The following is a 71,419-nucleotide window of genomic DNA, read 5'->3' as shown; positions in this document are numbered from 1 at the left end:
GCCCCTCTGCCCTGTTGGCCCTGGTGTTGCTGCAGGGCCTGAGTGCTCTCGGGGCCGGGCACAGCCCTGGGGGTGGCAGTGCCGGGGCTGCAGCAGGCAGAGGCCATGGGCACTGCTGGGGCAGCGCTGACGCCTCAGGCCAGGCCCTGGGGGCTCCAGGCTCCTTGCCCAGGCTCTCTCAAGAACATGGACAGGCCAATGCTCAGCACAGAAAACCCCCGTGAGCAGCCCCAGGCTGGCCGTGGGCAGGCTGGGGGCAAACAGCATGGCTGGGGCTCTGCAAGGGCCCTGGGGCAGACGGGAAGGAGCAGCAGAGCAGGGGCTGATCCATCCCCAGTGTGCTGGACAGCCCAGGGCAGCGTCCCAGAGCGTCCTGATGGAGCTGCCAACAACATTCCCCCTCTGCAGCCCTGGCCTCTCCCCCAGCTCACACAGGTGCCCCATCCTTGCAGGCACAGACACAGCAGCACTGGCTCAGCAGCCCCTGTTTGCATTGCACAAAGCAGGGGGAGCACCCCCATGCTGTTGGTGTGGGGACATGAACCTGAGGGAGCACAAATGCCATCAGCCCCTGGGGCCAGCAAGGGCTGGGGGACACCAGGGAAGACACTCATCTTTGTCCTGGCCTCTGCAGTCAGCCAGAAAGTTTGTTCCCATCAGCTGGGAGTTTCCTGTGCCACTGCAGACGCTGTTGCTCAGAGCCAGGGCTGCCTGGCAGCCACCTCCAAGCAGCCCTGAGCATTTCCTTGGCTTCACCTTTGACTTTTGTCCTGGTGTCACTTCAGGAATTGTCTGCAGGCTCCTGCATTGCCTGGTGCTGCTCCCTTGCCTGTCATAGGAAGGGGACCAGGACACCAGATGCTTCATCACAGGTCCAGTTTATTAAAGAAAGCATCGAACACTTATACAGCAAATAATAAGCTTATGAATATTCTGTAAGCCAAGCAATCTATTGGCTAAACTATACCATGAACTCTTCCTCATTCCTTAGGGGTTACATCTCTCTTTTCTCATGTCTCTTTCACTATTTGTTATCCTACTACAGCTAGGCCCAAGGACACACTATCTCACAGGTGCAAAACTTGGAATTAGCCACGGCTTTGTATTTTTGCAGTCTCTAGTCACCTAAATTTCCCAACACTTCCCCTGTTTTTATTTTTTATGAAAAGCAAAATTCTATGGGCTAACTGTGTCACACTCTTTGCAACACAAGAATAGGTAATTCTAACAACTAAACAATATTCTCAGCTAGCAAGGTTTCTCTCTTACAAGGGATCTAAGCCAGGGAAACAAACCAAAACAGCTATCACTATTTATAGGATATGCTATACAACAGATACAAAAATAATTCCATGTGCTACAAGGCTCAAACAAAACTCAGGTGTGCTAATACAACCCACAAAAATAAGCTAAAGGAGTAACATGTGCGCAGGTTTCATCTGCGTCGATTGACTGGTAAGTTTGCTTTCTATTTTCAAACAGCAGATATATTTCAAACAGGAACGGCTCTACTCATAAATGCTTCTGATTGTCCTTTTTAACTAAAGTTTCTCTGATGTTCACAACAACACTTTACACACAAGTCATAAAATAAACGTCTGGCATAAAAGCATAAATCTATCTAACATCACTTAAAGTTAATAGCACTTAAAATACTTAAACTTAAAAGATTTAAACTTAACAGAACTTAACAATATTGGACATTTAATAGCACTTAATAGATAATTTAACTTAAACTACTTAATAACAAATAAAACTTACTATAAAAATAGAATATAGCATTTACTATAACTTACTTATAGGCCTGATTCTAAAATACTAAGCTAAAACAACTTTCTTCACGTATTTGCTGCAGCATTTTTATACCAAAAAGCACATTCATAACATCTTGCTTATACAATCTTTTTAACATATCTTTAACATTTTTAAATTTTTCAAAATACAAGTTCAGAGTTTGATGTTCTACCGACTAAATTATTTGGGCTTCTGGTGTTTATAGTCTGTGATAATAGAAGTGATTTTAAGCCAGCATAACGGATGCTAAGCCAAATCGGCCAAAATTTGACCCATGCATTCACACTATGCTGATTGCTCTTTTACAGTCTCTGCAGGAAGAACAAAAAGTCTTTTTAACTTAGGCGAGAAACGTCTTGATAGCAACGCTCCTTGGTGTCACTTGTTTATTTTCACTGGTTTCTTAATTGCAGTAGGGGTCTCTTCTTTGTTGGCAAGAGTCACATTTGTTACGGCTGTTAGGTCTAAAAATGAAGCTTTTGCCGGCTGCATGGCGGAGGGAGAACCGCTCCCGCTGGAAAAGCTCTCTGGTCCTGCGGCGCTTGTGTCGGGACGGGCGACCCCCCCGCGCTGGGCTCTTTGTTTTGCGAGACTCACCGGCAGCCTGACTCACTGCGTGCGCTGCACCCGTCGCGGCGTGGATCGCTCCCCCCGTGGTGGCTCCGCTCCCCGTGCGGCTGCCGCCACTACCTCCGCTGCGCCCATGCTGAGTTCGGAGTAGCACAGCTCCGCACGCGCCCCGAGCCACGGCTGCTGCCTTGCTCAGAGACATGCTGAAGCAGTGTATGGTGCACTACCCGCCATGGCTTGCTCAGTTTCTTTGCTGTCTTATCATCTTCTAACACTGCTTCCTACGGTATTTTCTCAAATTTTCTCCATTCTGAGAGTTCATGGACCATATGTGGGTTAGGGAAAACTTCTTTAGCGTATCCATAGGCTAATAACAAATCTATCCCCTTTACCCCTTGCCATTCTAGATACGTGGCGAATAAATTATGTGCTGCTTGCCTATCCATACCTATTCATGAGCGCTCTTTGCAGCTTTCCAGGCTCCAGCAGACATGTATAGCTCAAGTCACCGATGTGAATCCCGAGGGTGCTTCAAAATTCCGGCACCGTCCCAGCTGCAAACAGGACCCAACTCCAACTTCCTTGACCGTGGCATGTTCTCCCCCTTTTTCTTTTAGTGAGAGACAAAGAGTCAACATTCGAGGTCACCATTTGTCGTAGGAAGGGGACCAGGACACCAGATGGTTCATCACAGGTCCAGTTTATTAAAGAAAGCATTAAACACTTATACAGCAAATAATAAGCTTATGAATATTCTGTAAGCCAAGCAATCTATTGGTTAAACTATACCATGAACTCTTCCTCATTCCTTAGGGGTTACATCTCTCTTTTCTCATGTCTCTTTCACTATTTGTTATCCTACTACAGCTAGGCCCAAGGACACACTATCTAGCAGGTGCAAAACTTGGAATTAGCCACGGCTTTTTATTTTTGCAGTCTCTAGTCACCTAAATTTCCCAACACTTGCCAGAGACACCCCAGGCCAGGGGGGCACATCTGGGCTGCTGTGTCTGGCTCTGGGGCTCCCTGTTCTGGGCAGTGAGGAGGGGCTGCAGAGGCTCTGCAGGACTGACAGGATGGGCTTTGGGGCTGGCAGGAGAAGCTGAGGGACCTGGGCTGCTGGAGCTTCTGAAGAGGAGGCCCAGGGCTCCTCCTGCAACTGCTCCAAGGGTGCTTTCAGAGAATCACAGAATCAGCCAGGCCAGGCTGGCTGATCTCCAGGTCATCCTGGAGATCATCTCCAGGATCATCTCATTGGAGATCATGAGATCCAACCTATGTCATGACAGCACCTCGTTTCCCCTGACCCTCCTCTTCTCCAGGATAAACAACCCCAGCTCCCTCAGCTGCTCCTCGCAGGACTTGTGTTCCAGACCCCTCCCCAGCCTTGTTGCCTTTCTCTGGACATGCTCCAGTCCCTCCATGGCTTTCCAAAATTGGGGGCCCAGAACTGGACACAGCATTCGAGGTGTGGCCTCACCAGTTCTGAGCACAGGGGAAGAATCCCTGCCCTGCTCCTGCTGGCCACACCATTCCTGATCCAGGCCAGAAGCCATTGATCTTCTTTCCCACCTGGGCACACTGCTGGCTCATGTCCAGCCTGCTGTCCATCAGTCCCTGCAGGTCCCTTTCTGCCTGGCTGCTTTCCAGCCCCTCTGTCCCCAGCCTGTAGTGCTGCAGGGGTTCTTGTGGCCAAAGCGCAGGACCTGGGACTTGGTCTTGTTCAACCTCACCTTGCTGGATTTGTGCCCTGGATCCAGCCTGTCCAGCGCCCTCTTCAGAGCCCTCCTACCCTCCAGTAGATCCACACTCACACCCAGCTTGGTGTCATCTGCAAATTTGCTGATCTTGGACACAATCCCCTCATCCAGACCATTCCATGCAGACACTGGAATCCACGCTGGCTGGCTCTGATCCCTCGGCCATTCTGTGGGTACCCTGTGATGGCACTCAAGGTGATCTGTTCCATAACCTTGCTGGGCACCCAGGTCAGGCTGACAGGCCTGGAGTTCCCCAGATCCTCCTTCCAGCCCTTCTTGGTGATGGGCTCACACTGGCACCTCCAGTCCTCTGGGCCCTCCCTGCTGAGCCAGCACTGATGGTAAATGATGGAGAGCAGCTTGGGGAGCTCATCCACCAGCTCCCTCATCCCCCTAGGATGGATCCCATCTGCTCCCAGAGACACCTGTGAGCATCGGAGTGGCTCAGCAGGTCCCCAGCTGCTTCCTCCTGGATTCTAGGGGTCTGTTCTCTTTCCTGTACCCATCTACCAGCTCAGGAGAACACTTCTCCTCAGGACAACCTGTCCTAATATTGTAAACTGAGACAAACACGCTGTTAAGTAGCTCTGCTTTTCCCTTATCTTTAGTTACTATATTCCCCACTGCAATCAATGAAGATAGAGGTTCTCCTTCTCCCTCATTTTGCTTTATGTGTTTTTTCACAAACTTGTTTTTTAAAGGATGGGCCAGGTTATGTTCTCATTGAATTTTCACCTCTCTAATTTTCTTTTGGATAATCTTTGGACATCCTTAAACACTTCCTGCATTGCCAGTCCTTTTTACCCCTCAGTTCCCACAAAAGCTCCATGGGCAGCAAGGCCAGTCATTATCCTCACTAGGATCATTTTTTGGCTCCCTGCTACAGGCTGCTCCTTCCCCTTTAAAATTGTTTTCTTGAACTGTGTCGGTCCTTCCTGAACCTTTTTGATTTTAAGGGCTGTTTCTCTTTAAAAGAACCAGTACCTGATTCAGTACTCCCCAAATCTGCATCCTAAACAGGCCAAAGATGCCCTTCCTAATTCCAGTGCAGAAGTTTTGTTGCTGTCCCTCCTTCTTTCACAGAACATTGAAAACTTGATTATTTCATGGTCACTGCCCCATGCAGCCTCCGAGCCCCACATCTGCCACCAGCCCTTCTCTGTTTGTGAACAGCAGCAGACACAGCTTTCCTTGGCAGTGTGAGTGTCACCAAAAATTTGGTAAAACAGAAAACTCCTTAACACCAATGCAGCATTAAGAAGCAGCATTCTTTATTCAGCTGGATGCATGGGGGATAGCTCCTCCCAAAGCTGTGCATGCTGAGTGCAGGAAAGTTTCTGTTTATTTTCTGTATTTTGCACATTTATTCATTGATTGTCCTAAACTAAACCTATATATGATAATCATTTCCCCAAAATCATTCACATATTTCCCCTCCCCTTACCCATGTGTTCTTCTATCCTGGGGTGGTCTCTGGTGGTTGTGGACCCCAATGTTCTGGTGGGCCTTGCTGAGCTAGCAGGAAATTGAGGCTGGTGGACATCCAGTTCCCCTTCTCACACAATGGGCATTGTGTGGTTTCCATAGGCCTGGGGCTTGGGAGAACAAGCTCCAGATGTCAACTCACCTGGTGTAGACAATATATCATCTGGTAACATGAGGTCACAGATGAGGCTATGACATCACAGAGTGGGTTAGGTAAGGTGTTTGAGCAGCTATGACATCATATACTGCCTCTGTGACATCACAGAGCCAGCTGTGACAGGGCAGAGGTCTGACATTCCAGAGCCGACTGTGACATCACAGATGTCCTGGTTTAGGACAAATTAGGGGAAATCTCCAAAAGGGAGCCCCCCAAACAAAACAAACCTCCAACCACCCCTCCCCCAACACCAGGTTTGGGAAGGAATTTCTCGGAGGAGCAAAGTGGAAAACAAAACCTATTTATTTACAAGTAACAAAAGAACACTCCCCAACACAAGAAAAGAAACAAAAACAGACTGTGTGGTGAGGGCGCCAGGCTTCTCTTGCAAGCTCCAGGTGTCCTGGATGTCTCAGGTCAGGTCCGGAGCCGGTCCAGTATCTTCAGGGGAGGGTAAGAAAGGGGGAACAAAAGAAAAGAAAAAAAAAGCGCAAAAAGCAGAAAGCAAGCAAGCAAAGCGGCTAGCCAAGCCAAGCAGCAAAAAGCCCCAAAGCAAAAAGGACCTGGTCAAACAGTCCCGCCCTCTCTTCCCCGCCCTGCCGCAGCAAGACGGCCGGGGGGGGGGAGAAGAGAGAAAAGGCACAGCTGCCAGACACAACACACGATATTGGGATAAAGGCTGTCACCCCATGACACTCCACCCCTTGTCCCATACCGTGAATATACAATAAAAACTTTCATTTCACTTACTCACACCTTTGACACTTACGCATTCGTCTCATCTTACTTGCTCAGACCTTTGACACTTACAGTTTCCTTCTGTCTCACATTCAACAAACAATGACATTCATATATGAGTCTCATCCCACAATCAGGTCTCCCTGAGGCACACACCGTGTTGTTCCATCTTTCTGCATTATCCACCATGTATAACCTGGTCCTTGAGCAAAGACAATCCCATGGATGGGTTTGTCTGTACTCGAGGCAGGGTTGATCCATACTGTCTTTCCCAACAAACCTCTGACATGGGCCACTGGGGCTTTATCCCCATCTACTATATTAAGGAGCTCAGACTGAGCAGGACCTGCTCGGTTGGTGGAACCTCGAGTGTTAACTAACCAGGTAGCCTTTGCCAAATGCTGCTCCCAGTTTTTTAAAGACCCCCCACCCAATGCTTTTAAGGTGGTTTTTAACAATCCATTATACCTTTCCAATTTCCCTGCAGCTGGTGCATGATAGGGGATATGGTATATCCACTCGATGCCATGTTCCCTAGCCCAAGTATTAATAAGATTGTTTTTAAAATGAGTCCCATTATCCGACTCAATTCTCTCGGGAGTACCGTGCCTCCAAAGGACCTGCTTTTCAAGGCCCAAGATAGAGTTACGGGCTGTGGCATGAGACACAGGGTAGGTTTCCAACCATCCAATGGTGGCTTCTACCATGGTTAGTACATAGCGCCTGCCCTGGCGGGTTTGAGGCAGTGTGATGTAATCAATCTGCCAGGCCTCCCCGTATTTGTACTTAGACCACCGCCCCCCATACCAGAGGGGCTTCACCTGCTTGGCCTGCTTAATGGCAGCGCACGTCTCACAGTCATGAATAACCTGAGAGATACTGTCCATGGTTAGATCCACCCCTCGGTCTCGTGCCCACTTATAGGTGGCATCTCTATCCTGGTGGCCTGAGGCATCATGGGCCCATCGTGCTAAGAATAACTGTCCCTTATGCTCCCAGTCGAGATCTATCTTCAACTCCCCTATCTTTGCAGCCTGATGTACCTGCTGGTTGTTTTGCTGCTCTTAATTAGCTCTACTTCTGAGGACATGGGCATCTACATGGCGAACCTTCACAGGTAACTTCTCTAATCGAGTAGCGATATCTTTCCACTCTTCCGCAGCCCAAATTGGTTTTCCTCTTCGCTGCCAGTTCACCTCTTTCCATCTCTTCAGCCATCCCCATAGAGCGTTGGCTACCATCCAAGAATCGGTATACAAATAGAGCCTTGGCCACTTCTCTCTCTCTGCAATACCTAGGGCCAGTTGAATACCTTTGATTTCAGCAAATTGACTGGATTGACCCTCTCCTTCAGTAGCCTCTGCAACCCATCGAGTGGGACTCCATACAGCTGCTTTCCACCTCCGTTTCATCCCTATGACGCGACAAGAACCATCAGTGAATAGAGCGTAACATGTTTCTTCTGCTGGTAACTGATTGTATGGCGGAGCTTCCTCAACCCGGGTCACTGGCTCTTGTTCCTCATCCGCGACACTAAAGCTTTCACCTTCGGGCCAATTTGTAATTATTTCCAGGATCCCAGGGCGATTTAACTTCCCAATTCGAGCGCGCTGCGTAATGAGGGCAATCCACTTACTCCAACTAGCATTGGTGGCATGGTGGGTAGAGGGAACCTTTCCTCTGAATATCCATCCCAGCACCGGTAGTCGAGGTGCCAGAAGGAGTTGTGCCTCTGTACCAATCACCTCCGAGGCGGCTTGGACTCCTTCATAGGCAGCCAAGATTTCCTTTTCTGTTGGGGTATAGTTATCTTCAGACCCCCTGTAGCTCCGACTCCAAAATCCCAATGGTCGGCCTCGGGTCTCGCCAGGCACCTTCTGCCAAAGGCTCCAGGACAGACCATGGCTTCCGGCTGCAGAGTAGAGCACGTTCTTCACATCTGATCCCGTCCTGACTGGACCAAGGGCTACAGCATAAGCGATCTCCTGCTTGATCTGGATGAAAGCTTGCTGCTGCTCAGGGCCCCAATGGAAGTTGTTCTTCTTGCGGGTAACCAGATAAAGGGGTCTCACAATCTGACTATACTCAGGGATGTGCATCCTCCAGAAATCTATAGCACCTAAGAAAGCTTGTGTTTCCTTCTTATCAGTTGGTGGGGACATAGCAGTGATTTTGTTAATAACATCCGCAGGAATCTGACGCCGTCCATCTTGCCACTTCACCCACAAAAACTGAATTTCTCGGGCAGGTCCCTTGACTTTGCTCTTCTTAATGGCAAATCCGGCTTCCAAGAGAATATGAATTATCTTCTCTCCTTTCTCGAACACTTCTATTGCTGTGTTCCCCCAAACAATGATATCATCAATATATTGTAAATGTTCTGGAGCCTCACTCTCTTCTAGTGCAGCCTGGATCAGTCCATGACAGATGGTAGGACTGTGTTTCCACCCCTGGGGCAGTCGGTTCCAGGTATACTGCACTCCCCTCCATGTAAAAGCAAACCGGGGCCTGCATTCTGCTGCCAGAGGGATGGAGAAAAATGTGTTAGCAATATTGATGGTCGCGTACCACTTTGCTGCCTTGGACTCCAGCTCGTACTGCAGTTCCAGTATGTCCGGTACAGCCGCACTCAGTGGTGCGGAGTCACTTCATTCAAGGCACGATAGTCCACAGTCAGTCTCCATTCTCCGTCAGATTTTCGCACAGGCCAGATAGGGCTGTTGAAGGGTGAGTGGGTTTTACTGACCACCCCTTGGCTCTCCAGCTCTCGGATCATTTTGTGGATGGGGATCACGGCATCTCGATTCGTCCGGTACTGCCTGCGGTGCACTGTTGAGGTGGCAATCGGCACTCGTTGTTCCTCTACCTTCAAGAGTCCTACTGCAGATGGGTTCTCTGATAGTCCAGACAAGGTATTCAATTATTTAATACCCTCTATCTCCACTGCAGCTATTCCAAAAGCCCACCTGAATCCCTTAGGATCTTTGTAACAGCCATTCCGGAGGAAGTCTATGCCCAAAATACACGGAGCCTCTGGACCAGTCACAATCGGATGTTCCTGCCACTCCTTCCCAGTCAAGCTCACTTCAGCTTCCAACAAAGTCAACTGTTGTGATCCCCCCCGTCACTCCAGCAATGGAAACAGGTTCTGTCCCCACGTGTTCCGATGGCATTAAGGTACACTGTGATCCAGTGTCAACCAATGCTTCATAGTCTTGTGGCTCTGATGTGCCAGGCCATCTGATCCACACCTTCCAGAAAACCGGGTTTTCCCGTGCCTCTTCCTGGCTGGAGGCAGGGCCCCTCTAAGCCAGATTGTCCTTCTTTCCTTGGGCATATGCCTTAGAATTTCCTTCAAGGGGATCGGACATGTCATCGTCATCAGCATACTTAACATCTCGGCTACGAGCGACCGGAGCTGCTATCCTTTTGGTGATACTTTCTCTTTTCTTCAAATCACGCACCCGTTGTGCTAAAGCAGCGGTGGGTTTTCCATCCCATCTCCTCATGTCTTCTCCAGACTCACGCAGAAAAGCCCATAACTCAGCCCATGGGATGTACCTTCTCTCCCCATCAAAGGAGCGCCAGCGTTGCACACCAGGGCCTCTAATTTGTACAGCTGAGATTTGAATAAGGTCCTTCTTAATCTCTTCCCGGAGTTTCTTATGATTCTCCTCTATTTTGTCCTCTAGTTTCTGCAGTCGGGTTTCCACTGCTGCAATTCTGGCATGAGTTGGGCCATGCACAGCATCTGCATACGCTCGAAGCTTCTTTGCTCTATCGAGCACAGTCTCATATGTATCATCCTGCTTCATTATTGCTAGGGCAGAAGCGTATTCTGGTGGCTCAAGTCGCACAAGTTTCCTCCACATTACAGGTGTGCATGGTACCAGGTCCGGATTCCTAGTTGTTGTATCATCTGAGAAAATGAGCTCTGCCACTGCCATCTCTCTCAGGCGTTGGATCCCCTGTTCTATGGTCTTCCACCGTGTCTGCTGCATATAGAGATCATCCGTACACAGGTATCGTTCTGCTACGCTTCTTAGGACCCGTTCCCAGAGGCTGTGAGGGTTAGCCCCCCTCATCATACCTTGATCGATGACAGGATCATGTGACAGGGATCCCAAATGCCTCGCTTCAGTACCATCCAAAATCGTAACCTCCCCTGCAGCATCCCAAAGGCGGACTAACCAACTAATTATAGATTCTTCAGGTTGTTGTCTGTAATCCTTTCTTAGGCCTCTGAGGTCCTTCAGAGAAAAGGAGTCAATATTAGCTCCAGATTCTGTGCCCCTTGATGTGGCCTCTGATTTTGGTGAGGGTCCTTCTCCTGCATCATCATCATCATCCTTCACCTTTCGATCAGTCTTGCCTTTACACTTTCCACCTCTTGTATTAGCTGCAACAGCCATGGGTTGAGGCCTATTGTCTGATTCAGCTGCTAGCCTGGAGCCTGGGATGTTAGCTGCAACCTGGGTCACTGGGATAGTAACTAACTTATCTCCCTGTTCCCTTTCTGCTATCTGCTGCTCCACAGTATCTAGCAGAGTACGGTAAACAAACGCCAAGGCCCAGCTCACTGCAGTAACCCTTTCCTCCTTAGTATTACCATGGCACTTCTCCCTCAAATACTTTGCCACCTCGACTGGATCCTGAATTTGATCAGATCGAAAGTCCCAGTCTATAGGATCGGAAAATTCCTTTAAAGTCTGGCCCATGTCCTCCCATTTCCCACTCCAGTCAAGATTTTTCCTGCTTTGTTTTACTCCTAAGTCAGGAGTGTCTCTAACCCCTCTAGAAATCTCAGTCTTCATTTTATACACACTCCAGACAGTATAGAAAAGGCTTAATAAATTAAATGCCAGAAAGATGGTTTCTTTCAAACTCAGGGGAAATTCAGTATTTTCTAATAGAGATGTCAACAATTTGGAGGACAAGAAGGAAGACAAAGGCTGAAAAGCCCCTTCCCCTTCTTCTCCCCAAACAAACTGAGTAAACAGCCACAACAACAATCCATACATTCCTGAAATAAAGTCCAGCATTTTTATCCGACACATCATCACACATAAGACCAGCACAATGACTATTCTGGTTAGTGCCCCCAGCTTACAAAAGCTACTTATTAGGGACAACATCAGAACTATTTTTGGGTAAGGAAATAACCCCAGGGACCACAAAAGTATTAAAACTTCAAAAACCCCTAGGGACTAGAAATATCGGCAAGCTTCCACTCCAAATGACATTATGAATCACCAATATGCCCACAAAATAGCCAAAACCAAAATATTATTGTTATAGGGTTTTTTCCCACTTTTTTTTGGCCTCCGTTTCCCGGCCAATGCACCAAAAAAGTATATTGTCCTGGTTTAGGACAAATTAGGGGAAATCTCCAAAAGGGAGCCCCCCAAACAAAACAAACCTCCAACCACCCCTCCCCCAACACCGGGTTCGGGAAGGAATTTCTCGGAGGAGCAAAGTGGAAAACAAAACCTATTTATTTACAAGTAACAAAAGAACACTCCCCAACACAAGAAAAGAAACAAAAACAGACTGTGTGGTGAGGGCGCCAGGCTTCTCTTGCAAGCTCCAGGTGTCCTGGACGTCTCAGGTCAGGTCCGGAGCCGGTCCAGTATCTTCAAGGGAAGGGTAAGAAAGAGGGAACAAAAGAAAACAAAAAAAACAGCGCAAAAAGCAGAAAGCAAGCAAGCAAAGCGGCTAGCCAAGCCAAGCAGCAAAAAGCCAAAAGCCAAAAAGGCCTGGTCAAACACTCCCCCCCCCTCTTCCCCACCCCGCCGCAGCAAGACGGCCGGGGAGGGGGGGAAGAGAGAAAAGGCACAGCTGCCAGACACAACACACGATATTGGGATAAAGGCTGTCAACCCACGACACCCACCCAAAGCTTTCAAATGGGTTTTTAGTAGTCCATTGTACCTCTCCACTTTGCCTGCAGCTGGTGCATGGTAGGGGATATGGTACACCCACTCAATGCCATGTTCCCTAGCCCAGGTGTTGATAAGGCTGTTCTTGAAATGAGTCCCGTTGTCTGACTCGATCATCTCAGGGGTGCCATGTCTCCACAGAACTTGCTTTTCAAGGCCCAGGATGGCGTTCCAGGCTGTAGCATGAGACACAGGGTAGGTTTCCAACCCATCCAGTGGTGGCTTCCACCATGGTCAGCACGTAGTGCTTGCCCTGGCGTGTCTGGGGCAGTGTGATTTAGTCAATCTGCCAGGCCTCCCCATACTTGTACTTGGACCACCGCCCACCGTACCACAGGGGCTTCACTCGCTTGGCCTGCTTGATGGCAGCACACGTCTCACAGTCATGGATGACCTGAGCAATACTGTCCATGGTTAGATCCACCCCTCGGTTTCGTGCCCATTTATAGGTGGCATCTCTGTCCTGGTGGCCTGAGGCATCATGGGCCCATCAAGCTAGGAATAACTCTCCCCTATGTTCCCAATCTAGGTCTATTTTGGACACCCCTATCTTTGCAGCTTGGTCTACCTGCTCATTGTTTTGGTGCTCCTCATTGGCCCTACTCTTGGGTACATGGGCGTCTACATGGCGGACTTTCACAGGTAGCCTCCCTACCCTGGTAGCAATGTCTTTCCACTCTTCAACAGCCCAAATTGGTTTTCCTCTACGTTGCCAGTTAGCCTTTTTCCACCTCTCCAGCCATCCCCACAGAGCATTGGCTACCATCCATGAATCAGTGTAGAGGTAGAGCTTTGGCCACTTCTCTCTCTCAGTAATGTCCAGGGCCAGTTGAACAGCTTTGAGTTCAGCAAGTTGGCTTGATCCACCTTCTCCTTCGGTAGCTTGTGCAACCTGTTATGCGGGGCTCCACACGGCTGCTTTCCATTTCCGGTTCATCCCTACGATGCAACAGGAACCGTTAGTGAAAAGAGTGTAACCTGTTTCCTCTGGTGGCAGTTGGTTATATGGAGGAGCTTCTTCTGCCTGTGTCACTGGTTCTTGTTCTCCATCTGTGACACCAAAATATTCACCTTCAGGCCAATTTGTAATTACCGCAAAAATACTAGCGCAAATCAGTTTACCTATATGGGCACGTTGTGTGATAACAGCAATCCATTTGCTCCATGTAGCACTGGTGGCATGTTGTGTGGAAGGAACCTTGCCTTTGAACATCCATCCCAGCACCAGTAGTCGGGGTGCCAGGAGGAGTTGTGCTTCAGTGCCTATTACCTCTGAGGCAGCCTGGACTCCTTCATAGGCAGCCAAGATTTCCTTCTCTGTGGGAGTGTAGTTGGCTTCAGAGCCTCTGTAGCTACGACTCCAAAATCCCAGTGGTTGACCCCAAGTCTCCCAAGGCACCTTCTGCCAAAGGCTCCAGGACAAGCCATTGTTCCCGGCTGCAGAGTACAGCATGTTCTTTACCTCTGGTCTTGTCCTGAATGTACCAAGGGCCACTGCATGAGCAATCTCCTGCTTGATCTGGACAAAGGCTTGTTGCTGCTCAGGGCCCCAGTGGAAATCGTTCTTCTTGTGGGTGACCAGGTATAGAGGGCTCACGATCTGGATATGCATTCTCCAAAAGCCTATGGCACCTTGGAAAGCTTGTTTTTTCTTTCTTGCTGGTTGATGGAGATGTTGTTGGGATCTTACTGATGACCTCAGTGGGAATCTGACACCATCCATCCTGCCACATTACTCCCAGGAACTGGATCTCTTGGGAAGGTCCTTTGATTTTGCTCTTCCTCATGGTGAAGCCGGCTTCCAGCAGAATCTGGATGATCCTCTCTCCTTTCTCAAACACTTCCTTTGCCATGTTCCCCCACACAATGATGTCCTCAATGCACTGCAGGTGTCCTGGAGCCTCACCCTTTTTCAGTGCAGCCTGGGTCAGTCCATGGCAGATGGTGGGGCTGTGCTTCCACCCCTGGGGCGGTTGGTTCCAGGTGTACTGCACGCCCCTCCAGGTGAAAGCAAACTGAGGCCTGCATTCTGCTGCCAAAGGACTGGAGAAAAATGGGTTGGCAATGTCAGTAGTGGCAAAGCACTTTGCTACCTTGGACTCCAGCTCGTACTGGAGTTCCGGCATGTCCGGCACCGCAGCGCTCAGTGGTGGAGTCACTTCATTCAATGCATGATAGTCCACTGTCAATCTCCATTCTCTGTCAGACTTGTGCACAGGCCAGATGGGACTGTTGAAGGGTGAGTGGGTCTTGCTGACAACCCCTTGACTCTCCAGCTCATGGATCATTCTGTGGATGGGATCACAGAATCTCGATTTGTTCAATATTGCTGGCGGTGTAATTGGTGACAATTGGCACTTGTTGCTCTGCCACCCTCAGGAGTTCTACTGCAGATGGGTTTTCTGATAGTCCAGGCAAGATGTTTCATTGATTAATGTCCTCTACCTCTACAGCAGCTATTCTGAAGGCCCACCTGAGTCCCTTTGGGTCTTTGTAAAGCTGTTCCAGAGGAAGTCTATGCCCAGAATCCACAGGGCCTCTGGGCCAGTCACAATAGGATGTTTCTGCCACTTCTTCCCAGTCAGGCTCACCTGGGCTCCCAACAGGGTCAATTGCTGTGATCCCCCCTCACCCCAGCAACAGAAACAGGTTCTGCCCCCACATGTCCTGGTGGCATCAGGGTACACTGCACACCAGTATCAATTGTATTAGTGGGGTACCCCGATGAAGGAAGGAATGATGAATCTGACCTCATGTTCTCAGAAGGCTAATTTATTATTTTAAGATACCATATAATATTAAAGAATACTAAACTAAACCATACTAAAGAATACAGGAAGGATACTTACACAATGCTAAAAAGCTAATTATGAAAACTCGTGACTCTCTTCAGAGTCCTGACACAGCTTGGCCCTAATTGGCCAATGAGTGAAAACATACCAGAAACCAATGAAACAATCACCTGTTGATAAAAAATCTCCAAACACATTCCAAAGGAACAAAACACAGGAGAAGAAAATGAGATAATTATTGTTTTCCTTTTTCTCTGAGGCTTCTCCGCTTCCCAGGATAAAATCCTGGGCGACAGAATTTTTCAGAAAATGTGAATGCCACAAGTATCAAATAAGGTATCATATTTTTGTGGCTCTTATGTGCCAGGCCATCAGGTCCACACAATCCAGAAGATCTGTTTTTGCTGTGCCTCTTCCTGGCTAGAGTCAGTGTCCCCCTAGCCCTGGTTATCATTTCTTTCGTGGGCATACATACTAGAGGTTCCTTCAAGGGGATCTGACAGATTATACCTGGCAGCTCGGTCACAGGAGGCTGAGGCTACCTTCACTTTAGTGGAACTCTCTTGGTTGGTGTTTCCCTCCTTGAGTTGACGCACCCGTGCTGCCAGGACAGAAGTGGGTTTCCCATCCCACATTCCCATGTCTTCCCCATGGTCATGAAGGAAGAACCACAGGTCAGCACATGCGGTGTACCCTCTCTCTCTATCTGGGGAATGTTGGGCCGTGACTGCGGCCTGTGATTTGCACTGGTGCCATATGGGAACTGTTCCTCCTCACCTCCTCCCTCATCTCCCTCTGTGGCCCTTAATAACAGCAGAGACATGATCCTGCATGGGGTCATTGATCACATTCTCACAGTTTCTAAGCTTGTTGGTGGTTGGTGACAGAACCCACTGTCTTTTGGTTATTATGGGCATTAATTATTGCAATAAAGGTGGGGTATTGGGATGGCCCCAGGTTTGCCAGGCTCCACAACATTTGCCCTGTGCACCTGACCTTGTTGGGGTCATTATCATGCTATCCATCCCTCTCAAAGAGTACCTCCAATAATTCTGCCACTTCCCTCAGCTGTTAGATCCTTTCCTCAAGGGTCTTCCAGCACATTCTATGGTGGCGCTCCTGCATTCTTTCTCTGTGGACAAACCTCTCTCTGACACTCATTAAAAGCCGCTCCCAGAGAGAAAGGGACCCTGGCTCCCTTACAAAAATCTGATTGATACCTGAGTCCTGGGTCAAGGGTCCCAAATTCCTTGCCTCACCACCATCCAGCTGGACACCTGTACCCATAACTTCCCAGACCCGAAGTAGCCAGGTTGTACAAGCCTCACATCCCTGTCGTACAATGTCTTTGTGCAGATTACAGAGACTTTCGTACATCAGGGACTCGGTGATGATTGCAACCTCTGGCTACCCGGTGGCTTGTGAGGGCCCTCCCCTATCTGGGTGCTCTTCTTTCATCTTAGATCTCCATGTTTCTAGAGGGGCAACTGCTGCTGGCTGTGATTGCCTTTGCAATTCAGCTGGAACCTGGACAGTTGTAACATCTGTGGGTTCCACTGCTGCACTATTAGACTTTCCCTCTCAAGGAAGGGAGAGGTTTCCTCACCAGCTGGGGAAGTGTATTCCTTCAGCATCTGGCCCATCTCATGTATCTCCTTCACCAGACCCCCCACCCATTCTGGGTAGTTCACATCTGGGGTGGGCTGTGGGGCAGGGTCAGGCTCTGGGGCAGCAGCATCCCTAGACTCTGGTGGCATGTTAGGTTCTGGGGTTGGTGTCAGGGTGGTTATCCAGGTTAGTCACCCCTTCTCTCTAAATGCTAAATAGAACAGGCTTATCAGCAACACTAGCCACTGTATGATATCAGTAATATTCAGAGTGGAACTGAACCCTTCAAAATCTGGTGGTGTGGACACAAAGAAATGGCTAAAGGATTGGGAGAAGATTTCGCCCAGTGTCATTTCCTTACAGCAGTTGCCATTATTAAAGTAACCCCAAAACCATACTGTTAGTGTGTGATAGCTGTGAATCCATGTGCCTGCTTTCCAGAGGAAGTTAAAAATCCATGAATTCCTCACCTTATTCACCCATAAAACAAACTGGATAACAGACACAGTAGCCTTGGTTATAGGACCCATGTTTAGATAAGGGCCTACAAATGGGAGAAATACAGCCACAATCACGTGCCACCCAAACCAGGGCAAGCTGGACCACATGGTATCGCTTAATGAGGTTTCTATAGCAGCACACACACAAATTATTAGATTATTCAAGAACTGTTATTCCCTTTTTGTTTCTGTGTCCTCTAGCTGCACGTTGGGCGCCAAAATCTGTCTAGGTTTGGAAAGACTGGAGTCTGCTAAGGAAGGCAGGAACCTTCCCTGAAATGGAGAATGTAACCCTCCCCACCCCTCGGAATTGCTATAAATTTTAAATAAGGGGCTCTCAGGCAAAAATATGGGAGCAGAAAATAACAGTTCTTTAATAGGGAAAAGAAAAAAAAAGAATAAAATAAACAATGCAGTACACTAGAACAACACTGAGAGTCCAGAACCCAACCTGACACCCTGTGGATCAGGGTGTTGGTGGCAGTCCAATTGGAAATGTGGCTGCAGTCCTCCTGAATTATCAGGTGTGGTTCTGTTGGAGCAAGGGGGATCTGTAGAGAAGGATGTATTCTTCCTCTGAAGATTCAGTAGAAGGAGAGACAGCTGCTGTTCCTCCGGGAATCCCGTGGAGAAAGCTGTGCTGGTGTCTCAAAATCTCTGGATTATATCTGGGTAGCAATGCTTGGTTCCTCCCATTGGGCAGAGCATCTCAAAAGGGTATGTTATAATTCTTATCAGTCATGCAGTGACATTCAATAGTCTGTTATCAGCAGATGTCCCCTCCCAAGGGATGTGTGAATGTGGTCACTCAAAGTGAGAGATAAAGCAAACTGCCCACTTGACAAAAGATAATCTGCCATACAGATGGTAATTGAAAACATCTTGCATTGCAATCTTCAACAGAGCTAATTCCCTCCCTCTGGCTGCTACTTTTCTCATAACATTCTGGTTCACTTTTTGACAAATTAAACACTCTTTTGTAATTGATTTTGCTAGGTCATTTACACTTATGCTTAGGTTATTTCTTAGGAAATGATCACATAGTCTTTGGACTCTCCAGTAAGTCAATTATGTAATAGTGTTAGCACTGTCTGAACAAGTGCTTTGTTTAAAAGCACCCATCCATCTGAGATTAACTACTCCCCTGGTTGCCTTTGGTGTAACTTTAAATCTTTTATAACTTCCTGTTCTTTTTCACTAAATATGGGTTCCTCTCTTCTTTCTCCCCTGTCAGGTATGGTCTCTCCTTTAAAAACTTTCACTGGATCCCCTGGTTCTAAAGCTTCTTCCTTTGCTATCTGATCAGCCAGTTGGTTTCCTCTAACTTCAAAATTGTCTCCTTTTTGGGGCTCTTTCATATGGACCACTGCTGTTTCTGTTGGTTTCTGTAATGATTCTAATACAGACTTGACCAGGTTCTCATGGGCTAAGCTTTTTCCTTTTGAGCTTAGATATCCAGGCTCCTCCCGTATTTTCCCAAATGTGTGAACTATCCCAAATGCTTATTGGAAATCTGTATAAATGGTTCTCTGGTCTCCCTCCAGTAAGTCTAATCCTCTTTTCAGGGCATATATTTCACAACTTTGGGCTGACCAGTTTTGGGGTAGTTTCCCTTTTTTATCAATTTGTAAAATTTCTCCATCTATGATGGCATAACCTGAAGCTCTTTTCCATCTACTACCCTTGAGGAGCCATCTATGAAAAAGATTCTTCCAGTTGCTAGAGGCTGGTCTTCTAAATCCTCTCTTACTTTTGTTTGAAGGTTAATCAATTCAAGACAATCATGTTCTAAATTTTCTATAGGCTCTCCCATAAGGAATTGTGCTGGATGGAGGGCATTTGATGTGATGAATTCTAAATCATCTGTGTATATTAGTATTATTTAATATTTTAATATTCTTGCATTGGTTAGCCACTGCTGAGCTCTCTGGTTCAGCACTGTTTTAAGATTGTGAGGAGTATGTACTTGAATTTCTCCTTATAAGGTCAATTTTTGGGTCTCCTCTATCAGGATTGTGGTTGCTGCTGCTGCTTGTATACAAACTGGCCAGCCTCTAGCCACCGAATGCAACAACTTGGAGATGTAAGCCACAGGTTTCCTGCAGCTTCCCCACTCTTGAGTTAGTACGCTGTAGGCTATACTCTCTTCAGCACTTACAAACAGATCAAAGCACTTCCTGAGGTCTGGTAAGCTTAGGACCAGGGCAGAAGATGACTTGTCTTTTAAGCTCTCCAGTTGTTGATCGTCTTCTGCTTTCCAAATTATGGGGTCTGGACCTACTAACTTATTGTATAAAAATTTTACACTTTGTGTGTATTGATCTAACCATAACTTGCAGTATCCAAACATGCCTAGGAGTTTTCTCACATCTCTTTGTTTTGGAGCTGGGAGAACACTTGTGTCCCAATTAGGAGGAGGTAAAGGGACATCAGTAGGAGGGGGAGAAGAGCTTGAGTGCATGTTAAGTGGAGCTGGAGAAGGGGTGGAGAGTGAAACAGGTGGAGTATGTACTCATGGTGGTGCAGAAGCCACTGGAGGAACCAAAGGGGGTGGTGAGGGAGTGGCCACCAGGGGACATACCGGGTCTACCACAGAGGAAGCCAAAGAGGTAGAAGAAGGAATTAGAGGAGGCGGGAATGGGATGGCAGCCAGGGGAAAAGCCAGATCTGCCAATTGAGGTGCCTGAGGAAGAGGATGATAAGGTGGAGGGGAATCAGGAGGCCAGTAGTCCAGGAGGTCTCACCTTTTACTACTCTCTCTAACTCCAGCATCCCCTCTTTCAGTCCCCTCTTTCTTCCTCTGCACCTTACAAATTCACACACCTTCATCCCCAATAGCACTCTTTAGCCAACAAGCCACATACAATAATTGCTCAGGATCAGTATCTCCTCGAGCTGTCAGATAGTGACTCAGTTGTTGACACATCTACTTGTCTTTTGTCCTATACCACGGCCATCCTCCTTGCACATCTAACTCTGGCCAAACTTCTACACAGTAATGAATAATCTTAACCTTATCTAATCCCTCCATGGCCTCTATAGAATCTCATCTCTCTAGCAGTTGACCTAAGAGACTATGAGGAGGGTATATTCCTCAGTCTTTTGCCTCTCTTCTTACTATTACATCCTCCCATTTTTTCTGTCTCAACAGAAAAAAATCACAAAGGTGCCTCTACTCGAAAAGAATGTACTAAAAGGTGACTCAAGAAAAATCTTATTTGAGGTGTCTCTGCTTCCTCCACTGAACTTCAGATTTGCCTGATCCCTTTCTTCAGGACTTTAAAAGAAAATAAATGTCTAATTTCTAGTTTGCCTAATTTCCCTAATGCTAGGACTTATGTATCAGGACTTCAAAAACTTGAGATCCTGTCTTTCCCTGCTGAGACTCATGCCTGATCTCCTTTGTAAGAACTTAATTTGCCTGCAGGACTTGTGTGCTTGCCCAAATCCTTCTCGCAACTTGTGATTACTTCCCCCTGTCAGGACTTTTGGGGTGCGTGCCACTCATACACTATTTCCTCCACATGCCCAGAGGGGGGCCCTCTTTACCCCTTAGGATTCCACTCGCTTCCCCCCTTTCCTGGCTGGCCCCCTCGTGGGGGTTTGGAACCACCGTACTAAGGGGTCCACACTCAGGCTGAGGGTCCGAGCTGCCAGCCCCTGTCTCACTCACACTTGCTTGCCCCCTACTCCCACCACCAGATATTTCTTGCCAGTCCAGCGCTCCTCTGCGTCACTGGTCCCAAGCCGATCTTCTCTGGTCCTGATTGCCAGCTGTCCTGGAGGTCCAGTGTGGGCGGCCATCCCAGTCCTGATGTCCTCTTCAGGCACAGCTATCCCAGACAAGCGCCCAGCTGAAATAAATAGGGCAGGAGATCTTTCTCCTTTTAATGCCTTTAGTAAAAATCAGCTCGCATGGGAAGGACTGACATGTCTCATGCGTATTTTGGGGGTGGCACACAGTAGGAGGAAAAGTGCAGCTGTGTTCACTGGTCTGCGGGCAGAGCTGTGGCTCCTGTCCTCACAAGAGCACCAGGAGATTCCCAGTTTTTTTGGTCTGACATTTGAGGTCCTCTTTCCAGCCAACATGTTTTTAGGTTAGGGTGAGGGGTAAAAAGGGTCTTAGCAGGCACTGGATTCTGTTCTTCATGTCTAGACATCACTTTGATCCCTCAATTCCATGTTGGTTCATTGTTTTTAGGGGTTTTGATAGGTTTGGTGAAGGGCTTCCTCATTTGCATGCCAACCCCAATGTCATTTGCATGCCAACTTGGTTGTCCCATCCTCTTAACTGTTCTGGGTGCCATCCTCCTGGAAGCAGCAGGGTGCCGCTCGACAAAAAGGGGGATTCCCAACCATCAACAACAGGTAGTTAACAAAAAACTATTAACAGGTGATTACAACAACAAACAGTTACAACTCCACCCTGGCAGCAACTGGCCCAACTTGTGAACTCTGCAACCTTTAAAAAAAATGGCCAGCTTTTCTACTCATAACAGTATGACATCACAGAGAGTGTTTTGGGACATCACTGAGGGAGTTGTGCTATCACACAGCTTCTGTGACATCATAGAATAGGGTGTGTGGCCATAGAGGATATCCTGCCATCACAGAGGGGGGCTCAGTGACATCAGAGACTGGGTTGTGACATCACTGGGTGGCTGTGTAACATGATAGAGCAGGTGGCGACATCACAGAACAGATTCTGACATCATATTGTGGCTTTCTGACATCACAGAGTCTTTTGTGACATCACAGTGCAACTTCCTGACATTCCAGGCTGACATCTCAGAGTTGGCGCTGTGACATCACAAAGGTGCTCTGTGACATGCTAGAGTGGGCTCTGACATCACAAGTGGCAGTGTGACATTGCAAAAAAGCTGTGTGACATCACTGGGGGCTCTGTGAAATCACAGGATGCTGTGTGAGATCACAGGGGCTGTGTGACATCACAGGAGGAGGTGTGACGTCACAGGAGGAGGTGTGAGGTCACTGGGGAGGTCACTCTATCCCAGCCCCCCTCACAGTTGCCCCCAGAGCAGTCCAACCCTGCTCGTGCACAGCGGGGTCCCCTGTCCCCCCGGGTCCCCCCACCTCCAGCCCCGCAGCCTCCCCCAGAGGATGTTCCACGAGATCGACCCCAGAGCCTGACACGGGGAAGGGGGGCCGGGGCCCTGGGGGTGGTACCGGGGGACAGGGACCCCCCGGCAGCATCCCTGTGTCCCCCAGGGCCAGAGTCTTCACCCTGTTATGAACAAGGGCTTGAGAGCGCTGAAAAAATCCCCAGCAAGGGATCAGCAAAAACCAGATTTAATATTAAGGGACAGCAACACAAATTTCCTTGGGAAGAGTCAGTCTGCTCCTGACTGAACACTTCAGGCACACCAAGGAAACAAAGCAACAACAAAACCAAATCCAGGCAACCAAACCAGAAATGAACCGAGAACTGTTCCTCTGTGTGTGTGTGAGAAAATGACAGTGAGGGCAAGGATAAAAGGAATACAGTGCAAAAGCTTAACAGAGCTCAAACTTAACAGGACTTAACCTTAACTGATACCTTCAACTTCACAATTTAGCAAAAGAACAGAGCTTAACAGTATTTAACCTTACTTACAACCTATGACTTAGCAATGTAAGAGAGGAATAACACTTAACAATATACAACTTAACTTATATTCAACATAAAAACTTAGCAAAAGAAAAACTCTTAGCAGCATTTAGCTTAGCTTAGACTTCATGACTTAACCTCACTTACAGGCCTGACTAAGTCAGCTATCCAAGGCATTCAAGCCCCTCAGGGAGCAGCATTTCTGCCACATTTCCCCAGCACAGGCACTCCTGTGTGCACAGAGACACAAAGAGTCAGTGCAAGGCACCTGTGAGAAATTCCCCTGAGGGCAGGGAATGCTCCCTGTGGATCCTTTGGCATCTCCCCAGCAGGTGAAGGGCTGAGCCTGGAGGAGTGGGGGGATCGGCCCAGGCTCCGTCGTTGTTCGGGATCCCTGAGTGCAGAAAACGGGAGAGTTCCCGGCTGGGAGAGGCCCCACTCAGAGGGAGTCGCTGGCCCAGGAGAGCTCCAAAGGCTCCTTTTGGAGCGCTGTTTGCAGGGCCCCAAGAGAGGGGCTTCAGTCCCAGCGATGGCTCATCCTGGCCGCACTTGGCACCAACAGCTTTCTTTGGCAGGGTGAGAACAGGGATCTTGTGCCACCGAGGGAACAAAAGCAGTTCCCAGGGCTGCTCCTACAGAAAGCAGGAGCTGTTTGGGCAGCAGCAGTGGCTGGAGCAGACAGTGTTTGTGATGAGCTGCAGAGGAGCTGAGCCCAGGGGCTGTTGGCCAAGGCTGAGGCCCAAGGAGCATTTCTCATCTGGCAGGGCGGCCTGAGAAGGGGAGGGGGGAATGCAGCAGCACAGGGCCATGGAACCAAGGGACCATTGTGACACAGTGGGGCCCTGTGAGACCAAGGGACCATTGTGACACTGTGGGGCCTCATGGAATCATGGAGAGCACTGTGACATTGCTGGGCCTCATGGAACCAAGAGGGCTGTACTGACACTGTGGGTCCATGGAATGTAGGGACCATTGTGACACTGAGAGGCCCATAAAACCAAGGGTCCATTGTGACACTGTGGGGCCTCATGCAACTGTGGAGACCATTGTGACACTTTGAGGTGTCATGGAACCAAGAGGCCATTGTGACACTGTGAGACCCCATGGATCCAAAGGTCACTTGTGACATTGCAAGGCCTCATGGAACCAAGGGCCATTGTGACACTGTGGGTACTCATGGAATCATGAAGACCATTGTGACACTATGAGGCCTCATGGAATAAGCAAAGCATTGTGACACTGTTGAGCCTCATGGAACCAGTGAGACCATTGTGACCCCGTGGGTCCCCAAAGAACCAAGAGCACCATTTTGATACTGTTGGACCTCATGAAACCAAGAGGCCTTTGTGACACTGCAGGGCTGCATGGAACCAAAGGTCCATTGTGACACTGCAGGGCCTCGTGTCATCAGTGCTCCATTGTGACACTGTGCAACCAAAGGAGACCATTGTGACACTGCAGGGATGCATGGAACCTTGGGGCCATGGTGACATTGTTGAACCCCATTGAAACTAGGGTTCATTGTGACGCTGCAGGGCTGCATTGAACCAAAGCTCCAGGGTGACACTGTTTTATGGAGAAAAGAAGGAACACAACAGAAACACAACACAGAGGGGCCTCCTGTCATCAATCGTCCGTTGTGACACTCTTGAGTCAAAGGAGACCATTGTGACTCTGCAAACCCCCAAGGTCCAAAGGTCCATTGTGACATTCAGGGCTTATGGAACAGAAGACTCACATGTTATTGTGGGGCCTCGGGAACCACAGAGACCACTGTGACACTGCGAGGCCTCATGGAATCATTTGGACCATTCTGACACTTGGGGCCCTCTGGAACCTGGGGGCCACTTTGACATTGTGCAACTCCACTGAACCAAGGGTCCATTATGACCCTGCTGGACCCCATGGAATCAAGGCACCATTGTGACATTATGGGGCCTCTTAAAACCAAGGAGACACAGAGCATGTCTGACTGGTTTGGCCTCCCAAGGACTGCCTGACTGGTCCAACTGACCTTGGCATGTTGAGGGTTGCTTCTCATCTGCTAATGAAACACTGGGGCTCCATGCTTTCCTTCCCAATGGAAAAGAACTGTCCTTCTCCTCCAGGCACCCATGGCCAGAATTGAGATTTCACCTCCAAATTTCCTTATATCCAGGGATTGTTCCCATAGGAATATTGCCAGGACAAGTCTGTCTTGCATTGGTTTTACAAGGGTCACCTCCCATCTGTCTCCAAAACATTGGGGAAGGCAGCGTGCTTTCCTTCCTATGGGAAAGAATTGTCCTGCTTCTCCAGGTGCCCATGGCTGAGATTGGATTTCCACCTCCAAAATTCCCTACATCCAAAGATAGCTCCCAGACAAAATATGTCATTTCTGAAAAGTCTGGATGGCCTTGGCCTACTGAGGCTCTCACCTGCCTTCCAAACACTGGGGCTCTGTGCTTTCCTTCCTATGGAAAAGAACTGTACTTCTTGGCCAGGTGCCCATGCCCAGAATTGGGATTTCACCTCCAACACTGCCTATTGTGACAAACAGGAGGAGATTGTTGGCGGGAAATATTTCATGTGTGGGGGAGGATGAAGGGGTAGGTCCAGCCTTGCCCTGCCCTGTGACCCCAGTGCTGCCCTGCCCTGGAACCCCAATCCCCCCAGAGCCTCTATCCCAGCCCAGCAGTGTCTGCCAGTCCCTGGCACAGCACAGGCAATGCTCCACAGCCACCTCTGCAGCCCCAGCCCAGCTCCTGAGGGACCAAATGAGCCCAAGTCCCACCTGGGGGAAGGGCTCAGGAAGATCAAGGTGTATTGGTGGCTGACCACAAGGCAAGCACCCATCTTGACCCTACCTCTTCTTGGAATTTCCATCTGAACAGTGCTGGAATCCAGGAGTTGGTAGCTCTGTGTGTGCCTCTCTGTATCTTTTTTGTCTTTCTGTCTTTCTGTGTCTTCTTCTTCTGTTTCTCTTGCAAATTTTGATTAACATTAAATTGAACAGGCATAGAGTTTGTGAAGTTGAATGGGCCAAGTCAATGATTTGAGAAGAGTTTTTTCTTGGTTGAATGTCTGTTGTAGTTTGACATGAGAAGAATTTTAAAAAGTAATACAAAATTTTTGTGTAACTGAAATTCTGTTAAACCACTAAGATACTGAACACGTCTCTGTGAAACACAAATGCTAAAGACGAAAAAAGCCAGGAACCTCCTCTTTTTTTCCCAGTCAACAAAGAAGCAGCAGGCCCTGGCCCCAGCCCCTATCTCAACCAAACCAAACCAAACCAAACCAAACCAAACCAAACCAAACCAAACCAAACCAAACCAAACCAAACCAAACCAAACCAAACCAAACCAAACCAAACCAAACCAAACCAAACCAAACCAACCCAAACCAACCCAAACCAACCCAACCCTACCAAACCAAACCAAACCAAACCAAACTAAACCAAACCAAACCAAACCAAACCAAACCAAACCAAACCAAACCAAACCAAACCAAACCAAACCAAACCAAATCAAGCAACTCTGCCACGGGCTGAGCCCCTTCCCACCTCCCCAGGCTGCCCCCTGCCCCCCCCATCGGCACCATTCTAACCAAACCAAACGTCAACAACTACCAAACAGGAAAACGAGAGGCTACAAACCCTTAACCAGAACAAAGTCAGCCACAGCTATTAAAATCTTACCATCAAGTCCCCTCCCTCCAAGACAATTAAAACAAAAAACTCCTACAACCTACAACGCACACAAATTCAACCCTAGAACTAAAGTTAAACAAAAAACCCCACAGAAATGAACCATAAAACCAATCCTAACCCAACCACAACTTCAACCACAAGCTACTGGCATGTCAGGTGTTAATCCTTTCAATACTTCAGTCCTCCCTCGAGTAAAAGAAAAACAAAATACAAGCATATAAAAAACAAACATAAAACCATCAAAGTCAGTAAAGAAGAAATTAAATTCCAAAAAACCTATTTTTCATTAAAATACATAAAACTAATTAAAAATTCAAATTAATATCAAAGAAAAGCCTCCATGCTAAAAAAAAGGAACTGTTAAAATAACTGTAAGTACATAAAAAGTTTAAACAGGGGGGAAAAAGTAATCCAGTATTCCCAAGAGAAGATCTGTATTCCAAGAGATAAAAATAATTTTAAAAGTAAATTATGAACACTTTTACCTTTAAAGAACTATTTTTAAAATAATACCCCATAAGTCAACATGGCCCATCAATAAGCTGTAAAAAACCTTCTGGCAATAAAAATAACTTCACAATAACAAAGTCCCCCAGACCACTGTTATCCATGACAAAATTAAGAACCAGCAAAAAAGCTATTTTTTCTTCTTGTAAAAGAATCTCCATAACCTTAACAAGAAAAACTTCTCTCCCAATATAAACTAAAAAAAAGACTATTCTAGAAATAGTAAATAACTAGAAATTTTAAGTTTAGTTTCTATACATTGTCAGTAAAAAGAAAGTTGTAAAAAAAAGTGTTCTTAAGAGCTTATTTTAATTATTACTACATTTTTTCTTTTAGTTACTTTTAATAACATTTTCTTTCTACCATTTAAAAGTCTTAAGCCTACTTTACTTTTCTCACAATCCTATCTCACAACAAAAAAATAATACATAAATAATTAATTGACAATAAAACCCAACACACTCATAAATATGCTAATTAAGAAATCTCAAGATTAGAAAAATCTTGAATAAACAAACCAACAACAATGTCATAATAAACATTTTGCCAAAGTTTCTCTGATTTTGTCAAGTTCCCAGTAAAGGCTGTTTTATAGTTTTGAGCTCCTAAGAACCTCTTGATGGTACTTCTCCAGTGAGTTCCACTCAGAGCACATAACGGTAATTCCTTTAGAATGTCTCCTTAAAAGAGTTTTTTAGTGGATGGGAGTCAGGGCTTGTGTGTCCTGTTTGGCACAGCCCAGGCAGGGCTTTCCCAGCCGCATTCCACACTCCATTTCCCAGCTGGAGCCGCTGGTGCCTCTGAGTTGTGCTGCCCCAGCCCCAGGGACGCTCTCCTTGTCTGCCCATTCCCCCACGGTCTCTGGGCAGGGATGGCCTCAGTGGGGGCTGCTGACATCCTCAGCACCTTGGAGGCTGCTGCTGAATTTTCCTGCTGCAGAGGCTTGTTCAGCCTTCAGCTCTTGAGTGCAGGAATTCAGTGTCCCAGGGCTCATTAACATTCAGAACACCTGAACAAGCCAAGCCTCTGGGAATAATCTGATCTCAGTTTTCAAATCATTTGTGGTTAATTCAACAGATCTCAGTAGTATATCTAAACTGAATGCAATATATTTTAAAATGAGTGACAAAACATATGTTTTAGGTCTTGTAATATTTTTTCCTGTTAATTCATTAAAATGTGCAATCTCCAATTGACACTGACTCCAAGTACTGCCCCAGAGGCTTGTTCAGCCTTCAGCTCTTGAGTGCAGGAATTCAGTGTCCCAGGGCTCATTAACATTCAGAACACCTTAACAAGCAAAGCCTCTGGGGATAATTTTATTTCAGTTTCCAAATCTTGTGTGGTTAACAAAGAGAGATTTCAGAAGGGCATTCAACTGAATATGTTCTATTTAAAAAGACAATGAGAAAACATTTTTTAGGTCCTATTTAGTTTTTGGTTTTTTTCCCTGTTAATAGCAATCTCCAATTGACTTTGAATCCAAGTATCTCCTCATGTAGTTGGAACAGATACGAAAATCAAGACTGTGATGTTTTTCACAGGGAAAGAGGGAAGAGGGAAGAGATGAGGATCTGACTCCACGTTTCAGAAGGCTTGATTTATTATATTATGATATATAATTCATTAAAACTATACTAAAAGAATAGCAGAAAATGTTTCATCAGAAGGCTAAGGTAAGAAGAGAAAAGAAAGAAATTATAACAAAGGTTTGTGGCTCCAGCTCCGTGTCCAAGCCAGCAGGGCTGTGATTGGCCATTAATTACAAACAACTACATGAGAATAATCACAGATCTACATGTTGCCTTCCACAGCAGCAGATGATAATTGTTTACATTTGGTTCCTGAGGTCTCTCAGCTTCTCAGGAGGAAAAATCCTAAAGAAAGGATTTTTCATAAAAGTTCTCTGCGACATAAGACCCTTCATGGCTGACAATCAATCAGACTCTGTCCCTACCCCCACCCCACCATTTCCCCCATCCAAGCCCTGGCACTCAGGGCAGCCTTGTGCAAATCTGAGCTCCCTCCAGCCCAGGCTGCACCTGCAGCTTTCAGCTCCTTGGCTCCAACTCCCACCTGCTTTCCTTGGAGAAGGAGCTGCCCGAGACACAGAGGGATGTTCATTTCTTGTCAGCCAACAAAGCCAAGGGAAGGCACAGCTCCATCATATGCCAAAATCATTCCTCTGCAAGGTATTAAATCCACTTTGCACAGCAGGCATCTCAGAGCAATGGAAAACACCTTCTGTGCCCAGCACAGATCCCAACAGATCCTCCTGTGCAAACCCTCCCTGCCCCAATTCTGCCCAGATTTGCTCTTTGCACACATGAGTCACACGCTGAAGTGAGGAGCTCCCTCCATAGCCAGAGGGAGGAAAAGAGAGAAAGGAGATGAAGAGCTCTCCTGCACAGAGCCAAGGTCCAAGTGCCCCTGCAATGGGAGCCACAACTCATCAGGTTTGTGTCCTTTGGGCTCAGGGCCTGGTGATACTCAGAGACACAGAAAGGTTTCTTGCCAAAGGCAGAAGTTGAACATTTGAACAGTTTAATAACCATCACAGCTCTTCCCTTGGATCTCTGGGATGTCCCAGCACCATCTGACATGTCCACCATTCCCCATGGATTGTCGTATAGCAAGAGTTTTGGACAAAGACATAAGAAGTGGTAATTCTATGATAGATATAAACACAATTAGGATGCTGTCTAATGTGATATTTATTTAAACATCAGAAAGATTTGACAACTCCCTGATATTCAATGCATGAAACGAGTCAGTTGAGAGGTACTTGAATGACCAGAGAGCATCTGGATGAGAAAATCTGGGAGAGATGGAAAGCATAGATGCAGCTGCTCTAAATGAAGAGATGTTCTTAGACAGGGCCATTTCAACAGGAGAGCTGGAAATACCTGAAGGGAAGGGGTGATTAAATATTAGAGTGAATGTTTGTGGCAAAGGCAGAGGGGAAGATGAGTATTTCTTCTCCTGCCATCAGAAGAAGAATCCAGCACATCCAGGAAATTCCTGTTCCAGAAGAGAAAACGTTTACATTTCTCAAAAGTTCTCAAAAGACCAAGAAAATAAAGATTTACTTGTATATTATGAAACTAACAGGTATTAACACCTGTGCCCCATTCCAGACATCAGCTGTGTGCCCATGAACAGGCAGGGCCACTTGTGCCCTGAGGTGCCCAGCTGGGATTGGATGTCTCTGAGAGCACCTGAGGGAGAGCAGAGCACTTTGCAAGCTGCAGGTCCCTGACACCCTCTCAGGGCTCCTGTCCCATCAACATCTGCTCTGCTCCAGTCTGAAACAGGGCCCAGCATGGTGCCGGGATCATCAGAGAGCTGAGATGTGTGCTGGAATTCAATGCCCTCCCCATCCCACAGCAACCCTGAATTTCCCTCCTGCAGCCTTGCTCTCCAGCACAGCCATGGAGACTCTTTGGGATGTGGAGTGTTCCTGCAGCCCCCAGGGCAGCTGAGCTCTGCCTTCAGCACAGTCAGGCCTGGCCAGAGCAGGCCATGCTCAGCAATTGCTTGCGTGTGCCTGGCCTTGCTGTCAGCCCCGGCAGCGGCTGTGTGGCCTCTTTGTGGCCCTGTGCTGGCCCAGCCATGGTGGCCCAGCCCCTGTGCAGGCCCAGCCCAGGCCAGGAGCATTGCGGCTGGGAACGGCCCCTGTGCTGTGGTGCCCACAGCAGCCTTGGGGCTCTGTGCCCTATGGCCTCCCTGCTGGGCAGCCTCTGCCAGCTCCTGCAGAGCCCCTGGCAACTGTGGGGCTGCACAGACAGCCCTGCCCCGGGCTCTGCCGGCCTCTGGGCCAGCAGAGAGGCAGCCAGGGCTGGCCATGGCTGGGAATAGGCTCTAAGCCCCGCAGGAGGATGGAGCTGGGCCACAGCCAAACTCAGCCCAGACCGAAGCTGGGCTCAGCAGCCAGGGCTGCCAATGCATGGGCACAGAGGCTGGTGCTGACAAATGTCCTCGGCCCCCTCCCTGCTCTGTCAATGCCACCAAGGGCACAGAGCAGCCTCCTCTCTGGGCCACTTGCCTGTTTGCAATGCCTTGCACAGGCGCTGGCCCTGCCCCACAAGGCCTGGCCTGAGTCCTGCCCCTGCACACTCAGCCAGGCTGAGATGGACATTGATGGTTTCTGGGCCAGGCTCTCTGAGCCCAGCCCAGCTCCCTGCAAGCTCTGCCAGCTGCCCTGAGCTCTGGGCAGCACCAAGGGCCTCTCCCCAGCCCAGCCCAGCCGGCTCTGGCCCCACAGCTCTGCTCAGGCCAGGCTGCTCTGGGCACTGCCCCACAACCTCAGCCCCTGGCAAGGGCACAGCAGCAGCTGCAGCTGCCACAGGACTCAGCCCCAGCCATGGGTAAGGTGCTTGGCCAAGGCCCAAGGAGGCTCCCTGGCTGCCCTGCTCCCCTCGGGCTGAGGTGCTGAGGGTTCTGCAGCCCCTGCTGCCATCCGATCTGCCCAGGGCAACACAAGAGCCCTGGCCTTGGGGCCCTCAAGAGCTGCTCCTGCTGCAGGCCCAGGGCCCATGCCAAAGCTGGGGCAGCCACAAAACTGTGCCCATTTCTGTTCATTTCTGCCCTGATGGGGATGGGTTCTCAGCCACTTGGAGGTTGATGATGAATTTTATTTCTCCAGAGGCCTCTTGTTTCTTGAGGTCTTCCGTTCAGAAATTCAATGTAAAAGGGTAATAAATATTTGTTCCAAACACACCTGAACAAGAAAAGCCCTTGGGAATAATCTAAGTTTTCATGTGTTCTTTGGTTAATTAGACAGATTTCAGAAGTCTATTTAAAGTGAATATACTGTATTTAAAACAATGCAGAGAGAATTGTTTTTTCCTGTTTTCTTATTTTGCTCATAGATTGATATCAGCAATGTCCAATTGATATTGATCCCCAGCACTTCTTCATGCAGTCTGAACAGATATGAAAATCCAGACCCTTCATGGCTGACAATCAATCACACTTTATCTCCTCCCCACCATTTCCCTCATCCAACCCCTGGCACTCAGAGCAGCTGAGGATTGGAGTCACATCCAGGGGTGTCCCCAGGGCTCAGAACTGGGGCTAGGTCAGTTCAATCTCTTTATTGCTGATCTGGATGAGGCCATCGAGAGTACCCTCAGTCAGTTCCCAGGTGAGCCCAAGCTGGGTGGGAGTGTGGCTGTGCTGGAGGGCAGGAAGCTCTGCAGATTGATCTGGACAGGATGCAGCCATGGGCCCAGGACAATTGGATGAGGTTCACCACAGCCAAGGGCCGGGTCCTACCCTGGGCTTACAACCACCCAAAATCCCTGGCCCTACCCTGCCCCTGATCCCCACAGCCTGTCCTGTTTCCTTCATCCCTGCATTGCCAGGGACTTTGTGGGATAAGGGAGCTCTGCTCTGGCTATGGAGGGAGGTCCAAGTGCTACCACTGGAGTGGGAACCACAACTCATCACGTTTGTGTCTTTTGGGGGGTGTGGAACCGGTGACACTCAGAGGCACAGAAAATTTCTCTTCATGGCAAACAGGCCCCAGTTGAACAGGACACCATTTCATAACAATCACAATCCTCCCTGAGATATGTGCAACGTCCCAGCAGCATCTGATGAGTCCACAATTCAGAGGTGATTTCCATACCAAAATTAATTTCTGACAAAAGAACAATTAAGTTCTTGTATCGGGATGCTCATCCTGGAGTGGGTGCAAAACAGCTCCAACAATTCCTGATTTGCCAAGCTGTCAGTGGTGGATGGAGATGGGAGGTCAGGCTGCTCTTGGTGTTGAGGAAAAGCTGAAAGCAGCCTGACTCATTTCATCTCCTCATGCCCTGGCTGATGTCTCCTCTTTCCCCTTCCACCCACTGGCTTTTGTCTCCCCCCAGGCCCCCTGGTGAAGAGCCTGGCTCTGTGTTCTCCATCCCCTCCTGGCTGGCACTGCCAGGCTGGCATGAGGAGCCCCTCAGCCTTCCCTGCTCCAGGCTGGAACAGCCCAGCTCCCTCAGCATCTGCTCACAGCCCAAGGGCTCCAGCCCCACCTTGGAGGCCCTTCCCAGACCCTGCTCCAGCTGCCAGACATCTTTCCTGCCATGGGCAACAAAATCCAGGCCACAGTGACTGGAGAACCCACGTCCTTGATGTCCTGGTCACACAGCCCTGGCCCCTTGTCCCCCCATGTCAGGCTCTGGGGTGGATCCTGTGGAACATCCTTTGGTGGAGGCTGTGGCTCCAGGTGGGCCGGGGGGATCCCGTGGGACAGGGACCCTGCTGGGCATGAACAGCATTGGACTTGTTGGGAGAAACTGTGAGGGGGAGCTGGGGTGGAGTGACCAACCCAGGGACCTGACACAGCCCTGCTGGGATGTCACAGCCCCTCTGGGATGTCACACAGCCCCTCTGGGATGTCACAGCCTGCTCTGTGATGTCACAGCCCATTCTCCAATGTCACACAGCTGATCTCTGATGGTTGGCAACAGATGGTCACAGCCAACTCTGTGATGTCACAGTCTGCTCTGTGATGTCAGACTTCTGCCCTCTGATGTCACAGATGGCTCTCTGATGTCACAGGGGCAGTATATGATGTCATACTGCTCAAACACATAACCCGCTCTGTGATGTCAAAGCCCACTCTGTGACCTCATGTTACCAGATGATAAATTGTCTACACCAGGTGAGCTGACACCTGGAGCTTGTTCTCCAAAACCCCAGGCCTATGGAAGCCACACAATGCCCATTGTGTGAGAAGGGGAACTGGAAGTCCAGCAGCCTCAGTGTCCTGCCAGCTCAGCCAGGCCCACTGGAACATTGGGGTCCACAACCACCAGGGACCACCAGAGAGACCCCAAGACAGAACAACACATGGGTGAAGGGGAGGGGAAATATGTGAATGATTTTGGGGAAACCATTATCGTATTTATATTTAGTCTGGGAAAATCAATGAATATGTATGCAATATACAGAATATAAACAGAAACTTTCCTTTACTCAGCCTGCAGGGCTTTGGGAGGAGCTGTCCCCCGTGCATCCCCCTGAATAAATAATGCTGCTTTTTAATGCTGCATTGCTGTTAAGGAGTTTTCTATTTTACTGAATTTTTGGTAACACTCCCACTGCCAAGGAAAGCTCTGTCTGCTGCTGTTCACAAATACAGAAGGGCTGGTGGCAGATGTTGGGCTCAGAGGTTGCCTGGGGCACAGTGACCATGAAATAATTAAGTTTTCAATGTTCTGGGAAAGAAGGAGGGGCAGCAACAAAACTTCTGCACTGGAATTAGGAAGGGCAGACTTTGGCCTGTTTTGGATGCTGATTTTGGGAGTACCAAATCAGGTCCTGATTTTTTGAAGGAAAACATCCCTTAAAAACAAAGGGGTCCAGGAAGGATGGACACATTTCAAGATAGTAATCTTAAGGTGGAAGGAGCAGCCTGTCCCAGTGTGGCAAAAGATGAGCTAGTGCGGAAAATGACTGGCCTGGCTGGCCATGGAGATTTTGTGGGAACTCAAGGGTAACAAGAGGTGCATCAGCTTTGGACAGAAGGTCAAGCAGCTTAGGAAATGTTTAAGAATGTTGTGAAGTCGTGCAGAAAAAAAGTCAAGGGGTGAAAGCTCAATTAGAGTTTAACCTGACCACTTCTGTGAAAAAAAATAGACAAGGTTTCCACAATAAAATTAATAGCAAAACATGGGATAAGGAGAACCTCTACTTTTTATTGGATGCAGTGGGGAATATAGAAACTAAAGATAAGGAGAAGGCAGAGCTACTTAACATCTTGTTTCTCTCAATTTTCGATATTACGGCAGGCTGTCCTCAGGACAAGTGTTCTGCTGAGCTGGTAGATGGGCACAGGGAGCAGAACAGCCCCCTGTAATCCAGGAGGGAGCAGTTGGTGTCCTGCTGAGCCACACAGATGCTCACAGGTGTGTGGGATCAGATGGGATCCATCCTAGGGGGATGTGGGAGCTGTGGATGAGCTCCCCAAGCTGCTCTCCATCATTTACCATCAGTGCTGGCTCAGCAGGGAAGTCGCAGAGCACTGGAGGTGCCAATGTGAGCCCATCCCCAAGAAGGACTGGAAGGAGGAGCTGGGGAACTCCAGGCCTGTCAGCCTGACCTGGGTGCCCGGCAAGGTTATGGAACAGTTTACCCTGAGTGCCATCACAGGGCCCCCACAGGATGGCCGAGGGGTCAGAGCCAGCCAGCGTGGATTTCAATGTCTGCACTGATGATCTGCATGCGGGGACTGAGTCCAGCATCAGCAAATTTGCAGATGACACCAAGCTGGGTGTGAGTGTGGATCTGCTGGAGGGTAGGAGGGCTCTGCAGAGGGACCTGGACAGGCTGGATCCAGGGTCCAAATCCAACAAGGTGAGGTTTAACAAGTCCAAGTGCTGGGCCCTGCATGTTGGCCACAACAACCCCTGCAGTGCTACAGGCTGGGGACAGAGTGGCCGGAGAGCAGCCAGGCAGAAAGGGACCTGCAGGGACTGAGGGACAGCAGGCTGCACATGGGCCAACAGTGTGCCTAGGGGTCCAAGAAGGCCAATGGCTCCTGGCCTGGTTCAGGAATGGTTTGGCCAGCAGGAGCAGGGCAGGGATTCTTCCCCTGTGCTCAGCAATGCTTGGGCAGCACCTCGAGTGCTGTGTCCAGTCGTGGGCCCCCCAATTTAGGATAGCCATGGAGGGGCTGGAGCATGTCCAGAGAAGGGCAAAAAGGCTGGGAAGGGGTCTGGAACACAAGCTACCAACTCCTGTGAAGAGCAGCTGAGGGACCTGCAGTTGTTGATCCTGGAGAAGAGGAGGCTCAGGGGAGACAAGGCGGTGTCAGGGCACAGGTTGGACTTGATGATCTCCAAGGTCTTATCCAACATTTCTGATTCTGTGATTCTCTGGAAACACCCTTGGAGCAGTTGCAGGAGGAGCCCTGGGCCTCCTCTTCAGAAGCTCCAGCAGCCCAGGTCCCTCAGGTTCTCCTGCCAGCCCCAAAGCCCATCCTGTCAGTCCTGCGGAGCCTCTGCAGCTCCTCCTCATTGCCCAGAACAGGGAGCCCCAGAGCCAGACACAGCAGCCCAGATGTGCCCCCCTGGCCTGGGGTGCCGCTGGCAAGGGAGCAGCACCAGGCACTGCAGGAGCCTGCAGACAATTCCTGCAGCAGTTGTAGGATGATCCTGCTGCCCAATGGACGTTCCCATGGTGCCAAGTCAGGAACTGCAGTGGGGAGTGGGGCCAGAGAGGAAAGGGCAAACAGGGATGGGCTGTCTGCAGGGGAGGGGACAGGGGTGGGAAATAAGAAGAAATGTGTAGCAGGAAGCGAAAAGAAAGCAAAGAAATTTGTAGCAGGAAGAGTAAAGAAAGCAAAGAGTAAAGAAGTAAAGGAAAGTGAAGCCAAGGAAATGCTCAGGGCAGTTTGGGAGTGGCTGCCAGGCAGCCCTGGCTCTGAGCAACAGCTTCTGCAGTGGCACAGGAAACTCCCAGCTGATGGGAACAAACTTTCTGGCTGACTGCAGTGGCCAGGACAAAGCTGAGCGGTTTCCCTGGTGTCCCCCAGCCCTTGCTGGCCCCAGGGGCTGATGGCATTTGTGCTCCCTCAGGTTCATGTCCCCACACCAACAGCATGGGGGTGCTCCCCCTGTTGTGTGCAATGCAAACAGGGGCTCCTGAGCCAGTGCTGCCGTGTCTGTGCCTGCAAGGATGGGGCGCCTGTGTGAGCTGGGGGAGAGGCCAGGACTGCAGAGGGGGGATGTTGTTGGCAGCTCCATGAGGATGCTCTTGGACGCTGCCCTGGGCTGTCCAGCACACTGGGGATGGATCAGCCCCTGCTCTGCTGCTCCTTCCCATCTGCCCCAGGGCCCTTGCAGAGCCCCAGCCATGCTGTTTGCCCCAGCCTGCCCACGGCCAGCCTGGGGCTGCTCACGGGGGTTTTCTGTGTTGAGCATTGGCCTGGCCATGTTCTTGAGAGAGCCTGGGCAAGGAGCCTGGAGCCCCCAGAGCCTGGCCTGAGGCGTCAGCGCTGCCCCAGCAGTGCCCATGGCCTCTGCCTGCTGCAGCCCCGGCACTGCCACCCCCAGGGCTGTGCCCGGCCCCGAGAGCACTCAGGCCCTGCAGCAACACCAGGGCCAACAGGGCAGAGGGGCAGGGCCATGGCAGCAGCACTGGCAACACCAAGTTGGCAGAAACAATGACATCACTTTGTAGAAAATATTTAAAATTTTAAACAAGGACAAAGAACTTCCAAAATGGAACTAACAAGAAGTATTAAAGGTTACTTTTATTACAAGTGATTTGCAAATACTGGCCAGCAGTTAATGTTCCTGAAACCATCCACTCCTCAGTCTCCACACTGCAGCCTTGAGCTCCTGGTTCCTCAGGCTGTAGATGAGGGGGTTCAGGGCTGAAGGCACCACTGAGTACAGAACTGACAGGGCCAGATCCAGGGATGGGGAGGAAATGGAGGGGGGCTTCAGGTAGGCAAATGTGCCAGTGCTATAGAAAAGAGAGACCACGGCCAGGTGAGGGAGGCAGGTGGAAAAAGCTTTGTGCCGTCCCTGCTCAGAGGGGATCCTCAGCACAGCCCTGAAGATCTGCATATAGGAGAAAACAATGAAGACAAAACAACCGAATGATAAACAGGCACTAACACCAAGCAGCCCAAAATCCCTAAGGTAGGATTTGGAGCAGGAGAGTTTGAGGATCTGTGGGATTTCACAGAAGAACTGGCTCAGGGCATTGCCACGGCACAGGGGCAGGGAAAATGTATTGGCTGTGTGCACCAGAGCATTGAGAAAGGCACTGGCCCAGGCAGCTGCTGCCATGTGGGCACAAGCTCTGCTGCCCAGGAGGGTCCCGTAGTGCAGGGGTTTGCAGATGGACATGTAGCGGTCGTAGCACATGATGGTCAGGAGGCAAATCTCTGTTGCAAGAAAAAAAAAAACAGAAAGACTTGGGCAGCACATCCAGTGTAGGAGATGTCCCTGGTGTGCCAGAGGGAATTGTGCATGGCTTTAGGGACAGTGGTGCAGATGGAGCCCAGGTCGCTGAGGACCAGGTTGAGCAGGAAGAAGAACATGGGCGTGTGCGGGTGGTGGCCGCAGGCTATGGCGCTGATGATGAGGCCGTTGCCCAGGAGGGCAGCCAGGGAGATGCCCAGCAAGAGGCAGAAGTGCAGGAGCTGCAGCTGCCGTGTGTTTGCCAATGCCAGCAGGAGGAAGTGCCTGATGGAGCCGCTGTTGGACATTTGCTGCCGCTGGCCATGGGGACCTGTTCATGAAGAAAGGACAGCAAAGATTTAGAGGAGATACCTGTCACCAAAATGAAAGCCGTTTCCCATATACCCTCCTCTGGAATAGACACACACACTCTTTTTTTTTTTTTTTATTTGGCGTTCTGGGGTTCTTTTAAAAAGCTTCTCCCTTTCTCTGCTGCTGTTCTTGGATATCAGAAACCTCAGAATTTCTGCTGCCTCCAGGGAAACAGAGTGCATTCTGTGAGGCAAAGTGATGAATGGAAAGTGAGGGTAGATGATCTCTCATTCTGACCTGTTCAGAGTTTCTCTGGGCTTTAACCTTTCTCAGGGGGAGGAGGGTCACATTCCAATGATTCCCCTATAATGTCACCAGGTCCTGGTGAGAGCAGATGGATCCACCACAGCCCAGCTCCACATTTGAAGCCAAAACCTCATATTGCTCATTTCTCCAACCCAGCAGCATTTTCAGTGTCAGAACACCTCTGCATCTCCCCATCAATCTTATAACTCAGAGATGCTCTAGGACAGGTTTGCACCCTGGATTGGAGCTCCCAGCTTGGACTGAAATCTCAGGGACACTTCCAAGTGTCCTTATGATGGCTTTGGATGAAGGGAGATGCAGCTCCTTCCCTGGCTGCACTGACAGCATTGCCCAGAGCCGGGCACTGGGGACAGCATCACCCTGAGCCAGCTGTGCCCCCTCCAGAGCCCCCAGGGCCGGGCAGCTGCTCCCAGCCCTGTGCTCTGCAGAGGAAACTGGGCCCGGGGCTGCAGAGCTGCCCCACGGCTCTGCTGCAGCTCTGCCTGCACAGGAGGGGCTGCACGCCTTGGAGCCCCGGCCCTGAGGGCCCAGGCTGGGCTGGGGCACAGGAGGGAGGGGGCTTGTTCAGAGGGAGGGGCTGCACTGGAGGGGATCCTGTGGGCATCTCTAAACTCTCCCTGCCACAGCATCTCTGGGTATTGTTTTCTCTCCTTGCCTGATCTTCTCTCTGCTTCCTGCAGATTTTCCTCCTGAAGGTGTTTCCCTGTGCCTGATCTCTCCCTGCCAACACTCACAGACCCCAAATCTCTGTGCCCTCTCCTTGGCCTGACAGAACCCTGCCTGTTTGCAGGGCACTGGCTGGAGGCAGGTTCTGTTTGCAGCTGGGAGAAACGACAGCTCAGACTGAGTCTGTTGGCTCCAGCAAAGGTGATGCTGGTGCTGTCCATGGGCAGAGTGACTGAAAGCACATTAGGGATCTCCTGTGACCCTATAATCACCAAAAGTAACAGTTCAGACGTCTCAGACACTTGTCAAAATTCATAATTAATAATTCATAACCTACCTTTAATATTTATCCCCCCTCCCTGCCATTCTCCAAAAGCAGGAAACTGATTTCAAAGTCTTAGGAAATTTTCTCGTTTTTGTTAAAATCCTTGACTTGGAAATATTCTATGACTGATTAGAACCCCTCAGCATATCAGAGTTTCATGAGCCTTTCACCTCCCCTGCACCAGAAATACTCAGAGTTGTACTCACAGAGTCTGTAGGCATTAGGATGTTCCAGCTTTAGGAGATGGCTCCAGGAGCTGCAGCTGCATTGTCCTGCAGCCAGAGGTTCCTGTGCCAAGGGCTGGCAGTGATTCTGCCCCAGACACTTCTCAGCACCTTCCCAGCCCTGACTGATTGAAGCTCTCTGTGCCTCTGTGCTGCGCCCAGGATGGCAGCAGGCAGTGCCCCAGCCCTGCTGGGCTGGCAGAAGAGCTGCTCATCAAGAGAAATGTGCTTTTGAAGCTCTTCTTGGTTACCAGGAGCTGCCTCTTTGCCATGAGCCCAGCCCAGCTCAGCAGCACAGACAGAGCACAAGGACTTTAATGAGCCTCTGGGGCTTTGTGCTCAGGCCCTGAACATCAGTCCCTGAGAGGGAGCTGAAGAAACCTCTCCAGAACTCCAAGTCAGAATCCAACTCCAAAATTTCTTGGACTTTTAATGGGTCTCAGAGAGGGACACGACTGAGAAAGTGTCCCCAGGCCCCAGGCAGAGCAGAGAACTGGAGGCAGTGATGACTGGTGGGGACAAAGAGAAGCCAAGTCTTGGTGCCCTGGGGCAAAGCAGGGTCTGTGCCACCAAGGGCTGGGAGGAGACACCTTGTCCTGAGGCCCTGGGGCCTCCTGGCACAGCCCCAGCCAGGCTGGGCACTGTCAGCCCCTTGTCCTGCCCTCAGAATCCCCCCCTAGCCCACATCCCAATGGCCTCAAGGATCTGCTGGAAGGAGTCCCTGGGGAGCCTTGCTCAGCAATGGCCTTGGGGGCTCCTTAATTCTCCCTGTAGGGACTGCAGGTTTTTCAAAGGACTTTGGGTTTGGCTTTTGCCTTGAGTCTCTGAGAGATTTGTGCAATCATGGCCTCCAGTTATTTGCTGTAATTAGTCCCTGGAGAGCCTTTGTCAGTAACAACATTCAGTGGGCTCATTAATGCTTCAAGGTACTTCAGTTATTTTAAGGTACTTGGTGTTTCCCTTTTGATACAGACTCTGTGAGAGGTTTCTGCAATCATGGCCCTAATTATCTGCTTTAACGAGTCGCTTGAGAGCTTTGCACTTACATGTAGTGGGGCTCATTAATACTTTGAAATACTCAAGATTTTTAAGGTACTCTAGATTTTCCTTTCCACACTGAATCTCTGAGAAGTTTTTGTGCCATCCTGGCCTCCAGATCTCTCCTCCAAGGAGTCCATGAGGAGCCTGTGTAGCAGATGGACCTCAGTGGGATGCATCCATGATTTGAGACACTTGGGGGTTTTCTTCTGACTTTGACTCCTAGAAATGTTTCTGCAATCTCCTCTCAGACCCTGAGGTTCCAGGGCTCAGCTCCAAATGCACCACAAGGCTCATTAGGATCAAACAAGTCCTGACAAACCATGGCTCTGCCTTGATTTCCCTCTGCTCTAGTGCAGTTCATCAGAAATATTTCTGTAGTGATTTTGGTTCACCAATTTGAGATTTCTTGGAGAATGCAGCAATTGTTGTGGTGGCTTCAGTGTTGGCTAATTACCAGTGCACTCACTAGAATATACTTACTCATTTCCTCCTGTGTGATAAGATTAGGAGAACAGCAAAGCAGGCTCAAAACTTTAAGAGGGTATAAGGAAAAGTTCATTAATAGCAACTAAAAGAAAGAGTAATAAGAACACAACTTTCAGAAAACTTCTCCTCTCCCTACAACCTTTTCTTTCTTACTGACATTATAAAGAGATAAACCTAGAATTTTCAGTCAGTTTACCCCAACTAGAATAGTCTTTCTTGAGTTCTCTTAGGGAGAGGAGTCTCTCTTTCATGCTATGGAGACTTGTCCAGAAGAGACACTTCTCTTGTGGCTCCCAATTTCCATGAATAGCAACTGCCCAGAAAAATCTGCAACTGTGACATCCCTCCCAGTTGTTCAAAGCTCTTCTACAGTTGTGTTTATGGGCCATGTCAACTTATGGGGTATTAGTTAAAAGATGAGCTGTGTAAGAGCAAAGATTCTCCTCATCTATTTCTGAAATCATCTTCATCTCTGAGAACATCTTTTTCTTCTCTCTGTGAAGGCACAGGATCTCATCACGCTTCCCTTTTTCCACGTTCAAACTTCTCATGGGATCACAGCTACTTTGACATTTGCTTCTTTAGCATGGATGCCTTTGCTGAACAAGTCATGTCCCCATACTTTTCAATGCGATACAGGGAAAAAGAGAGTCTGATGTATCAGTTACATCCTTCTCCATGGCTTACATCCTTCTCCATGGCTTTACAAGAGGATTTCAGCCCCAAGATCAGGACATCTCCTCATCCCTCCCATCTGGGACTCAACTTCCTCTTCACTGACCTCGGTGTCTTCATGTTGCTCCTCTATGTGCCTGCACTTTGTCCTTTTCTCTCACTCCAGGGAAGATGGAAGCACTGAAAGAGTTCATATCTCACCTTGGGCCTGCAGATGGTTCCGTGACCCTGGCCGGGCTCAGTGCTTGCAGCCAGACCTGCTCCCTGTTCCCTCAGTTCCATGGGGCCCCACAGTGTCCCAATGGTCCCTTGCTTCCATGAGGACCTGAGGTGTCATTGTGCCCCCTTGGTGACACAGGGCCCTGAAGGGTCACAATGGTCTCCATGGTTCCATCAGGCCCCACAGAGTCATAATGGTCTCTGGGTTCCATGAAGCCCTGCTGGGTCACCATGGCCCCTTGGTTCCATGGGCTCCAATGGTGCCACAATGATCCCCTTGGTTCCATGGGCTCCAGTGGGGCCACAATGATCCCCTTGGTTGCATGAGGTCCCCAGAGTGTCCCAAGGATCTTCCTTCTTTACCAAGGAAAGAACCCAGCCCGTGTTGCAGGGGCAGCCACCAGAGGCCAAGGCCAGCCAGACTTGACAGTACTGACAGATTTACCTGGGAGCAACCCTTGGTATAGGGAATTTTGGAGGTGGAATCCCAATTTCAGACATGGACACCTGGAGGAGAAGGACGGTTCTTTTACATAGGAAGGAAAGCAGGGAACACCGTCATTTGAGGGGCAAACGAAAGGTGGCCATCAGAGGCCTGAGTCAGCCAGACCTCTCTGTTCTAGTTGCTTTTGTATGACAGCAACCCTTGGATATAGGGAATTTGGGAGGTGGAATCCCAATTTTGGCCATTTCTTTGTAGATAAGAACGACAGTTCTTTTTCATAGGAAGGAAAGCATGGAGCCCAAGTGTTTCAAAGGCAAAAGAGGAGACAGGTGGCTCCTGTCCTGGCTCCCAAGCCAGCCAGGCCTGATTGTCATGGCAACTTTTGTCATGGAGGGTCCTTGGATATCACAGGAGAAATCTCACTTTTGACCTTGGACTCCTTGAGAAGAAGGATGGTTCTTTTCCATAGGAAGGAAAGCATTGAGCCACAGTGTTTTGAGGCAGGTGAGGGACAGCTCCCAAGTGGCAAGGGCAGCTAGACCTGTCTGGCTTTCATTTGGGAGCAATCCTTGGATGTACAGAGTTTTGGAGGTAGAATTCCAGGTTTGGCTATGGGCACCGGGTCAGGATGGATGGTTTTTACCAATAGGAAAGAAAAATGCCAAGTGTAAGTGTTTTTGAAGAAGATGAGAGGTGGCCATCCTTAGGCCAACAAGGCCACACCTGTCTGTCCTGGCACCTTTCATCTAGGGACTCTCCTTGGACATAGGGTATTTTGGAGGTGGAACATCAATTTTGGTCGTGGGTGCCTGGACAGAAAGAAGAGTTCTTTTCATTAGGAAGGAAAGCACAGAGCCCCACTGTTTCAGAGGCAGAAGAGTGCCTGCCCTCAGGAAGCCAAGGCCAGCCAGACTTGTCAGTCCTGGCAGCTTTTGTCTGGGAGCTATCCTTGGATATTGGGAATTCTTGAGGCAGATTCTCAATTTTGGCCATGAGCACCTGGTCGAGATAGATGGTATTTTCCCCTAAGCAAGAAAAGGGTTTCAAAGGCAGATGAGAGGTAGCCCCTGGGTGGCCAAGGCAGGCAGACCTGTCTCTTCTGGCAGATTTTATCTGAGAACAATCTGTGCATATACGGAAATTTGGAGGAGGAATTCAAATTTTGGCCATGCTCCCCTGGAGGAGAAGGACAGTTCTCTCCCATAGGAAGGAAAGCCAAGAGCCCCAGTGCTTCAGGGGCTGATGAGAAGCAGCCCTCAACATGGCTTCCTGGTTCCACAAAGCCCTGATGTGTCACCATGGCCCCTCGGCTCCATGCGCCCTCGCTGTGTCACAGGGGCTCCTCTGTGACACTATGGGCTGCATAAGGTCACCATGGACCCTTGGTTCCTTGGGGCCCCCAAGTTTCACAATGGTCTCCTTGATTCCATGAGGCACCACAGTGTCACCATGGCCCCTTGGTTCCATGAGATTCCATAGTGTCACTGTGGTGTCCTTGGACATGCATTGTCACAACTGACCCTTGGTTCCATGAGGTTCCATACTGTCACCGTGGTCGCTGTCAGAGACTGCATGAGAACGATGTCCCAAGACACCTTGGGATGCTCAGAATGCCCTGTGGGGCCAGGGCCGGGTCAGGTTTGTGGTGGGACAGAGCCCCGCCCCCAGCCCTGGTCTGGCAGAGCTGTCAATCACACAGCAAGGGGCTGTGCTAACCCAGCTCTGATTAGCCCAGATGTTAATCAATCAATCACACACTAGCAGCTGGTGCCTACCCTGGCTCTGATTGGACAAGCAACTAGCATTCCCACCCCAGGGATGGGCCCATGAAGGAAATATGTAGTCCTATTTTAAAGGGTGTCTTTGTTTGCTGTTCCTATTACACAAGAGGTGATTGCAGCATTCAGTGACTGATATTGATGCAGGGACTGTCCTAAGGATGTCTGGCCTGCTCAGAGAAGCGGTGCCTTGAGCTCTGAGCCAGTGTGGACAACCTTGCTCCACTTTCCCCAAGCCCATTGTGTCTCTCCTCACTCACCTGGAACCTGCTTTGCTTGGAGAACTGGCTGCACACAGCCAAAGAGGGATTTGCCTTCTTTGATTTTTGAAGCAATCTAAAACTCCTGAGTTTCCCCATTGCAAACAGACATCCTCCTCAAGCGTGTGCCAAGCCCAAGCTGCCACCAGGAGCACTCCAGACCTGCCCTGGGCCAGCTGTGAGGGTGGATCATGATCCCAACACGCAGTGGTGCCATTGCAAGGGACTGTTGCCATGGACACTGCAATGACCCAATGGGTTTGGGTCCCATGGCAACCCCCATCAGTTCAGGTTTCCTTGGAAACCAGCCCAAGGAGCCATTTCTGCAGCCAGGTTCCATGGCCATTTGCCTGCAGAGCTGTTGCTGTCCTCGGCTGCCATGGCAACCCTGGGACAAAGCGGTGCCAGGGCTGTTCCAGGTACAATTCCAGTGACAATTGTACCTGGAATTGGTGCCACCAGGTGACATGGCAACGGCCACGGGGACCTGGTCCTTGGTTTGGTGCCATGGCAACCAATGCCCGGCCCCGTTGTGGTGGTTGGTGGCCATGGAAAGCTGCCCTGGGCCCTTGCTCAGGGCTGGCTGGTGTCAGTGCCCAGAGCCAGAGGGGATCCCTTGCTGGGGGCTGTGCCATGGCCACCTGCCCTGTGCCGCGCTGGCCGCTCAGGCACCAGGAACCAGCAGCCACCGGCACTGCCAGGGCCAAAGGCCAGGTCAGCCAGACAGAAAGGGGCGGGGCTGGGCACTGTTTCCATGGCAACCGGCACTGGGGGGACACCTGGGTCACCTGGCCTGGCAGTTGCCATGGAAACCCCTGGCAGGCACTGAGGGCACAGCCCCTGGCACTGAGACACTGCTGGGCCGGGTGCTGAGCACAGGGCTGAGCACGCAGAGATGGTTTTGTTCTTGCTGAGCTGCAGCACAGCCAAGGCCTGTCCTGCCCCTCGTCCAGCCACGCTGGGGAGGGGCTGGGGCTGCGGGGGAGCTGGGCAGGGACACAGCCAGGACAGGGGACCCCAACTGAGCCTGGGCATAGCCCAGACCAGAGCACATCATGCTCAGGGTATGAAGGGGGGGAACAGGGAGGAAGGGGGGATTTTTGGAGAGAGGGCTTTTGCCTTCCCAGGGAACACTTAGGCAAGAAGGGGCCCTGTTTCACCAGTGGGCAGGGTCATGACCAAAGACACAGACACCAACTGAAGGAATTGTGTCATTTATATCATGCACAGCTGCAGAGATTTACAAAAGGATAAGCTCAGCAAAGCACATCATCATTAGCAAAGAATTACAAAAGAAGCTCAGCAATCCGTCATAATCCATCATTACATTTTGATGACCAATCCCTTGGTGAAACACCAGAGGTGTTTGTGGCAGACAAAGATTCTGGCTGACTATCAAGGTACACCTTACAGACATCAGCAGTACTTTAGTGACAATGTTCTTCATTCTTTTTTTTCAATCTCATTCGAGTTAGGAACAAGAATTCTGTTGTCCATGGAGCTGGCACCTTTTTAATTCCAGAATAATGCCCCCAGGCCCTTTGCTGTTCAGCTTTACCATGCTGTCTGTGGCTAACAAGGCTTGGGGGGCCCTTTCCCCTCTGGCTGGAAGGGGCTGGGTCCCAGTCCCTGAGGGGCACCCAGGCTCCTGGATGGAATTCCTGTGCAAGTCCCTCAGTGTCACAGCAGCCTTCACATGGAACCCCGTGGATCAGAGCATTTTCCAAAGGGGCAAACAGGGAGATCTGGTCTGGCAGGATGTGTAAAACAATCTCCTGGCAGATCTACTTGTTCTCACACAGAATCCTTGGCTGCAGGGACGCATTCCCTTTGTTCCTGCCCAGGGTTCAGGACTCAGAGTTGTCTTTCCCAGGAGCTGCTCCTTCAGCTGCCTTGGGAGGGCCATTTGGCCTCCGGACCCACACTCTGGCTCCATTATTAGGGCTGCTGCATCCAAACCCTTTATCTCCCCAAAGAGTGGTGACTGGAGCTGGATCTCCTGTTTTCACAATCGTTCTTAAAATTGCAAAATCAGTAATTGTCCTACCCTGTCATGGGGTTGAACAATCCAATCTTGTTTGTTATTGTTTACAGAATTACTGTAATTTCTCCTTGATATTCTGCATCAATTCCTCCTGCCATGACAGGAACACTTTGCAAGGCCAAGCTCCAAGGGAGCAGTTACCAAATCAAAGTGTCCTGGAGGAATCTGAACTCCTGTTTTGGTATTGATAGCTCTCATTTGCTTTGAATTTATCCTAATGAATTCCAATGCATGAAGGCCCAGCCCTGCAGCCTCTGGGCTGGCCCTGCCAGGAGCCATCACAGCCAGAACAATTTCCCAGGCAGCCCAAGTCTCACTGCCCATGGCTGGATTTGCAAATTGGGGGCAGCCATGCACAGCCAGGGGGTTTCCATTTCCCCAGTGGGCCATTGTGAAGGGCATGGAGCACATCTGAGAGATGGGTTCTCCATGGGCAAAGGTTCCCATCTCCTCATTTTTCCAACTGCTCTTTTAACAACCCCTTCACCTGTGCAACCAATCCTGCAGCTTGTGCATCATCTTGTACGTGAAAAACCCTGCAGGCAAAATCACTGTATTTTTCACAGGAACAGACAAAGCACTCTGCATCACAGTATCAGCAAACCCTGCAAAAATAGCCAATTTCCTCCCTTTCTTCCTTTTTCACTGTATACAATCTCAAAAAGTTGACCACTGACATGAGGGTCCTGGCCAATCCTGTTTTGTAGGGTATTTAGTGTTACATCCCTGAGCAGGCAAAGCTACAAAATTAGTATTGTCAGCACTATTTCACGTTATTATTATTTTAAATATAGATACACATATTGATATACATATAGACAGATAGATACATATATATAAAAATATATATAAAGACATATATATTAATGCCTTCTTATTCTATAAATACATATATTGTTATTTATTATATTGATATTTCACTTGTACAAATGCATCTGAGCTCAAGATTAAAGCCTTTTTCTGTTGCTCCATGTGGGAGCATTCCAACAATAATTGCTCCTTCTGAAGGTGCTGTTTCCTATGTACTCACAACAAATTCATCTTTGTCTGCCCAAACCCACAAGGTCTTTTCCTTTTCCATATGCAATTTTTGGATGCATTTGAAGCCATCCAGGGGTGCAGCTTCTTTTACCCGACTGCCCCACTGCTCCCATGGGGCTGCGACCTCAGCCCACTCCAGAGCCAGGGAACTCCAGGGAAGGGCTTTCCAGCTGGGAATTTCTGAGGGGACTGATTCCTCACACTGACACTGAACAAGTGACATTTTGTTGGGATCTGGCCAGACTGTGCCAATTTTGTTTCACCAGTGGGCAGAGTCAGCACCAAAGACACAGACTCCAGCTGAAGGAATCAGTGTCATTTCCTGCAGCTCCAAGCAGCAAAGAATCACAAAAGGAGCAGCTCAGCAATGCACCCAACCATCCCCACCACAGATTGCCTGCAGTGATTAAGAAAGATCCAGCAGCATTTACCCTCAGCCTTTACCATCCCTCAGACCCACACAGCAGCTGGGCAAGCTGTCACAGCCAAGGGCTGCAGAGCCACTCCTGGGCACTGGGAATTCCTGCAGGTGCCTCCAGCCCCAGGTGAGGCTCCAACCCCGCTGGGAGAGGGCCCAGCTCTGACAGTGCTGAATGAACAAACTGACAGCACTGCTAGGGTGGCAACATCTGCTTTCATCCTCCTCTTGGGTGCCTCCCAAAGCCTGGCCAGGGCTCAAGGAGGAACCAAGGGAGCTGACTTTGACCATACAGCCTCAAATAAGGCCAGATGTCAGATTTCATGGCCTTGTCTGGCTTCTAAATACACAAAGGTCAATACATGTCTCACTAATGAGTGGCTACATCTATCTCAGTGCTAAAATCCATGCCCATTTCATTAGGGATCAGATACAAAGATAACCTTTGCTTGGAAGGTTCATCCAGAGGCCACCTTTGGCTCAGGGCCTGCTGTCCAGGCCTCACTCAGGGCTGGTGTCCAGGCCTTGGCACTTCAGGGACGTGCTTTAGTGATAGGCTTGGCACTGCTGGGTGACCAGCTGCACTGGGTGAGCTCAGAGGGCTTTTCCAACAGAGAGGATTCTGTGATTCCATGATTCTATCCACTGCATTCAGTAGGGGCTATTTTAGCAGCATTACTTTGCTCCAAAAGTTCCCTCTTGCCCAGCTCCTATGGCCTGAGGCTTCAGCTCCTGGTGCTGAGCTGCTCATGCTGAACGAGACGGCTCAGAGAGAAAAACACAGTCCATGCAATTCCTTCTGGGACACGGAGAGGGGAGGCTGTGCAAACAGGAGCATTGTTTGCTGTGGCCTCCTCTCTGCCCTTCACGCCTTTCACTGCTTTGAACCAGCCAAGAGCTTTCTCCAAGAGCGCAATGGAGCAGCTGTTCCTGCTCCCAGGTCTGGCTCTTCCCAGTCTCTGCCCTTGCCTGCTTCTGTCCCTCTTGCTGTGCCCTCTGTTCCCCAGGGCTCGCTGGCTGCTGCCCAGGACTGTGGCACTGGCACAGATCCAGTGCTCCAGAGCCTCCTTTCTTTGCCCTTGCAGCTGCCTGGGCACAGCAGCCTTTTCCATCTGAAAGCTCCCCATGGACAGGGAGTGCCCAGCTCTGTTCCTTGCACAGCCTCCAGGAGCCCAGGGCTGCCATCTCCAGTCCCTGCTGGCACTGGGGGCTCCCAGGTGCCTCAGGCTGCTGTGACACTGCTGCACACGGGAGGGAAGAAGGGCAGGGGCTGTGCTCAAAGTCAGCTCCATCTGCTGCTGCTGCTGCTGTGGGGTCATTTGTGCAGCCCTGTCTGCCCAGAGTCACGGATCAGATCCTGCCAGTCTCTTCCAGCCCTGGCTGCTCAGAGTTTGGGCCTTGGAGCCTCAGGTGGCCAAAGGCAGCTGCTGCTGGTGCCTCTGTGTGCCCGGGTTCAGCAGTGCTGCTCCATCAGTCTGTGCCCAGCAACGGGGAAAAGCCTCAGCCCTGCAGGGCCAGGAGCTGCCGGGCTCTGCCTCAGCAGCTCAGCCAGCAGGAAGGGAGCTGCTCCACACGGAAACCAGGAGCAAAGGACATTCCTTTTGTAGGACATGTTTTCTATTTAGAGGGAAAAAAAAGGAAAAAGGAAGAAAATAGGTAAATTGTAAAAGATAAGAATAAAATCCAAGTGTTAGTGAAAAAACATAACACAATGTTAGTGAAAAAACCAAAACATAAATGCAAAGATACATTCTTTGCATTAAGAGGTAAATGATCTTTTTCAAAAGAGAACTCAGTTCTTTACATTGTAAATGTGCTGATGGCATGGATCCATCTTACTGACCTCAGCAGCCTCTTAAAAGATTTTGGGCTTTGCTCCCAACACTGGTATTTGAAATTGTGCTCGAAGCAAGAGGAAATTGCTTTGTGCCCTTCCAGCTCCAAGCAGGACTGGGAATGGAAACTCTCTCAAAGCCCAAATCCTTTAGAAGATGACCTTCCTTCTCACCCTGCTAATGAGCTGCACATTCCCTTTGAAACTGCCAAGAGTTTCTTAGAGTCACAAAGTCCCACTTACGGCTTTTTGCTCTGGCTTGGCACTGCAGAAGGGCAATTCTCCATCCACCAGCTCCAGACTGCACTGCCTCAGGAACACGGCCCACTCGCCAGCTTTGGCCCACTCGTGGCACTGCTAGAGGAGGAACAAAGTGCAATTGCACAATTCCAGCCAGTCAAGAAGGAAGAATGGGACAGACAAAACACCCTGTGCAGATCCAGGCGCTCAGCTGGGACTGTGGAGAGTTTGGGTCCTTGCCAATTGGATGTGTGTCCCCAGCTGCAATCTCTGGGCCTGCAGCACAGTCTCACTCACCGGCCAAAGCAGAAAGCTCAGGCGCTGTGCTCGCAACGGGCTCGTCTGATGCAGAGCTGTGAGAGCAATGTGAGGGCAGAGCCAGCCCAGCAGGGCCCAGGGCTGAGCCCAGCAGAGCCCTGGCAGAGCCCAGAGCAGCCTCAGCACCTGCAGAGCCCGGCTGCAAGGAGAGAAAGTAGAAACCGCCCGTCAGCTGAGGGCTCCTGTGCCCTTGTGCCAAGGCCTGTGGTGCCCAGGCCATGCTGGCTGTGCCCAGAGCTGTGCCCAGAGCTGCCCATCCCTGCTGCCTTTGGCACAGAGCAGGAGGGCAGGACATGTGCCCAGCCTGCAGCCAGCCACGGCACATCCAGCCCTCAGCAGGTGCCCAGAGCAGGATGCTCCTGTGCTTGCTGCCAGCTCCCAAAAGCTCTGATCCCACCCTGCCAAGCCCACAGGGACCCACCTCAATCCAGCCACGGCTGCAAGAAAAGCTGGTCCCAAACCATGGCCTCAGCCTTCTCCAAGGGTACGGCCCATCCACGCCACAGCTGCTCCCAAGCACTTCCCCATCCACACTGGACCACCATGAATGCTTCCTCTGGAAAAACAAACAACACATTATTGAAAAGAGATTAGATGCAAAAAGGGAAAACAATAAAAATGCTATAAACTCTTATCTCTGTCAGTGCCTTGAGGAAGGCCCAACCCCTGCATGCCAAGGAAGAACCCACCCACTGGTGAGGGAAGCCTACACTTTCTCTCTTCCCCCCTGCACTGTCCCCCAAAATCATAGTGACCCTGAAGCAAACAAGGGCAGTGGAGCAGCCCAAGCCCTTCCTTGCCTGCACAGCAAAGCAGCTGTGCACAGGTTCTGGAGCCCCACCTCTGCTCCCACCATGGGGCTTTGTTTGTGTCGGGCTGGCTGCCCCAGCCCCAGCCCCAGCCCGGGGCACGGTGGGTGCTGGGGGCTGTTGGCAGAGCCAGGAGCCCACTCCCATTTCGTACCCACCCCAGCCCATGCCCCAGCCCTGCCAAAAGCAGCTGGGCAGCGACTGAAGAATGAGCTGCATCTGCCCCAGCAAAGGGGGAGCCTTTGGCTCCAAGCCAGGCTGGGCAATGCCCAAATCTGGCAGAATTTCCCCGGGTGGGGACTCACCTGCAAATTCCCTGTGGAGTTTGGCTTTGAAGAAGGTGCCAGAATCAAAGTGCATCACCTTCAGCCTCCCCTGGCCAGGCTGAGGAAGAGCTTGTCATCCCTGATGTCACCCTGGCTGTCTCCAGCAGCAGCAGCAGCAGCATCCCCACCCGGAACAGCTTCTGCATAGGCTCCTTCTCCTTCCCTGGGGGCAGACCAGGCTCTCAGGGCTCTGCCCAGGGCCCCAGCTGTCAGGGAACCAGGACAAGCAAAACCAGCTGGGATGGCAGCCACCAGTGCTGGGCAGAGCAGCTCAGCTCCAGCACAAGGGCTGTGTGTTCCCATCCCATGACCCCGGTGCAGTGACACTGGCAGCACAAAAAGCTCTGGGTTCCTTTGCTTCTCATTGCCAAGGCATATGTGGAGCAGGAACTTACCAGGGCTCTGGATCAAAGGGTGCCTGTGGCTCTCTCCCTTCTTCTATGGCACAGGAATATCCCACATCCAAGGATCACAGAACAGGTCTTCCAGTGCGGGTCTGTCCAAGGAGTTCACGGATAAACACCACCTGATCACGTCTTTGCACTCTGGGGAGAGAAAGCAGAAAGTGGCAGTCAGCCAGAGAAGGCTCCTGTCTGATTTAGCCCACTATTCCCGTGCCCAGGCCGTGCTGGATGTGCTCAGAGCTGGGCCTAAACTTTCCCATCAATTCCCTGTTTTGGAGGAGAGCAGGACATGTGCCACCTCCTCAGCAGCTGCCAGAGTGGGATGCCCACGACCCCGCTGCTGGCTCCCAGCACTGGCATTCCCCCCGTGCCCAGAGAAGAGGATCCACCTTGAGAGAGCCGTTGTGGCAGCGGGAGCTGGCCCCAGCTGAGGTTCTGGCCCCTCCTGAAAGGGTGCTCCCCGCAGACCATCTGGTGCAGCAGGATGCCCAGGGACCAGATGGTAGCTGGCTCGCCATGGTACCAGCCAAAGTCGTTCCATTCTGGGGGGCTGTAGGACAGTGTTCCTATGGAATACAGATGGAGTTCATCAGGGGGATGCTGCTGCTCCCAGAGCCTGGCCCCAGCATCCCTGCGCCTGCAGGGGCTGCATCAGGGGCACACAGGGTGACCGACCACTGCCCTCTCGCCAGCACCTGGGACTTGTGCACAAAGTTAGGGTTGGAAAAGAAGCCTCTGGTGCTGGAAGAGGGCAGCCCTGGCTAGGCCCGACCATGACATGCAAAGGAAAAACCCACTCCATGCTGGGGAAAAAACCTGCCCTTATCCTCCCTGCCTGCATTGCCCCAAAAATATTATGAAGCCAGGGAAACAGGGCGAGTGGAGCAGCCCAAGCCCTTCCTCTTTTCTGCACACCAAAGTGGCTGGGGCACAGGTTCCGCCCTCCCTCTCTGCTACCCCACCCACGGGGGTTTTGGTCGGGCTGGCTGCCCCAGCACAGCCCCAGTCCTGGGCAGAGTGGCTGGCAAAGGCTGCCAGCAGGGCTGGAAGATGGCTGCCCACCCAACCCCGCTCTAAAGCAACTCAGTTGAAGATTCAGTGCCCTGACTGGCAGCAAAAGGGAGAACTCCCGCTGCCACAGCCAGCTTGGACTGGGAGATGTTGGGCCATGAGATGTCAGCAGCGGGAGCACAGCCCTGTGTAGGCTCACCTGCAAAGTGAGTGTAGACTGCGTCCTGTAGGTAGGTGCCACAGCCAAAGTCAATCAGTTTGGCCTGCCCGGTGTCCAGGTCAACCAGGATGTTCTCTGGCTTGATGTCCCTGTGCAGGACCCCGCAGCTGGTGCAGTGCCGCACGGCCTCCAGCACCTGGCGGAACAGCTCCCGCGCCTCCTCCTCGGGCAGGAACCGCCGTGCCCCAATGAAGTGCTGCAGGTCCTGACACTGCTCTGGCCGCTCCAGCACCATCACGATGCAGTTGGGGAGCTCGAGCCACTCCAGCAGCTGGACCACACCGGGGAAGCCAGTGGACACCTTGGCCAGCAGCACGACCTCCAGGGGTGCGCTGGTGCCGTCGGGCTGCGGGAGGAGCACGATGCCGTCCGTGGGGCCGATGCCGTGCCAGGCCTGGGGAAGCCCTCAGCCAGCCCGGGATGCCCTGCGCCCTGTGCTGGCCCCACGCCCGCTCTCACTCGGGGCGTCCTGGCGGCTCCCACCGTGCCGGGCCCCGGCTCATCCCTGGCCGGCAGCCCCGGCTGCTGGCCCCGCTCACTCACCAGCTCGCCCCAGTGCCGGACGCGGTTCCGTGGCACCCTTTTGATGGCCACCTGCAAGCCAAGGGCAGCAGCGGGGTGAGCTCGCCGCCCGCACTGCGAGCCCCATCCTCCGCCTTCCGCCCTCCTCCTCCTCCATCCCCTCCTCCTGCGCCCGCCGCCGGCCCCGCCGCTCACCGGGGCGCCGTCCGAGAGCCGCGTGGCCGCGAAGACTCTGCCGAAGCCGCCGCGCCCCAGCAGCGAGCCCAGCCGGTGCCGCTCCTGCAGGGCCTCCTGCGCCGTCCCTGCGGGCGGGACGCGGCTGTCAGCGCTCGGCCTGGGGCCAGCAACGGCCCCCGAGCGCCCCTCACTCGCCCCGGGCCGGCCATGCCCAGGCGTTCGCTCCCGGGAACGCGGCACGGGAGGCTCGGGGCCGGCGGCCGCGCTGCCGAGCGGCGGAGCTCGGGCCGGGGAAGCCGCAGCGGAGGCGGCGGGAGCGGCCGTGCCGCCTGTGTCCTCCGCAGGCCCCGGGAGGAGCCGGGGCCGGGGCCGGGGCCGGGGTCGGGACTGGACCCTGCGTCGGGTCCGGGGTCGGGCTCGGGCCAGGCGGAGGCAAAGGGCGGCGATGCCGCCCCCGCCCCAGGCACTGATGCCCGCCCAGCAGCGCCACCGCCAGCACGGCCAGAGCCGGGTGGAGGCGAGACCGCGGCGGGACGGCCGGGGCCGGGCACGGGGCAGCCCCGCCCGGGGCCGGGGGCGGGCCGGGGGCATGGCCCGGCCCTGCAGGGGAGAGGGAGGCGGGGAGAGGAGAGGGACGCCGGGCAAGGGACCCCGAGAGAAGGGTGCCCGACAGCGGGAAAGGGAGAGAGAGAGAAAGAAAGAGAGAAGAGAAAGAAAGAGAGTATTCAAAATATCTCTTTGCTGCTGCCGCCGCTACTGCTGCCGCCGCTGCTGCTGCCGCCGCTGCCGCCGCTGCAACTGAAGCACCGGGGCCGTTCGTCCCCGTGTCCGTTCCCCGCTCGCCCCACGAGCCCCACGTTCGAGCCCCGCGCGCCCGGGGGACAGCCCCTCCGTCTGTCCAAACACGGGAACTTTGCAGCCTTGAGCCCAGATGCAGAGCCCTGACTCCTGCACACTGGCACAGCGATCCCCTCGCTTGCTGCTGTGCATTGTCCTTGCTGAGCGTCAAACACTGTCGGGCCACCTTCCCTTGTGGCAGGATTCCTACCTGAGCCCAGCACTGCACTTACATCTCCAGTGTTGCTTTCCTGTAAAAACAGGGGAAGGAAAACTGTGTGTGGCTCATGGTATTTTAGTGTGTCTAAAAATCACTAAGTCACCAATCTTAGAGGTGAGGTGCATCTGGAATTACTGGGATGCAACATAGAAAAGGGGAGCATAGAAATAAATAGAGGAAAACATCTTGGATTGTTTCTTTCATTTTCATTTCACTTCTGGAAAGCTGTTTCAGTTTTCCAGGAATCTTCTCCTGTCTGCTCTTCCCAAGAATCTCTCATGGAGAACAAGGTCAAGCTTCTGTCACAAGATTTGCCACCGGGAAATTATGCCACTGGTGAAATTTGCATGATGACTGTTTGTGCTGGCTTAGGGCAAATTTTGGGAGGAAATCTCCAAAAGGGGTCCGTCTAGAAAGCAAGTTCAAATGGCCCCTCCCCCTACTAGTTCAGGAAAAGACTTCCCTCGAGAAAAGTGAAAAAAACCCCAGTTTATTTAACAAGTAAAGTATTCACAAGCATGAAAAATGAATAATATTAAATAAAACCTCTGACAGTGGTGAAGAGATGGCAAATTCAGAAAGTCCTTTTTGTGAGTTGTAGTTGGCTCACTCGGTCTCTTCTAAGTCCCTCTGGTGCTGGAATGCAGCATCCCAGAGCTTGGTGGGCCACAGGTGTGAGCTGCTGCCGGTGTTTGTCTGGGTTTTCAGTCCAGAGCAGGTTTAAACAGTTCCAAGAAAAAGGAAAGCCACAGTCCGAGGAACTTCGCTTCCTAAGCTAGCTAAAATCAAATTGCTAGACCTGGGCTGTGAAGGCATCAGGAAATTTCCAAATCTGGGCACTGGCTGTCCCAGCAAACATCAGAGCTGGATGATGCTGGTGCCAGAACCTGCAGATTTCCCAACTTTGGCTGTCTGTGCCAGCAAATCACTGGACTTGGGCAGTGCCGGCACCAGGAAGTTTTCAGATCTGGGCGCTGGCACTGCCAGCCAACACCAGATCTGGGTGGTGTCATTGCCAACGAAAGAAATCTGCCAGATTTGGGCTCTGCTTGCACTGAGAAATTTCCAAATCTGGGTTCTGGTGCAGGAAACACAAGATGTGGGGGCGGTGCCAGAGCCAGTAGCAGGAAGCTGCCACAGGTTTTGGGTTTCTGTGCCAGCAAATTGCTGCACTTGGGCTGTGCCAGAATAGGGAAATTTCCAGATCTGGGCACTGGCAGTGGCAGCAAACAGCCCATTTCAGGCTCCAGGCTCCAGGAAGGACTGGGTCTGGATGCCTTCCTCTTTTCTTTCCTTCTTTCCTTCCATCTTTCTTGGGATCCTGCTGCCAACAAACTCGAGATTGGGCGGTGCTGGCAAGGGGGAATTGCCAGGTTTTAACTTTCTTTGCCTGCAAATTCTGGATATGGGTGGTGCCAGAAGAGGGAAATTGCCAGATGTGGGCACTGGCAGTGCCAGCGCATGCCAGATCTTGGTGCGGAATGTGCCGGCACTGGGAAATTGCCAGATGCTTATTTTCTGTGCCAGCAAATTGCTGGAATTATGCTGTGCAGGCATCTGAAACATTCCGGATCTGGGTACTGGCGGTGTCAGCAAATCCGAGATCGGGTTGCTGTAGGTACCAGGTCTTTGCTTGGTTTTGACTTTCTTTGCCAGCAAGTTGCTGCACTTGGGCTGTGCCAGAATAGGGAAATGTCAAAATCTGGGAACTGGCAGTGCCAGCAAACACCACATTTCAGGAAGGACTGGATCTGGACCTGTTCCCTCCCTGCCCGCCTCCCTCAACAAGGTGCCAGAGGGGCTGGAGAGCAGCCAGGCAGAAAGGGACCTGCAGAGACTGATGGACAGCAGGCTGGACAGGAGCCAGCAGTGTGCCCAGGTGGCCAAGCAGGCCAATGGCTCCTGGCCTGGATCAGGAATGGTGTGGCCAGTGGGAGCAGGGCAAAGATTGTTCCCCTGTGCTCAGCACTGCTTGGGCAGCACCTCGAGGGCTGTTTGTAGTTCTGGTGCCCCCAATTCAGGAAGGGCATAGAGGGGCTGGAGTGTGTCCAGAGAAGGGCAACAAGGCTGGGGAGGGGTCTGGAGCACAAGAGCTGTGGGGAGTGGCTGAGGGAGCTAGGGTTGTTGATCCTGGAGGAGAGGAGGCTCAGGGGAGACAAGGTGGTGTCAGGGCACAGGCTGGACTTGATGATCTCCATGGCCTGTTCCAACCTTGCTGATTCTGGGATTCTCTGAAAGCACCCTTGGAGCAGTTGCAGGATGAGCCCTGGGCCTCCTGTTCAGCAGCTCCAGAAGTCCAGGTCCCTCAGCTTCTCCTGCCAGCCCCAAAGCCCATCCTGTCAGTCCTGCAGAGCCTCTGCAGCTCCTCCTCACTGCCTAGAACAGGGAGCCCCAGAGCCAGACACAGCAGCCCAGATGTGCCCCCCTGGCCTGGGGTGCCTCTGGCAAGGGAGCAGCACCAGGCACTGCAGGAGCCTGCAGACAATTGATCTGAAGGCCAAACCTCCTTAGCTCCTTCTGAAAGAGCAGGAACAGTTCCTCATTCCAGTGTGGTGGAATGCTGGGCACCACAGCTCCAGGCGAGGACTGGACACAAGTTTGCTCCCACTGAGTGCTGTGATGGGTTCTGCAGGAGCTCTGGGCTCCTGTGCTTGCCAGGCACAATGAGGAGAGAAGGAGCCAAGTGCACTGATGTGGGAAATGGTTTTATAGGAAGTTTTTAGAGCCTAATAGAAGGCCCACAAAGTATGAATATGTATATAAATCTTGAGACAAGGAATGCTAACTTAAAAATTTCCATGGAATAGGACAGATATTGTTAAGAGAGAAATGGAGCTAGATAAAAGTTTCAAAAGATGGCCTTGCAAATAAGACTTTGGAAAAACAGAGCTATGAAAGATGCATTGTAGTGGGACCCACTAGGAGTAGTTTCAAAAAATTGGCTTTAAGGCATCTACAACATGGCATGGCAAAAAGGCTGATAGACCAAGAAACGCCTAAAATGTATTATAATTAGGAAGTAGTTGGCTTCTGATTGTGATGGCGTGAATTATAACATCTGTATTGTCTCATCCTTCTCATGAGACTGAAAATGGAATAAAAGTTTTTAAAACACCTCTCAGTGTCCCCATCTCTAGGTCAAGAAAAGAGTATTATCCAACACACTGACACGCCTTTGCCTCGAGCATAACCCAGCCTGGACCAAACACACTGCAAGGTTTCCCCTGTGGCCCATGTCTCGAAACATCAGGTCTGCTGTTTGACAGCTCAGGTTGGTTTGCTGTCAAGGAGTCTCCCTCAGAAATACTGGGTTTGTCCTCCTCTGTGCCTTCCCCTCAGCAGCCTTGGGGATGCTCCTGTGTGAAGCCATCTGTCTCACACAGTTTGAGACAACTTCAAACAGGATATTGTGCAATAAGTCATCTCCTCTAAAGGGTTCCAACAACCCCTTTCCAGCAATAGGAAATTATTACTGATAGATGAAAGTGGAAAACCCCAACAGTTTATTATCAAACAGAATCCCCCCATGACACGCGTTACAAGAAGGCGCCGGGGTCTCTCTCGGAAGAACAGGAGCTGTCACGGAGCAGTTCCAGCAGCTGATGGAAGCTCGGGGGCTTGTCCGGCGTCGGCTTTCTCCCATGGCAGAGCTCCATGGGGCGGGCAGGGCAGTGAAGCAGCTGGGCTGGAGCCCCTCGCTGCCTTTTCTCCCCGGCGTGGCTCAGCCCACAGACTCTCGGGCTGGGAGCGGGGCCGCTCCGCTCCTGCCGGCACTGTGTCCCTGGGCTTGGACAAACAGTTTCCTGCCAGGAGAGCCCTGCACACTGCTCCACAGATCTTTCATAAAGGCCCAAACCAACTCCAAACACTCTGTCTGCCGCATCTTTTCACAAAGGGCTGCAGAAATCCAGGACAGCTGCAGGTGAGTGTTGGAAGGCTCTTGTCTTGTTCCTGACAGCAGAATTCTTGATGATCTGATGCAGTTTTATTCAGATGTAACATGAGAGCTGAGGTTTTTTGTTAAAATATTTAATGATGAGTAACAAGCATTGGGAGCATGAGGTACAGGACTGATGTGTGAAAGCATGAGCATATCCTCCAAAGTGGCCAGTTTAATTGTCCATTTTGTTACTCTTGTATTTACTCCACACTAATGAGGAAAATCAAGCTCTGCTTGGAGGCAAAACAGGCATGGGATACACTACAGTCCCTCGCAGGCTCACCAGGGCTGGCAGTGACAAAGCAGGCAGTCTGCTTCATTGTGAACCACTACAGAGCTGCATCCCAATCTGGTTTAAGTGGCGTGGTATTATTAAGAGCTCCTTTTCTGCATGAGACACAAAACGGAGATCCCAAATGATCTTCATGCAAGCATGCAGTAAAGAACTGGTGCTGCTATCCTAATGAAGTGTTTGCTTTGGCAATTACACTCTTCCCATTCATCTTTTGATGCAGACACCTCAGGTTTTCCCCCACACCCCTGCAAGGCTGGCAGTCGCTGTTTACCATTTCCTGTTCTTCCCTAGAGATGGTGCAGTGGCTGCTTTGAAACAAAAAGCCCTGAGATCCGGACAGCTTGAAGGAGCATGAAATGCCCATTAAGTGCTCATATTGGTAACACCCCGGTCTGCACTGCCCAGTGCTCTGCAGCAGCAGCAGCAGGACCGTGCATCATTCCTGTTGGTTGATGTTCATGTTTCTCATGTGCAAGAGCAATGACTTTGAGGAGGGACAAAAATGCCCCTCTTCAAACAGTGGGTGTGCAAGGAGATGTGAAGTTTCACAGCCTTTTCTAGGATATTTTAGAAAGATCTAAGAGAATATTGTGGCATGGAGCACGTCCCTCATTTTGTCTCCAGAGGAATCCCCACAGGGCACATTCACTCTGCTGCTGATGGCAACTCTATAAGCTCATGGACCAGTTTTCCCTGCTACGTGCCACCCTGCCTGGGCTTTACTAGGCTGGGACTAGACCCAGAGCTAAGCAAACACATGCGGCCAGGTGACATTGTGTAACATCAGAAGCTGGCAACCATGAGGACTTTGCTTTCAAAAGGTTTCAGTTTGCACCGGGCCCAGAAGTGTTTTTCCCTAAGGCAAAGCAAATTGAAATGTGAAGTTTAAAAACTTCACATGACTATGAAAGGAAACTGCAGAATAATTTCTGGAAGGGCAGCATTGTCAATGATCATGCAGCCCACCAACAGCTGGAGCTGAATCCAGAATTGCTTCTTCCAGCTGTGCAGGAATTCATTCCACTGGCAAGCACTGGTCCATGGGAACAAATGATCCCCTAGCTCTGGGCTGAATGGCACCCAGGCTGTAGTGCAGATCGGAGGAACCCTTGTCACTTGTTATTGGCCTCCCAGTGCACTCATCCTTCTGTAAACAAGGGGCAAACAACACAGCTGGAGTGCTGTCCCGGGTAAATATTCATACAGGTGACTTTGCCATAGCAGTGCATCATTTCCCAGTGAAACACATGACCTCTTCTTACCTATGGAATTGTGATTGAAGACACCTGTGAGCCAGATCTGTGGGAGATTGCAAAGGAGCAAAGCTTTGGGATTTGGGCACACTTCTCTTGGTTTCTTTGCTCAGGCCTTTGGTGAGCACAGAACACACCTAGGTAGAAAACCTTTGACTAGATAGGATCTTTTGGATCCATTGTCCCTCAAACAGGTCAACAGGTGACTCTGTTGTAATGCTAAGTAACAAAGAGCAGCACAAATGACACAAAGAAAACATGGCCAAAGAGGAAGAGGAGAAGCCCAATGAGGAAAGGATGTGGTGAGACACTGGCACGTTGAGTGAGCTGTACTCCCATAATCTCTACACTAGCAGGCCCTGGCCTCACATTCTCCTCTTGGTTTTTTCAATTTTGTAATTGATTTACTTTTTTCATCATCAAAATAAAATATATACAATTAAAAATATGTCATTAAAACTTAAAAGACAGAATCAAAACACATTAATTCAAAACTACATCCAAAGATCAGAACATATGTACATCTGTAACTATCAAGCCTAACGCATCAATCCTATTCTTCCAACACTCTCCATACAGGCGGCAGCTTCTTCCTGAGCTTGGAGGACAGAGAGCTTTTCTGGACGGGAGGCGAGGACTTTGTGGGTGAGGGAACATTGGAAGTGTCCCGAGAAAACTTCTGGGTAAGACTGTAACCAGTGAGATCTGCAAAGCGGAGACACAAAGTTTAACAGAGGCCACCATGCAAACCTAAAGCATCTGAAGCTCCATATTTCATGGGACACATTTCCTGGAAATGTCCAAACAGGTGCACAGGGAAACATGCTCCTGCTGGCAGACACTGAGGCAGGCCAGGGCAAACCTGAGCCACTTGCCCAGAGCTGGCACAGGCCCAGCCTGGCCTCTGGGCTGCCCTGGGACAGCAGGGAGCCCAGAGCCCTGTGCTCCCCAGGAATGGCTCAGCTCCACACGCACCCTCCTGCTCCTCTGCCTGCCCCACAGCTCAGCAGCCCCACAGCTCCAGGGGCACTGGCAGCAGCACAGCTCATTGCAGGGGCACGTGCAGGGCACAGCTGTTCCCTGGCAATGTGCACAGCCTCTCTGGGCTGCCACAAGACCCTTCCTGCCGGCAGAGATTGGCCCAGCTCCCCACTCACCTCTGTGTGAGGCTTAGCCATGATTGCCTTCACCTTGTCCTCAATCTGGAGCAGCTTCAGGCCCCCCATGCCATGAGTAGGAAGGGCAATGGAGAGAACAGGGGCAGATGCACACCACAGAGACCTGCAGATGGACTGAGGCTCTTTTCACCCATGTATCCCGAAATCTTCAGAGTTTTGGAAAACAACAAATGCAGGGAAAACACGTGGTGGGCTGTGAAGTTGCAGAATATCCAGCAATGCAGCCTGTTTCTTCTGTGAGGCTTGGCAATGGATCCATCTGAATGTTTTACCCTATTGGAAAGCTGAGGAAAGGGTGGCAGGCAGTTTAGCCAGGCTGTCCTGTTCTAGAGAGTGTCTCTTGGGAACTATCAGGCCCAGCACCAACATTTAAGGCAGCATTTGCTCCAACTGTCCCATGGCAGTCAGCCTGTGAAGGTGCCTGTAAAGTGATTTATCATCTCAAGGCTAACATGAAACATCACTTTGAATAGAAAGTAGAGCTCTAAGGCCATGACAGTCATACAAGACTCCTTTGGCAGGAGCTGCACCTGCTGTGCGGGCTGTGCCACACCCAGCAGATTGTCCCCCATGTGCTCCATGAGGGCAAGGATGCTCTTTGTTTCCCAAGTTAGTGGCATCATGAGGAGACATGGTTTTCCCAGGGCCTCTGTGGTTAGCACTGTGAAATACAAAACACTGTTCACAGCTGCAATTGCAATTGTCCCTCTGCCCACAAAAGCACAAGGCTCTATCCTTGGCCTTTGCAGGCACTTTCCCTTCCCCATCAGTCACCACATCTAGGAAAATCTGACAGGCTGGGAGAACTCCAGGAAGCAGCAGGAAGCTGAGTCAGAGGAGCTTTAGTTTGGATATCAGGAAAAAGGGTTTTTCACCCAGAGGGTGGCTGGGCACTGGAACAGGCTCCCCAGGGCAGTGGTCACAGCACCAAGCCTGACAGGGCTGAAGGAGCATTTGGACAACAATCTCAGGCACTTGGTGTGACCCTTGGGCTGTTCTGGGCAAGGGCAGGAGCTGGACTAAATGGTCCTGATGGGCCCCTTCCAACTCCCCATATTCTACACTTCTGTAATTCTGAGAACTGATGGGCTGCAGGAGGGCAGAAATAGGTGACAAGAGGAGAGAAGTGAGGTTGGTTGGAGAATCAAGTCACTGAGTCCACAGAAGATGCAGGATACAGGACCCTTCCCTCCCAGCATTCCCATTCTCTGTCTCATCCCTTCTCCCTCCCACACACACAAAGGTGAAGAACATCACTAAAAGAAGAAGAACCTACTTGACTCCCATGTCCATGAGAGCAGTCTTTGCTCATGCAGGAGTCACATTCTCCACCATGATCCCCAGGCTCTGACTGGCTGCTTTCTGAACAAATTCTGGGGAGTTGGACACCATCTGGAGAAGGACCCGAGCAACCTCATCCACCTCAGAGTCCATGTCCTTCTTCAAGGTCACAGAGAGCTCTCCCAGAGTGACAATGGCAGAGCAGGACACCTTGGAACCGAGGTTGGTCACCTGGGGAAGCCATGAGGGGAAACATAAGAATCACCTTGAAAAGAAAACCAGTTGCCTTCAACAGAAGTCCCAGGAAATGACAACACATCCCACTGTGTCCAGAGGAGCATACAAGGACAGAAGAGCAGGAGAGCACAAGCACAGAAAGGCACTTACTCTGGCACCAATTTCTGGCTTCAGACCTGCTTACTGCAGGCGTAAATAAAAATTTCATTAAGTGTTCTATTTAACCCTTCTTAAATGTCCACATCTTTGTTTTTAGGCCCTTTTACTAGAAAATAAATAAAGAGCTGCTTTCAAATCACGAAGGCAAAAGTCATAAAGATAAAAGAGTCAGGTGCTCCTGTTCAAAAAAGCAACACCAGCAGCTGAAGCACTCAGCCAGGAAACAGAAAACACAGGCTCAGGTCTACAGAATAATTTGCAGCATTGAATTATAGCTTGGGCAGAGACTGGGACTCTGGCAACTAACATCATTAGTGTCTCAGTTTCTGCATTTGCACATTGCATTATGAAGGCACCACACTCAAAGATGAGTGTCAGATACCCGAGCTGCCAGTAAATACAGCTGCATGTACCCACAGATCCTACAGACAGCTGACAGACATTGGAAATATCAGGTCTAAACCAGAAATTAAGGCAGACCCTGAGCACACATGGAGGTGAGCAAGCACATACCTACTCTACACACTGTGTGTGAAGTATGGGGGACAATTCAGAACAATGTTCTCACCTCGCTGGTAACTGCCAAGCAAACCTCACCAAGTCTACAAAGCAGGACCTCTGAATGGGACCCAGCCAGGTGTCTGATGGTGAAGAGTCCCTCCTCCTTCAGCTCCCTGAAAGGCAGAAGATTGATTTTTCTCTCCACCAAGGCAGCACCCTCTGAAATAACCAGGCTGGCAGCTCAGTTGAACAATGGGAGGTGCTTTTCAAGGAGCGCTTAATGAAATCATGGAATGCGTTTGACAGCCCAGGATGCTGTGGCTGTCAAAAGCATTCACAAACCCAAGAGGCAAAGAGAAGGGGTTTTAGAGTGGCCATTTGAGAAGACAGCCTTTCTGAAACCTCTGGCACATGAGGCCCCTCTGTCACTGCTTCCTAGGAGCTGTGAGACCGGGCCATGCTGCTGTTTGTTGTCACCTCCCTGTACCTGTCGCTGAGACACAGTGCCACCGGGCTGTTATTGGGGCATTTTCCTTCTTTGCCAGCCCCAGCAGGCATTCAGCAGGGAGAGTCTGCACTGCCACTCTGGAGCTGAGTTTCCACTCTGTGATCTTGGCCTCTCTGTCACCCCCTCCACTCCCCCTCACACATTCCCCAAAAAAGCAGCAGGATGTCTGCTGGGACCACCTCAGCCTGCAGGAAGGCCAAGTGGGTCCTGGCCTCTCCTGACCCACAGCACAGCTTTCTTTTATCCCAGCATGGAAATATAAAAACTGTATTATCACATCACACAGAGGGCCAGGAGCTTTTTATTTTGGCTGCAAGTGTCCACAGGGGATTGGGGAAGAGAAGAAAAAGAGTGCTTTGCAGCAAGCAACCCAGCTACTCAGGCAGGATGATAGGAAAGTGTCTGGGAGCTGCTTTTTAGGACTTTGGTTGTTCTGCTGAAGCTTCTGACAGAGCTGATGGGCAGATCCCAGAGCTGTGGAGAGTTCCTGGGAAACTGGTCCTTGGATATGCCTATGAATGCTCTCCCAGCCAGGAACTGCCATCTGTGTCCTGTCCATATGTTACTGCCTTGACTGTTGAGTGTCTGAGGTGCCTCTTGAGGCTGCTATGGACCTCCTTCACCAAGGAATGGATTGTGATACAACATCCCTTTCTGCTTATGTTTGGGCACTGACAGAGCCTGGACCACTGTGCCTCGAGCTTGGGCTCTGGCCAAGCAGGATTGCCAATGAGAGCAGCTCATGGTCCTCAGCTCTTCCCTGCTGCTGGGACAGACGGACATGGCCATGGGGACAGAATGGAGCTGCCCCATCTGCCAGGGCACTAAGAAGGATGTGAATTTTTCTCTGCCCTGTCACCACCAGTTCTGCCTGGGCTGCATCCTGCAGTGGGCAAAGAGAAATCCAGCGTGCCCACTCTGCATTAGAATGATAGAAGCTGTCATGTTTTCAGAGTAGGATGAACAGGACTACATACAATTTGCCACCAGCTCCCCCAAACAATTGCTAGAGTCCAGCAGGGAGAGAGCCTGGCCACCTTGCTGAAAACAGCCCCCCAGACCCTGTGATGGCTGCTCCATCTTCCCCACAGGGAACACTGTCCCCAGCTGAGCAGGGGGCTGCAGGACCAGAGCCTGTGGATGGCCTCCTGCCCAAGGAGTGGGCCCAATTTTTCAAATAACAATGTCATCTACTGGACCAAAGGTGGCCCTGGCTGCAGCAGAAGCTGGAGGGAATATGCCAGCACCAGAGATGGCTGGTTAAGGAATTCATAGAGCAGCATCCTGCACGCCCTCTGTGCCTATGGTCAAGTTGCCAAAACCTTGGTGCCAGTACTGCAGCTTCTCCTCTGTAGCAGTCTGAATTGCTGCTAGCATAGTCCAGGGTAAAGAAGCAAAAAGGACCTTTGCATAATCTCCACAGATGTTTTATTCAGCTGTGCAGGGAGATGTTCAGCTCCCAGCAGCCACACACAGAGGGTCTCACTTTGTCTCCACAGAGGCCTGGGGGCTGACCCTGATCTCAGGGCAGTACAAAGATAAGGGGGCCGATCAGGGAATAGGGAAGGTGTGGCTCAGGAACACAGGAACAGACATAGGAACAGGGGAAGGAGCCAATGGGGTCTAACAGCTCTTTGAGGGAAGCTTCTTGTGTCTCCCTAGACCAGGGAATGCCCCCCCAGGGTCTCCACAGTTCACCATGTTTTATATTATTAGGAAAGCTTCTCTGAAGGATCAACTGAATCAACACAAAATGACAAAAACCATCAAAAGCGCTCATAGGACAATTGTTCAAAATGCAAACAATTCTGAGCTCCCAAAGTGCCAACAGATTTCTTGGAGTGTCTTAGATCTGGCAGGACGGATGCAGGGTTTTCTTAGCACAGTTTATCAGGAAACTGAGTCATACATACTGAACCTCTGGTCCATGGCCTCCTCACTGCCATCGTGCAGCAAGGAGGCCCAGAGGCTGCTGTGCTCTGGGCCTGTCAGGGATGAACACAGCGGCTCTGTGGCCAGCTCCAGCTCCAGCAGCTCACAAGAGGAGACTCCTTCCAGAAGCTCTGCTGGCTCCAGTGTGGCAGACCAGCAGAGCCCACTGGAAGCCACCCTCCATTGCAGCCACCCCCAGCTGCGCCCATCATCACTGCAGAGCAGGAGCTGCCCCAGAGGAGCCGTGGCAGGAGCTCATGGCAGTGGCAGGTCCCTGTGCCCGGGGCAGAGCCACAGAACCTCTGCTCCTGGCTGGGACAGGGGCTGCTCACCCTGGTGTCCCACCGAGAGGAGGGATCCTGGGCCCCAAACTCTGCCCAGCCCTGCCAAAGGCCACCCCGCCAGCAGTGCCAGCAAGGTTCCTGCAGCCATTCAGCCAAATCAGAGGAAAGAAATGTCTCTGTAGCTGACACAGTCTCTGCACACAGCTTCCTCCCCCTTCTCCCGGTGCCTTTCCCTGACTCCAGCAAGAGCTGCAGGAAATGCTGTGTGAGCCATGATGATGGAAGAGCTACTGATAAAAGCACAGCGGTGATGCTTTCAGAGGAGTCATGAATGGAAGACTGACCAACATTCCAGCCAATGGTATGCAAAAAGATTCCATTCTTTAAATAATTGACTGCAATAAATTAGAAAAAAGAAAGATACGGAAACAAAATAAATCTCCCACAGCTGCTGGCTTTCCTCAGGCTCCATGGTCTATGTATTGCTAGACTTACTTCATTTAGGCAGAATATTAACTACCCTCACTTGCTGGAGACTGACCACAAGGTCTCATCTGTGGTGGGCAGTCACTAAAATTAGATCAGCAGAGGCATCTTCAGCTGTCCAAGTGTAGCAGAAATGCAAATTCTCTGCTTCATGGCTGTGTGGCAGCAGCTGCTGGTGTGGATTTGTCAGCGTTGCTTCATGGATTACTCCTGGGAAGGAATTGTGTGCACAGGCACAGTATGATGGCTTCGATCTGCTCTAATTACTCCAATTGGATGATGGCCAGAACTTTTAGGCAAAAAGCATCATGACAGAATAATTTACAATATTCTCCAAACTACTCCTGTGGTTTTGATTTTCTTACTGATTAGGTTCAGTGTCTGGCCTCAAGAAATCAGTCCAGAGAGAACAGGCAAACCTCAGCTTGCAAGTTAGAGTGCAAGTCTTTAATCTGCTGTTTTTGCAGCATGTACAAACAACTCTTCAACATATTTGCAAATAAATCTCTTAGTTCTTGCTATACCTATCCAGAACCTGACTCTCTCCTCGTTTTATTTTGATTTGAGAACCAAGCATTATTTTTTTTTCTGGACAGGAAAGTAAGAACCAGCTGCAAATACAGACTACAAGTGTGAATCTATACTGCAGGAACTGAGCTGTAGCTTGAAATTAAAGGCAAGAAGTGATGCTATGGTAAATGTGAACATTTAGTGCTGGCATAGGAGCCTTCTGCAATGCTCCACCAACCCATGATTCACATTGCTACAAACTCTCATTCTGATGTTACAAAGAGTGTTGAAGAGCTGGCTGTAAGTAAAAAAATAGCCAGAATGTTAATTTTTGTTAATATGGCAGACAATGACTATCTAATAATTCAGAGCTCATGGAAGTGAGTATTCAGATTTCCACTTAGTATGTGCTGGCAGTTTTAATTTGAAATCAACAGGTTTCTCCAAATCAAGTTATCCATAGGAATTAATTTGCTCTATGATCTACCTTAAAATGCCTCATTGTCTGATAAGTTTAGTAGAAATTTGCAAAGTCAACAGTCCACAGATTTTCATTTCTTGTTTAGTGGCTATTCTGCAGGAAAGCTTTTACAGACTAATCAGTTTGGATGTAATTAAAATGCCAGTACATTTCATCTAGCCATTTTGGTATTAGAACAAAACCATATGACTGCACAGCCTTTTAAAAAATATTTTAAAATAAATTTTCAAATCAACAGTCTGAGTAGGACTCAGAATAAAAACTCTACCAAACTTCAACTCCATTGGAAGATTCCCTTGTCACCCTGTGAATCAACTCTACATTCAGAAGATTAAAAGTCCTAATGATGGTGGTTTTGGTATGGTTAGGAATTGGGGAAGGATCTTCCTTCTCAGCTCCATGCTGCAGTGCCTTTGGGATGTGGCCTGCTGGCCGCTGTTTGTGCAGCCCTGGTGTTTCTCCATGAGGCAGAAAGTGCAATTGCATTTCCAGCCCAAAGCCTGTGAGGAGTGGGGCGAGCAGAGCTGTGCCAGACCCAGGCCAGCAGCTGTGCCGCCAGAGGGTTTTGGTTCCTGCCCAGGGCAGCTGGTGCATCTCTGCCGTGAGTGCCTCCCTTGCCAGGTGCCCATGGACAGCAGGTGCAGGGTTCTGCAAGGGGCATGGAGCAGGGTGGGGATGTCTGCTGGCAACAGAGTGCAGCACAGAGCAAACAGTCCAGGATGGTCCTGGAGTGTGTGACAGAGAACTCCTGACACAGCTGGTGACTGAGCCAGTGAGGGAAGGCCCTGCTGGGCCTGCTGTTTGTGAGGAGAGAAGGGCTGCTGGGTGACAGGAGGGTTGGAGGCGGCCTTGGGCTCAGTGATCACAAAATGCTTGTGTTTGATTCCCAGAGAAGAAATGAGAGATGTTGGGGAAGTGTTGACCTGCAACAAATTGTGAATGTGTTAATCTTTAACAGGCAGTGCTTAGTCATACCTTCCCTCACGCCAGTGGTTAATGTGTGCAAGTGGATGTCTTAGCCTTGAGAATAAAGACAGTGGGCCTAATGAGGACGTAGCTGCAATGCATTCAAGGAGAAGAAGGCTCTTAACCATGGAAGGAGAATTTGAGGAACGGGATGTTCACCCCATGACCACCAGAGACCCTCAAGAGACCCCTACTCTAAATGTCAGTAATTTTGGGGAAGTGATTTAAACATGTCAAATACTTTGTGAGAATGTTTAGCCTGTGAGTTTGAGCAAAGTAATGAATAAAAGTAATGAAAGTAATGTCTTAGTTCCGTGGATACTAACCCGTGGGTGTGCATGTTTCAGGGAAGTGATTCCTCATGCACCCTGCACTGAAATAAAGTAATGCCTCTTTTCTCACACTGAGCTGGCAGTGTGGATTGGGCCCTGCTCGGTGACGTTCATTTTGGTCATTTCTATTGAAGCATAAGGAATGGTTCAAATGAAATCTTTTCCAGCTGTTTCCCTTTGGTTTACCTGTTTGAGGGTTAAAATTCTGTGCTGCAGGTGTGCTGGGTGTGTGCAGAGCAGTGCAGCCCCAGAAACCCCTTGGCTTGCCCACAAGTTCTCATGCCTTGTTGCCAGGTGTGCCCAGCTGTGGCAGGAGAAGGAGCCCGCAGCGCAGTGGGCACCGTGCCCTGCCCAGCCGGGGCTCTCTGGCACAGAGCAGCAGCAGCGCCAGCACCGTTCAACCCGCTCCTGCCTTGGCATCCCCTGGCACACAGAAGCCTCTGGAAATCAGCACAGCCAGTGGCATTCCCAGCTTGGAGCAGCTGCTGCTGGTGGGCAGATGGTTCCGGTTTGACTGCTGCCAAAGGGGAAGAAAGGCAGAGATGTACCCGCACCGGAGCCCTGGGCATGTCCAATAAAGGTGCAAATATGTGGGGAGATTTGTTCGGAAACATTTCAGCTGTGATGCCAACAGTGGCCTCTCTCCTGGTTCTGTGTGTTCTGGACGAGTAATGCAATGGTTGGCTCTGACAATTAAGAAGCAGATGTTATGTGGATGTTCAAATGTGTAGTGATGGCATTGTAATATATCCTCCCATAGTCCTCTTTCCAGTCCCCCTTGTAACAGCCTTGGTAGTCAGGGCATTTGGGGAGGGCTGGCTTGTGACCAGCCGGCAGGGTGTAACAACGCCTGACCTCCAGTCAGGATGCAAGAAAGTAATCTCCTCCAGTGGAAAGCAGAGAAAGAGTTGACTGACAAAACTTTTGGAGGGGCTAAGGGTATAAAAGGCAGAGCATCCTTTTTGTAGATGAGAACGTGGCTGCTAGTCACAGAGACTCCCAATACTGCAATTTTTCCTTATTCAGTCCTTTGTTAAGGTTTACTAAAGCTTTAAAATGTTAAAAGTGAGAGTCATTTCTCACATGTGCAATGCTGTGGGCCATTGTCTTGGTCTGGTTTCCTTTGCTTGGGTCCCATCTGAGTGCTCAGCTGGGGTACAGGCTGTAGGTGCTTGAGGCACTCTTGGAGTTCCCCTTGGATCCCCTGAACCATGAGGGGAATTTGTGCTTCTTTGTGACAGAAAAGAACTTCCCTGGCTCTTTTGTGTTTGCTGTACGGAAGGTTGGTTATTGCTTTGCATAAATTCACAGACTAACATGCTTTGTGATGCTTTTCTTTGTCATACTTTGCTTTGTGATGTCACGGCATGGTTGCCACATCGTTGTGGTGACATCAGAAGGTTGCCTTGGTGCACAGAAGGCCTGAGTGTCAGAGCAGCCTTGCTCACATCAGGAGAACCCTCCTGGCTGGAGCATTGGTCAGTGGGTAGTTGCACTCTGAGAGGCCATTTGTTTTTCTAGTGTTGGAGAAGACTGGCACAGCTCTGGGAATATGATCCACCATCTGGCCACAGCAGCTTTTGCTGCTTATGGTGTTTGTTTTTCTGCGTATTACGTTACACACTTTGCACGTAAGTAGAGTTTTCCATTCTACTTAGGTTAGGGTGTATCCTAACCTGGCTTTTGTATGTCTTCCTGCTGGTGGCTGAGTTACTGATTTTGAAAGGGAAAGAGCTTTAGGATGCCTCTGGTTTGGTAAAGCTCCTGTCAAGAAGTTCAGCTAAAAAGGGGGTGTCTGTAGCCACAGGGGCAGCATTTGCAGGGGAACCTGCAGG

The 71,419-nt window shown here is 50.5% G+C and overlaps 1 protein-coding gene across 1 annotated transcript; it reads right to left on the bottom strand.

Moving 5' to 3' along the window:
• Window positions 1–21,029: 21,029 nt before the first annotated feature.
• On the bottom strand, window positions 21,030–37,990 carry LOC134433329 (olfactory receptor 14J1-like; the record flags this gene model as incomplete). The annotated part of the gene is made up of 2 exons (XM_063182188.1): window positions 21,030–21,176; window positions 37,529–37,990. Coding segments are annotated over 2 exons (609 nt in total), but the record flags the coding sequence as incomplete, so codon positions are not given.
• Window positions 37,991–71,419: the final 33,429 nt, after the last annotated feature.

This window comes from Melospiza melodia, unplaced genomic scaffold (genome assembly GCF_035770615.1).
Source record: "Melospiza melodia melodia isolate bMelMel2 unplaced genomic scaffold, bMelMel2.pri scaffold_18, whole genome shotgun sequence".
NCBI lineage: Eukaryota > Metazoa > Chordata > Aves > Passeriformes > Passerellidae > Melospiza > Melospiza melodia.
This window is presented reverse-complemented; position numbering and strand designations above follow the sequence as displayed.